Source organism: Scomber scombrus, chromosome 1, assembly GCF_963691925.1.
Source record: "Scomber scombrus chromosome 1, fScoSco1.1, whole genome shotgun sequence".
Lineage (NCBI taxonomy): Eukaryota > Metazoa > Chordata > Actinopteri > Scombriformes > Scombridae > Scomber > Scomber scombrus.
The window spans coordinates 27,983,975-28,044,922 of NC_084970.1; the positions used below are offsets into that span (position 1 = coordinate 27,983,975).

Below are 60,948 nucleotides of genomic sequence, written 5' to 3' on the forward strand. Positions count from 1 at the left end.
TGTGAAAGAGGGTCTGGACCTCCAGCAAATAACCACAGTATCACACTTTCCCTGACAGTGAATTCAATCCACACAGAGAAATAATAGGTTGTAATGAAGAGCATGTGTATAATTACCTAAAACATTTAAGACTTGAAAGACCACTCAATTAGTCCGTGACTACAAAGTACACCATGAAATTGAAGTAAAAAAGACAACTGGCACTGCTGGCATACATCGGCCAATTTAACTATATTCAGAAACTATCTTGGACTACCATCAAATAAAACATCTGTCTCAAATGTCCATTTACAGCTCTAAAGATAATAATAACAGTGTGTAGTAATGATACTTTATTATTATGGCTAATGCCAATATCAAAATTTGACAGTTAAAAAAAATCTGACAATAATATATTGTAATTAATGATAAACATAAAGTTAACAGACATTACTGATGAGGAACCCTTAAATTTGGTTATTAAAAAGTACAGAATGAGATTTTACAGGTGGCAAAATAAACTTGTAAGTGGTCTATGGTGGAAGAACTGGAGACAAAATCTGCTCACACATATCTTTTGTGCACAGCAATTTCTTGGCTAAATTCATACAACCTGCAACTAATAATACTAATAATACACTTTACAATTTCAAACGTTAACTTTCTTAATGTGTCCCTGTCTATTAAAACTGTTGCACGTTGTCATTTGACGTTGTAGTATGACAGGTATAATTCCAGTTTAATGGTCGATCATTTCTCACAAAGTCTTAAATATAACAATCACTTATTGGGATTTCAACATATGGACATTAGAGATTGTTTTTTGTCCATTCTGCACCACCAGAGATCTATTAAAGTTCACCAAAACATAGTCAACTCTACAGGTAGCGCCATACAGTTTGGAACAGAATAAGAGGATCTGTCAGTGGTTTGTGGTCAACACAGACAGATTCAAACAAACAGATGCATGCCCATAGACACCCTTACATGCTTAACCAACAGCCCGAAATGAATTTGTGATTTCAAATTGTCTTCAAACTTATCACCACTCTGGTTTTTAGTATGTTAAACTTGTACATGTGTCCCAATTTCAAACATATAATTTGGAAAGTGAAAAAAGTTCCATAGGATTTTCTATAAATGTTTGTTTGCAAGCCAATGTATGCATATACCTACAGTAATGTGTTTACGTGTCAGTTTTCAATGCAATTTTATGTCCATAGCATTAAGGTGCTCCATTGCGTCACAGTTTCAAAACTGTCTTTCATAAGAAAGCTTGACAATAGCTTTACCCCTGAAACTGTCTTCAGCATGTCATAAAGGAGGCACAGTACTTTTACTTAGCTTAGCAAATGTAACGTTATCTCAAGGGTCACGTCTTTAAATGACACACATATCTTTATACTCGGTAAAGACACCCAACTCTGACCCCTTATGAATCTGTCTGCCTTTAAATCCGTCTCCCATGTTTATAGTCCTTCAGAGGGATTACAAAGCTTATTCATTCCAGTAAGGAAAGGACGGAGAACATTGTGTGCATTAGAGGGGATGATGCATTGTCTCTTTAGCACTGTACGCAGCAGTGTGATCCAGCTGTTGGGAAATTGTGCATTGCAACCACAAATGCAGCAAGAGAGTAACCTGTCAACCTCCAACTACTGGATCATAAATTGCTCTCAAAATAACATAGGGACATCACAGTAAGTAATAATTAAATACGGCTATACTCAAATAGATAGATATCAAAGTCATATGACGCATTGTCCACCATGCTGGAAAGATATATTTGATACAGAGGATACTTTGTTAGGTTGTGGGGCTAATACTCGGTCAGTTGCTTATCTCTCCAATGAATATTATGTCAACTCCACTACTGACGATCATCAGCTCCCTCTACCTTCAGGATACTAAGAAACTAAACAGAGCACATAGCACTCAGTTCAAGTATGCATCACATTCTTCCTGTTTTGAAATGTCTGTAACTATTGCATTAACAGAAGAGTGCCGGTGTTTGTTAGCAAAATGTTTGAACCCCCACTGACACATTATGACTTCTGGACTGGAGCTACGTTGTACCAAATGTGCCTAAGCCCAATGAAAATTATTAACAGCACGGTCTGCGGATTATCCAGAGATCAGGGAATGGGGATATTGTTTCTGGAAAGACAGGCCAGTATTATGTCAAATGTAATTATTCAGTGTTTTGATCAGCACAAAATATTTTGGTTTCCCCTCCAATGGAAGTGGCTGTTTCAAAAGGCAGAAGTCACAAAACCTCTGCAAGTGAAACCAAAACTTTTTTCCTTGGCTCGATACCACTACAGAAAAGTGAGAAACTGTTTTGTGATTTGGGTGGACTGACCATTAAAATGTTTTATATTTCATTATTCTTTTGTAGCACTTAAGGAGGTATAAATTTCAAACTTTGGCCCGTTGTATTTTAAATTTGCTTTCAAACATATGTTATTGGTGCTTCTTTTGGAAAGTTTTTAACTTGGCTTTAAGTTCACCTGAGTAAAAACCAGTCTGGGTGTTAGGAGGTTAATTTACATGTACACGCACATAGGAACACATACATTGTCCAAAAACGCACTGGAGCACATCTCATCATGAGCAGAGTTTCTCTCTTTGTACTCATCTCCTGCTGCTATAGCGAGCCAACGTGAAGTTCTTGTTCTTCCATGAAAAAAGTTTCTGTTCTCTTCAATTCAAATGTCACATTATGTCAAATATGGAAAATCTTTCAGTCTGAGAAACTCAGTAGGTATGTATCATTAGTGTTTGGTTATTTGAGATCCAAATGTCTCCAGGTTTGCAGGATATCTCTTAAAGCTGTCATCTTGTCACTCTTTTGATTCAGGGAATGTTCAATAAAATAGACTTGAATAGACTGCCTTGGCCAAGCGGCCTGGATATATTGTACCTGAAAGAGTGTAATTCAGACATTTGATTTTTATTTAGCCTTTGTCTCACTGTAGAGGAAAATAATTTATCTCGAACAGTTACGTTAAACAAACATTTATGAAACGTAGACAGTTTGTTTTGTCCTTCTTCTGCGTTAGACTAAACAGAAAAACGAGGCAGAATAAACTCATTTTAATGATGAGACGTGTCTGTAACAGTCAGTCCATTCATATTTGATTCAGGCTGATGCAACACAATGTGAATCAAGAGGACTACAATGCAATAAAAGATAATCTGAAAATCTTGTCAGTGGAATTTAAATCTGCCCATTTAAGAAATTCTATAAAGGTTTCAAGTGCAGAGACAACTGAACATGTGGAGAATGAATCATCAGAAGATATCTTTAAGCATGGCCACATATTAGTAGAGAAGACACAAAAATAGGCTTCATACAGCCTGCAGAGATGGCAGGAAAAACTGGTGTGAATAATATGACTAATATCGATCAACCGATTCACTGCCACGATTCTCAAAGCAACCTGGCACGCTATAGACATTTGGCAGATTCCTGATTGTTTTGAATCTAATATAACAGACACTGAAAGGTCTCATTCGATACACATCTGTTTGCCATGCAAGTCTGCATGCGATTGTCTGTTTCATAAAAAGTGTGACAGCTCAGGTATCTTTGAAATTTGAGATAAAACAATCTGTTTTACATCACTACAAGCCCATATGGCTTTGGAAAAGACTAATATATTGTACACTTGTTTTCCTTAAACTACTCTTTTAGGTTTTGATGAGCCCTGCTGTGGAAATATCATCTGTGAAACGGACATTTTGCTAATGTAACATGAGTTTAATGGGTGCCAGGTTCTTAGATTATAATGATTGTTTGCAGAACATCCAAGAATGTTCAACTATAATATGGTGAAATTATTGTCTTATGATCAGACTGAATTGCCATTTGGTTTCACATCAATATTCATTTTCATTCATTCGATTTGATAGCTGAGCTCAGCTGAGCTGAGCTGGGATGCAATTCAAAGGTCTGGAACAAGGCTAGTGAAACATTCAAACTCAATACTGTATAAACAAAATAGGAAATCAGAGTAGGAAGAAGCTTCACTTTCAATACCAGTACAATGATACATTTACAATGACTGCACCAACTGTTGCAAAAGCTCCAATAAAGCTCCAATAAAGCTCCAAAATCTGAGATTTTTGGAAAGAAAGCAAGTTAATTTAAGAGATTTTTATTTTGAAGATATCCCATATTTGAGTTTTCACAGGATAGTGTATTGTTGTTGATGATATCCCCCCACTAATGTGTTTTTTCAAATTATGATTAGAAAAACAGATATAACCAAGCTCAAGGATTTAATTATTATGCTTTTCCCCAAACAGTAAGCTAACATTAACACAATGAAATGACATGTTTTTAATGAAATACTTTATATTAATTTTGAAACACATAAATACTGTACATAGATTTTTCCTTAATTTAGTGATATAACTATATTGTTAGCAAGCTGCTTACGGTACCTTCATCGGTAACATGATACGGTTCCCTGATATTAGTGCTAGTTGACCAGTTTGAACACTATCACTGAAGGAACAAATAGCTCAACAAATAGTGGTGGTCAGAACTAGCTAACTCAGACTTATCAGTTTAACGATTGCCATGTTCACTCTAACTGCACCAATAACTGCACATGAAGATGATGCTTAGCAACCATGGTTGGAAAAAGGCAGACTTTTTAAATACTTGATTAAACAATTATTTAGTAGCTGGCAGAGAGACAGACAGGAAACAGGGAGAGAGAGAGGGGAATGACCTGCAGCAAAGGTCCCTGGCCAGATTTGAACCAGGGGACGCTGCAATTACGTGGCATGCACTCTAACCAGTCGACCACCAGGGCGCTCCATTTTTCACAAATCTTTAAAGTGAACCCAGCTGTCAAACACTTACAAACCTTGCAATTTATTAAAGTATTTCAAATGCACATCATCACAACATTCTTCTGATATAACTTTGCTATGACAGTCATTTACAGTAGGTTTGTACTGTGGCGTACCTAGAGGTGAACTGGTCACACACAGTGATGGTACATAATCAACATATTAAGCAACTTTGTTTATAACAGCAGAGTTATAAGGAGCACTGCCATGAGGTGGTATCAACCCATAGCCTTGCAGTCTAACAAGAAAAGCTGACCACAGAGACAGCAGGGGATCCCTGAAATGCTGAGCACAAATTCACATTTTGTTGAGGAAAAACTGATTTGCTTAAAACAAAGCTTCTAGCTCAGAGATTTATATATTATTAGTGGCAGCAGGACTTGCTGAGCATGAGGAAATACAATATGTGCGCAAAGTGAGAAACAGAATCTGTAAGTTTAAGAAATGGGAGTGTGAGGAGACCGAGAGACCACAGCCTGCATTGCAGGCAATGAGAGATCCCTATCAATTAAGGTTTAGATCTCAAAAACTGTAACTCCGGTAGGAAATGTATTTACATTTTGACAGAGAGGTGGCTAGCAACATTTACAGATAACAGGTATGATATGTGCCTGAGGAGTTAAAACTGGGGGATACTTATTTTGTTCTTAAATTGCTCCAAAAGTACAAAAGATAACACATTACAGAATACAGTGTTGACAATTCAAAGTTTTGTGAATGTTTTAAAGTTTAAATGGGATCTGTAGGATAAGGGATGTAGAAGAAGTTGAGTTCCAAAGTGACTTGCAGCATTCCTCCCATAGGCTGCCATTATAAATATGACATTTAGAAAATAAATATAAAAATGCTGGAATATGATAAAAACAAAAGAATAGTAGCGCATATCTTCTGCATGAGCTGCACAGTTTGACTTTTGAATGTTCTTTCTCGCACAAGGTAGCGTATCAGTTGAAAAGGTCCAAAAAAAATACGGAGTGTGGAATAATAAAAATAATATGTAGGTGGAAAAATAAAGAACAGGAAGAATAAAGAGCAAAGAAGACTTAATTGTGATTGCTCTCTGTGCCCCAGACGTGGAAACACTGGCATTTCCTATTGATGGCAAAGCAACAATCAGACAGGCAAGCTTCCATAAGTCTGGTATTGGGCCTGCCAAAATATCATTAGGTACCGGCATTAAGATTGGACACATTACAAGCCAAGAACTTTTATAAAACTCAATGGGAAATCCATCAGGACCAGGTGATTTTCCATTAGGGACTGGCTGAATTGAATCCCAAACTTCCTCTTGGGTGACTGTTGCATTTAACTTAGCTCAATCCTCTGAGAGAAAAGGCAGACAAATATTATCTAAATAAGAAGAGAGCAGTATACAGGGCATTATAACATTCTTTAATAGTATCAGTGATCATATGTGGACCATGAGTAACAGTAACTTGAGATGTCTTTACAATTATTGAATTGTTTTGTTTAACTTATAGGTTAGTAAATGTTCCAATTTCCAAATGTATAGTAATTTTGTTTGGATAAAAGCTGTATATATTGAGTGTGATCCATATTTTGTTTTGTCTTGGCGCAGGTCAGGGATTTCAGATTGTTAGGTGATTGTTTATCTTGCTCTTTTATGCTCCGCACTTCTTCTAAACTTTTCCTCTTACTATCCAATATGTATTTATTCATTTATTTTTTGGCGTAAGAAATAAGGTAGCCACATAAAGTAACTTAAGCTGCATCAGATATAATAGCAGGTGAAACAGGAGAATGTTTGTTCTCACGCCAAAATTGTGAAAAAATGTTCCTGAATATATGTTATGAACAAAATGTATCACTATTCAGAAATGACAAGTTGAGCCGCCAGAGTGGTTTTCGGGGGATATTAGATTTTAACTTGACATCTTAATACACAGAAGCATGCGCAGAGAGTACAATGGAATCAATACTGCATGACTGGATAGCTTGCATGAAGGTTTTGGATTTTTAAAAAGTAACTTTAGTCTAGAGTAAGAGTTATAGGGGTTGGAGTGAAATGTATAGTTCATGGCTTTCGGATGTAACTCACTCCATGCATGTATTAAACCAGTGTCATTACATGAACTATTAAGAATATGGGAAGGAGAGGAGGATCTGTCCACGATTGGGTTCATTATAAAGCTGAAAAGAAAGGAAGAAAGAAAGAAGAAAACCTCAGCCCTTACAGTACCAACGGAATATTAATATCATACATTTTATAAATTCAGGTGAATCTATATTTGGGCTGTACTGTATATGTTGAGAACAGTAATACGTTGACCTAAAAGTGAGCCTGTCACAACGATAAATCTGATTTAATTTTATTAAGCTTTTTTTTTAAGCATTGCTATAGAAATCTTTTGCTTTTTTAAGTGAGTTTGATTTTTTTCCTTTAATTACGTATTGTTACTCCTCAGCATTCCAAGTGATAAATCTGAGATCATAAGGTCCAGAGTAAAGGTGCAGATATGAATAATGGTAATCAATTAAAGCTGGTTGTGAGTAACGAAAGACCATAAAAGGACCCACATGTTCATGTACAAAAAAATCTAACTGAAAACTGCGCAATTTTTAATGAAACACAGGCCAATGGCAGCATTGACCTGGGGGTCGTGATAAACAAGTGATTTTCATGAAACACAGGCTGTTGTTGTTGATTTAAGACAAAAAGTAAAATAATTAAAACAGAAAAGTTAAACAACTAGGAAAATTAAAGAGAAAAAAATAGAGCAAAGAAAGGTTTGAAAATAAAAAAACAAAAAAAAATTAAACAAAGCATAAAGATAAAACTGAGAACAAGAAAGGAAAAAACAAAGGGTAAAAGCAAAGCAAAAAACTGAAAAGGAGTCAAAAAGAAAGGGACAAACAAAAAAGAAAGGGACAAACAAACTAGTAAAAACAAAAAAAGAAAAGGAGAAAAAAAGAGGAAAATCCCCCATATAAAAACAAAGCAAAATAAAAAATAAAAAAAAAGAATAAATAAGAAGAAAGGAAAAAATAAATAAAGGAAACACAAAGCAAAAAGCTCCAGCTACAAGATTATGACCTGGATGTCATTTTACCTGCCCACACACACAGTCCATCTGACTTCCCCTTACACTAACCTGCCTCCTTTCACAGGATTCATGTTGGTGACACTCTGATCTCGGCTCTACTGACAGAAGAAACTGCTGCTCCGAGATGGGAGAGAAACAAAGGGACATTGTGGGTAAGTGGTTAAGGATTGGCTGGATGGCATTTCAATAAGAAGAGATCAATTAAAAGTGAATAGCAATGTTTATTATGATCAGCAACACAGAGATTTTGGCTATTACACTCTGTCGATGAAAAGGTACCTTCATAAGTGTATAATGAAGCTGCTGGTGGTGGATTGGAGCCAGCAGATGGTTGATGGATCTTAGACCTAGATGGGTCTCTCTGGGCAACATGGATGCCATGGTGACGATGGGGAGGAGATGGGTTGCAAGATTGTAGGTTTGAAACAAAGATTGCAGAATTGCAATTATTAAGTTTTATTAGAGAGCTCATTGGTCGGGTGTGGTGACACATCAGGAGTGAGAATGAAAGGATTTTGACAGCGTAGGAAAGTGGAAGGGATGGAGAAATAGATAAGGAGAGATCAAATGAAAGTGAATAACAATGTTTATTATGATAAACAACAAAGATTTTGGCGTTTAGACTGTTGATGTGAGGCGTACTGAAAGTATAGGCCCTTATGAAGATAGGAGACAAGACGCCCCAAATTAAATCAAAGCATTCTTACTATGCTGAGGATAATTAAATTGTGAGAGGGTATGATACATGTAAGGTTGGCTGAATGGTTATGGAAAAAACTGAGACAAAAATCCAGTATGCAGTCCAGGTGTATTTATTTATTTATCAGTGGAAACCAGAAATCCCGTGCAGTAATATATACAGTGCAGGCCTGGCAAAAAGTAAAAAAACAAACAAACAAAAAAAACAGAACAAAATAACTAAATGCAAAAACTGTGGAAGACAAAGAAAAAGCTCAGCTCTGCACTAGGCCATGGCCCTTTAACGCTGGGGCCCTAGCAGCTCTCCACACTGGCTTCAGACAACTGGCAACAAAAAAAAAAACAGAACTCCAGCCTCTTTTTTTTATATATCCACTGGGTCCTTACTAAGAGACATTAATTTATATTTGGTAATCAATATCTCACAAGAGATTAACACCTGGTCCACAAAATACTCAAATAATTATAATTGGATCATACAACTAAAATCACCCCTGCAACTCTACCATACTTGGCACCTTTCCTTTGGGAACCCCTCCTGTATGGTTTGACAGAGGGGTTCAAGTCCAGCAGAGGAGAAACAGGTTACAAACAATTAGTCTTAATTAGTTTTGCTAATTGAAAAGAATTGTGGTCATCTTTATGTGATCCTATATATGATTTAAGTTCAACAGACATATTCTTTTGTTTTCCATTTGTTTCCATAAGTTGGAAGTGACAGCAGGCAGAGAAAAATGCTCTGTGGTTTCAATATCTATGTTGTAAAATGAACAGACATTACTTTCAATTTTTAATGTCAGTCTTTCACTAGAAGAATATGTATATCATGAATTTATCTAACATAAATTTCTTTATGTTTAAGTAATGTGGTATCATTTAAGAATTCCGGTTTAAATCGTATTACTTTGGTACTTTCACTAAAATCATAAACTCTGTTGAACTGGTAAGTAACTGGTCAACGTCTGTCTAATCAGACTGTTGTTACATTTTTATCAAAGCATTTGAAATCTGCAATTTACAGTTTTTGGCAACTTTAATATTGAATTTGTACTTACAACCCTGTAAAATCACTGCGGTGCTTGTTTACGTTGTCTGCAACCATGGCAACGGGCAGAGTGCTGTTTCCGCTCACACGGAGCTGCACTTCCGGCGCAGAAGAAGACACTCATGCTGTTTTGTATCATTTAGCACAAAAGTTACACACCGCTAGTCACGTTTTATTCATCCTGATTGTGTTATGTGAGAAGTTTGTCGACCACGCTACATGGTGGATAACGTATTGCCTGCAATTCAACTGAACTGCACCGACGTTTGTTTAATTTTTGCCTTTGATATTAGCTAAACCAAACACTATGATCTGTGTGTGTGGCTGCTAGCTGACTACGGGATGTTAAACATGTGGTAAGCTGAAGTTCACCTTTACTGTTAACATTAAACAGTAGCCGTGCAAGCTGGTACTAATTCAAGCTACAGGCAAACATTCTGCAGAGAAATGCTACGCATATAAACTAACAATTGCGTGTTGTGCTGTTGAAATGCTACAAATGCTAATTGCTGAGTTAGTTATATTTAGGTCTCAGTCAGTCAATAACTTTCTCACTTATACGTGCTACGTTTTAGTTAAAAGCAACTGTCTTTCTACTGTCTAGTACCAGTACAGCAGTGTAAAATACTCCATTATACTGCATGAAGGTCCTGCATGAAAAATCCTTTTAAAGTGAAAGTACATAGGTCTTACCATCAAAATGTAGATAAAGTATTGCAGTAAAAATAATGTTATTGATACTGAAGCATCAGCGTGAAAGCTGCTGGAGGTGGAGCTAGTTTGAACTACTTTCTATACAGTTAGATAGTTTTGTCCAGTGGTTCCCAACCTAGGGGTCGAGGCCCCTCAAAAGGGTCACCAGAAAAATCGGAGGGGTCGTGAGATGATTAATGGGAGAGGAAAGAAGAAAAAACAAAGTTCTGATTCAAAAAATCTGGTTTTAGTTTTTGGACTTTTTCTGTAATGTTTGATTTTATGAATATTATATGAAATATTGGATCGTTTGAGCATTTACCGAAATGAAACCATGTGAGAAGTTTAGAGGGAGAAATCACTATTTGGTGGAGCTGTTAACAACTCATAGACATCTGAAATGTGACCCCAACTACACACTGCTTTTTGTAAGATGTCAAAAGCCAAAAAGTTTGGAAACCACTGGTTTCATCTTTAACTATATGTTGTTTTTTAAAAGCTTGATATTTGATATATTAACCACTGTGTCAAATCAAAGCTGCCAAATAAAGTAGAAGGTAGCATAAAATGGAAATGCTCAGTCAGAGTAAAGTACCTAAAAACTGTGCTTATGTACAGTACTTGAGTAAATGTGCTTTCCAGCTACTCTCCACCTGTCGTTAATACCATAGTTCTAGTTCAAGTCTCTGTTTCCTCAGCACTGCTGTCTGTAGATCAAATGAAGTGTTTCAGTAACTCTATAATATTGTAATAGTTAGGTGGGAATGTTGAATTTATCAGGTACTGCAAACAATGAGTAAAAGGACAAATTCAAAACAATGATCAAAATAGGGACTTTATTCAGAAAATCTGCGCCAAAAATCATGCTCATAAAACCATATTTGCAACCTACACTCAAACATATTAGCCAGTTAAAACTTAATTCTTAGAAAGTCTTTTGATTGAGGTGTTTTATGAAAGCAGATACTGAATTTATAAGTCTGAGTTAATCAGGCAGCTCATCATTTCTGAGGTGCCCTTACGCTAAAAGTTTGTGATATGAGACTAGATTTTATGTGGAGTTTTAGTTACTTTACTTGATTGCTGTGAAGCCTCATTACCAGGAAAAGACCTGACTATTACCAGAAAGTAAGACACATCATATCATACAATGACTAAAATCCTAGACTTGATCTTATCTCATCATATTATATAAATATAGTCATTATCTCACTACTCCAGTCATCTGCCTGAAAGAAAAAGTCCACTGAATGACCTTTTTTAATAATAACACCTTGTTTGTTTAATGGGTTTTCCACATTATTTTGTCCCTCTCATTCAGAGTTATGTAAATGTTGGATTATTTCCTTCTGCTAATATTTACATCATTTGTTTTGTCATTCTCGTTCAGCTCTGACTGTTGGGTCTGCATTCTTCAGCACTGATCTTTCAACATTTAAAGAACAAGCATGAGCAGTCTGGATCAAGAACAGCGTCTCCATCCTCCATGCCGTGACAAAACAACAGTCTCCAGTGATTCATCAGACATTCATGAGCTTGCCAAGCAGCCTCTCCAAGGTCTAAAATTGGCATCACATGCAGAGCTGGAGAAAGCACAGCAGAGGGGCAGGTTGAAGTGCGCTAAATGTGGGGGATCAAGGATGTTCTTCTGCTACACATGCTGCTCATTAGTGGGTGTCAGCATAGAAGAAATCCCCTTAATCAAGGTCAGTGAGAGGTTAAGATTCATTGATTGTTCTTTTAGAGCTGCTCTTTACAGACCTACTGTAATAGCAGCATCTTTGTGGTAGAAAACATTAAGTCATTTCTTTTATGTAAGAAATATAAAAGAATTTCACATGGCATGGTTGAAATTTAAGTGTCTGCTTGGCCTGAATGTATACTGTGTTGTGCTTAGCTTCCTGTCAAGATAGACATCATCAAGCACCCCAATGAGACAGACGGCAAGAGCACTGCAATTCATGCCAAGATCCTCGCACCCAATGATGTCACCATATACACTTACCCCTGCATACCTGAATATGAAAAGGAAAAGGTGAGTTAATAATTTTTTTTAAAACAAGGTAGAGTCCATCTAACTTCGTATTTCTGCTGCTTATTTTTTTTTCTTATTTTACTGAACATTGGCTTGCTACTTCATGTTTTCAGCTCCAGGTTTAAAAGATGTTCATCTGGGGTTTATCCATTGTCATCAAACTTTATTGACATGATTTTATTCACTTATGTTGTACAGATTTTGATTCATGTTTTGATACAGTTACTATCCACTAAAGTCACATTGTTATTTAAGTAAATAAATGGTAACTGTGCTTTAAGTATTCCTGTATTTTTTGTTGAAGAATCTATTTTGGATTTTGATCCTTATACAATCTTTTTATGAAGAAATGTGGCATTGGTTATAGATTTTGAAAATTGAGTCAACTGCTGTGACTTGATAAGAATATAGAATTATATTGTAATTTGACCTTTATTTTGCATAGCCTTAAACCTGCAGGGCAGAACTTTTGTGTGAGTTGAACTACATCACTACTGTTACGGCTGTGAAACGGTGGACGAATTGTTTTGAGCGTCACAACTCTTACTAAATGACTTGTTTTCACTATGAGAATTTGGTCCATTTATTCTGAAGACATTTAGAAAGTCTGGAAGAGCCACACAATTCATTATTTTATCCTTCAAGTTAGCAGAGGGCTGAACTGAAAGCTAGTCAGCTTGTTCCGGTGGAATGGGCGCCCTTCAGTCCTGGCAAACCAGTTATTGCTGGTTGATGTAAAATGCAACACTACTGGTGCGCTAGCGTGGGAATGTTGCTGCAGACACCAGATCAAAACCTCTGATATACTGTGAAATACACACAGATTTACCTGGCATGATAGGCTTAATCAGCATTGTGTGAACTCATTTGGTTAAGACTTGAATGTAACAGACATAAATGTATATGTAAAGGTCTCATACTCCTTACTTAAGTGGTTAAGTTGTGTATGCTCATTGAGGTTGTGACATTTTTAAACTTTTTTTCCATCTTGCTTTTTAATCCATTTTATTCAATTGAATCATCTCATCTTCTGTTTTCCTTTGCTCAGTGCTTCCTAAATAGAAACAACCTTTTTCTACTCTGGGTTGGTGTGATTGTGTTCCACTCTGAATCTTGTCTGTCTGCTCTCTCTAGGTAGTGTTGGTGTTCCCTGGTCCACAGGCAGTCACAGTGCAAGACATGATTCAGTGTTTGCTTGACAGGACTGACAGCAGGTCACATGACTTCTCTGATGGACCCTGCCTAAAGAGGCTGAAAAATGAGGAAGCTCATTATACCACACACAGTGCAGAGGACCCAGGGTCAGGGACCCCAGATGAGGCAACGAGCCCGGAGTCAAGGGTGTATCCCCTCCAGAGGGTGGTCTTCATCGACAGCACATGGAACCAAACCAACAAGATCAGCACAGATGAGAGACTGCAAGGTAATCATGAAAGATTGCATATGTGCAGCTTTTCAAAGGCCCCTGCTGTTGGAGATTATTAGGGGCAACTTTACTTCACCCACAACACTGTTTAACATTACCTCATTCTGCATTCTTGCGTGTATTCTGACTGACATGTGCTCTCCTTCAGATTTGCTCAAGGTAGAGCTGAAGATGAGGAAAACATGTTTCTGGCGCCGTCAGAAGGGCAAACCAGACTCTTACCTCGCTACTATTGAAGCCATTTACTATTTCTTCAAGGACTTCCACGAGAACTGCCTTGCTCAGGAGTACACAGGAGAGTACGATAACCTTCTGTTCTTCTACACCTACCTGCATTCAGTTGTCAACAAAGCCAAGATCTCAGCTGGAAAGTGTTGAAGAATGCTATGAGGAAGCACTGAAATAAAGTTATCAGTTATGAACTGTAGCTGAAGAGCCGAGTTTTTGTATGTCAAGTTTCATCTTATGATTTATATTTTATCTTGTAAGGGAATCTGACATCTATAGTACCAGTACAACATTTTGGAAATGCCTTCCCATTCACCTGAATGAGAGTCTAAACTTTTGACTGGTACTGTATTTGTAACACAAAAATAAAAAGGGATATACAATTGTGAAACATTGGTAAATATATGTGATACATGTTTGAATATAAGAAACATAACTCTGAAATCCTCAAACTGAAAACTTGACGGTTGAACCTGTCATAGTTTAACCAGAAAAAAAACTGTGATCCTGACATTTTAAAAATGTCTCTTTTGGTGCCACTTCAATAAAGAGCATGACTTAAAATGCAAATTTAAAAAAATAAAAAAGAGTTCAGATACATTTAAATATTTTTATTTACAAATCAGTACATATATTTTTGAATTTTACATGTCTCTTTCAAAAAAATCTTTGAATCTTGGGCATCTTTAATAAAGAATATAATTTGTTGCAGACCTAATATATCTGTTCTCCAAAAATATGTGTCAAATGCTGGAAATACAGCATCTGTTAGCATGTCACTGGACTCAATAACTACATGTGGTAAAGCTAGTGAGGGTTGACTAGTAGAAGGTCTCTCTGATCTTGCCTTGGAGGCTGTCGCATGTCTTCTTGGCATCTCCCAGCAGCATAGATGTGTTGGGCTTGTAGAAAATAGGGTTATCTACGGCAGCGTAGCCCACACCCAAAGTACGCTTCATCACGATCACCTAGAGTAAAATTTAAACAAGTGTGTATTATCACTTTTTGTACCACACAGCCAAAATGAATATATCATTACATATAAACGATTATTTAAAGCTGAGGACTGACCTGTTTGGACTTCCACACCTCCAGGACAGGCATGCCAGCAATTATGGAGTTTGGATCTTCTTGTGCTGCTGAATTCACGGTGTCGTTGGCACCAATGACCAATGTCAAGTCTGTCTCTGTTTGATACAGACATTTACACGTCAATACACAAGTCAGATAAAGACACAAACTAACCACGAGTGACATACATTAGTAATGATGACTGCAGTGTAAGTTTAGAAGTTCATTCATATGAGCTAATTTACTAAAAATATATTTACAGTGTTTGCAGTTATTTACACATTACATACATACACTGTTTTAAATATTAACATCATCTTTAAAACAGTTACAATAATCCCCTGGATCTACCTCTGTGGTTTTCCTCACACTTAGTGAGTAAATGTGCTTCAGGCACTAAGTTAGAAAAAAGAAGGCATTTCTAAGAAGCTGATGAAGTCTGGAGAACAGAAAAGTGCAGCTTAAGAAAGTTATCCATTTATATCCTGCTGTTTCTTCTCATTAAGAGTGATCCAACCACCAGATATCGAACTCTTGCATTACACCAATATTTTTGGGTTCCCCAGCACACCACACTTATCTCCCTCTGTCATAAACAGAACCATGTGTCTCGGACTGCATGTCTGGTTGCTAAGAAAACAAGACTGTTGCCCTGATAACATGGCATGTCTAAATATCAAGACAAAACTCCAGGCTGCTCCAAGATGAGATGAAAAGGAAGATGCGATTATTATACATAATGGATGTAGTAATTTTAGCCGACACCTCCCTGCCAAAGTGACAATCGTGTCATCGTAGATGTTCTAACAGCTGTCTCGCTGGAAAATCTAGGGGTGGGGAAAAAAGTTTACCTGGGAAGTCATGGTTGATCTCATCCATCTCCAAAACCACGTCATAAGGTACACCGGCCTCAGCCAAGAGGACATTCAGCTGGCCTGGCATACGTCCAGCCACTGGGTGGATACCAAATCTGATGGAGACGAAAGCAAAATATAACTGCTCATCAGAATTAATTTGTTCCAGTAAACTCAGTGCGAAAACAAAGGAAGCACTTACTAATTTTCTTCTTACATTTTTCCTTTATTGAATCATGAGTAGACTGTTGCTAATGATTTTAAAGGGAAAGTATCAGGTACAGTTCCAGGTCTATATTTTTATTTTGGGGGGCTACTGTTATATCTTTGCATGATTTACAGTTTTTTTTACTCCTTATGGATCTTATATTGGCTCTTTATGCAGCCCTGCAGTTCAGCCTCCGTTTGTGACAGGCTGGTTTAGCTCCTGTCACTTTAAGGCCCTCGTCCCGATGAGCCCACCTTCCAAAAGCGGCCTCTCTCTCTATGTTAAACAATACTAGCAGGATTTAACTCCTTTGTGCTATTCTTTACTAAAAATGTCAATTTCCCAAATACAAATACAGTTTTCTACTTTGAGAAGTACTGGAGAAGATGTTTTAACTTCTAATTTTGATGAACTTCTCAACTACATGCATACATGGTTGAGCTGAAATACGTGGATAACCTATGGAACAATATAGCAAGAAAGGCTGCATAATGGACGGCTATTTGTGGGCATGCACGAATGATCTGACATCCCAAGAAGGAAAAATATGCAACTTTGTTGTTGTTAAGCTTTCATAGAAGGCTGAAGCATTGGCTTTTGATTTGCTGGCATTATTTTTGACATATGCTCCCTTCGTGTTTTGGAACTTTGACTATGTTTAAAAACAGCAATCCAGCATCTTACCAATATATAAATAAAATGAAAAAATCACAAGGACGTAGATGTAAGAAGAAAATAAATTCACTAACCCCTGACTAGTAATGCAATCCCCTGTAACGCAACTTAAAATGCACCGACTCTAACCAGTTCAGATTTGATTTTAATGTAGTTACAGTGGGTAATGCAGATTCTGACCACAAGTGTTGGAACATTGTTTTTGCACAAAATGTCTCATTAAAAAAGGCTTATTGAGGTTTTTTAAAAGTGTTAGATCCTCGCAAACAAACCCATGGAGGTCACCAGAGCAGCAGTGATCTTGTTTATACAGAACATTTAGAGCAAGAGTGAAGAGCGAGTGTCGACATTCACCTGACAGCCTTGCCTTGTTCCGTCAGCATCTTCACCATGTCTGCAATAGGATACTGGGCTTTTGCTGCACACAAACCCCAGCCTAAACACATAATATACAGAGAATGAGCATACAATAGCCAATAATAATAACAAGTTATGTGCTAATTTTATGCTATAATCATCTTAATATTTTACCAGCATCCAGAGATTTTATAATCCCTTGAGTTTCTTAAATCTGTTCTCCAATAGCATTTTCTATTCTAGGTTTGTGATCTGGTTATTGCCCTATTGGCTTAAATAAGCCATTTGACACATTGACACATTATTGTTCATTCTTCTTAAATAAAAGGACAGCTACACAGCCGGAGTTCAACAACATTAAAACCAGTGAATCCTCAACCCTTCATTCCTTCTTTTGTCCTCTCCCTTTCCTCATCCACCACAAGTCTCCTCTCTGTATTAAATCATAGCGTTTCAATGGTCTGAGAGACATTTTTCTAGAGGAAAACTTTAGTGTGGTGTGCATTTGAGTCCCCTGCGTGCAAAGAACTCCTTTCCCTGTGTCTGTATAACCCCCTTTTAACCCTGGCGGTCGGGTACCTTGTAGAGTTCAGCATTACCCCTAATCGAGTTTTTTGAAGCCAGTCACCCGTAACCCGTATCTTCTAATTCCCCAGACAACTGGAGCCTTCTGTTTCCTCACTGCCGTGCTTTGTTGTTGACAGCGCATGGAGAAGTTTTGAGTCTGGAATCAATAGCTCTTATGACTTTTCACTGTTTCTCTAATCAAACCAGCATGTTGGACCACACAGCTGTCCTTGCGTTGGTTTTAAGCCATTGGAAAACAACAGCAACCCAAGTATCCAAGTTATTCTGAGTGGTTCCTCTCGTTCAGGCCACTCATCAGTTGTCAGGGAAGTTTGGCATTTATTATTTAATAATCAAGATGTGGTTATCATCATGTCCCACTCAAAAAATCAAATTCATCATCCTCTACTCTTCACTAACAAACGTGTACTGACACATTCTCTTTATTTATGTGTGTCACAAGGGACCAGTTGGCTGTGGGATCATTTGTGGGCAAACTGCTCCCCCTTTTGGTCATCATGCTTCAATATCCTGAATTTAATTATCATATCAACCAGTCCAAGATCCTGACCATTTCCAAACTCTTTGCCTGAACGTCTAACTTTCTCGGAGCTGCTGTACAAACATTTTTGATCCCGCTTTTGGCAGAGCAGTCAAACTCAACCCTTCTGTCGAGTGAAGTTAATTAGATGAAAGAGATAGGAGATATTATTGATACAGACAGTCTGAAGAGCTGCAGCTGGAGTTGAGTGCAGGATCCATTCAGCCCAGACAGTCCAATGTTACAGTTGTGCTTCACCTTAGTCTCTGATGTCAATTCAAAGGTCTTTCTACAACTTTCTCCTAAAGGCTCAGCCGCTCAGGTCTTTTTCAGCGTCTGCACTTTCTGCCGATGAGGAGCTTTTTTTTTCTATTGTATACATTATATGTGAAGCATTTAAAATAAGCATCAAAATCTGGTTTAGTTTGCAGCTGATAAAATAGATTGACTTGCCACACCAATAGGTAACTTTGAGACAGTAATACTTGGATGTCTTAGTTTTACTCAAAAATATAAATTTTGCCTGTTTTCAGACCTTATACATGTTGACTAATGTGTAATCTCTCTGACAATAAGCTAATCAAATCAAAGCTCAAAAATACTATTGAACAAGATGTCTGATAAGACTAAATGGTTTTTTATATATTGAATAGCTTTAGTTTAATCTTTCTCAACTGTGTTTTGGTTTTATTTGTGTGGTAGTTTTCCTTTAATCGAATCAAGGGTCTAAGCACAGGGGATGTTGTATTGCGGTACAGACTGTAGTCTCATGAGGTAAATTTGTGATATTGGTCTAAACAAATAATACTGACTCTAAACAAATAATGCTGACTGATAATACACACATATATATATATATATACATACATATATATGCGCAGATTTTAGATGAAATTTGTTCTACATTTCACAGAGAACTTGATTTCATAGAAAAAATATTACAATGTGCTAAGAAACACACATCTTTGAAAATATCTTCACAAAGAAATGTTTTTACCAGCCAACATTTTTGATCTATTGTATACAGCTGTTGTCAGGGGAGCCAATACGAATAACAGCTGAAGAGGAGGTATCTTGTGTTACAGTAAGTACCTGGTGTGATGATGATGCTGTTGGCTTCTTTAATAATGTCAATGGTCTGGTCCACGTTGACCTCAGTGTGAGTGCCAACAATCTCCATGGGCTTACCGCCCATTGTGGAGGTGGTGCCATACCCACCCAGGATCACATTGGGCAGGGAGCGGTTCATTGCCTTTGAAGAAAGAGGAACAATAACTTAAGGCTCATAATTGTGATCTACTAACCAGTAGGATGGTGGGAGTGATGTGTGTGCACATAGGACTGGATGCGTTTGTCTACTTACAACACACATGATGTACGAGAGGATGGCACCAGAGGAGCCAATCAGAGCTCCAACGATGGTCATAAGATTGTTGTCAAGTAAGAAACCTTCAGCACAGAGCGCCCATCCAGAGTAGCTGTTCAACACGGTGATGACCACAGGCATGTCAGCGCCCCCAATGGCTGCTGTCAGGGTTACACCCTATGGGGAAGTTGGAGAAAATAAAACGAGGGGTTAGTCAAAACATTTGAGCCACTTAAACTAATTAAAACCAACTTTTTGTTGATGTATATTTTCAAAAGATAATGCAACAATATGATAATTATGGTTTACTCTTATACATCAACCACTGAGTTTGAGATTGTGTACTACCTCCTATAAAAAGGACATTTTTAATGTATTTTAACATTATTGTGTACTATAACATATCGCTCAGCATGTAGAGTTGCAAACATTGAATAGGTGCAAGCTGTTACTGTTACTAATGAATATTATCTAATTATCAGATGTAAAAGAGGTTAATGTTCGGAAACAATAAATTGACGTCTTCCAAATAAATTCATTCAATTTTTTTGTGCAATATGAGAAACGCTACCTTTCATTCACTTTCAGTGAATGACTCACCATAACAGTGGAAAGGCCAGACACTCCGATTAGACATCCCATGCCTGTGGCATAGTCTGAGCTGAGCATGAAGGGAATCATGCCTCCCATTGATGCTGCCATCAGACCGGCATTTAACATGTGGCGCCCTGGCAACATCAGGGGGGCGGAGTTCAGGACGCCTGGAGAAAAAACAAACACAAAAACATTTTGAGGGAAACCTAAATTGATGCAGTTGTTCCGCATGGCTTAAGGAAAATAATTTAATAAAACACTTGAAACACTAATAAAAGACACTTTTCTCCTCAGTGATATTTGGGTGTCTTTGAACCTTCAGACTTCTGTCAAGGCCTCTAATCAGCTGTCCATCCACAAATCAGCCCTCCACCAAACACAGCCACTGCCCAAATTACCAGAAAGCTACTCATGTGTTCCTCTTGATCAGTCGCACTATAACGTAAATTAGTGACAGCTGACACATGCACACAAACTCTCAGTTCAGGCCTGGATTTACCATAGGAACGTTGTATATTTGGATTGATTGATCTTTGGCTTGTAGAGCACAGTGTGTAGATATTTGTGTGACTTGTAAAAGACAATCTGCTTCATAATTTGTCTCATGTACAAAGTCTGTATGCACTTCTACACTGTGAATGCTAAAAATATTTTTAAAGTAAAATCCAGTACCTTGAAGCTTGCCGTAGGCCACAAGTGATCCACTGAAAGTAACACCTCCGATATAAGTGCCCAGGTATGCCACGGTCTTGATCATACCAGCGGCTGCGTGACCTTCCAGGTGGGGGTACTCAATCATGTACTCGGCGACGCAGGTGAGAACCGCTGCCAGCCCCACAAGGCTGTGGAAGGCTGCCACGAGCTGCGGCAAGTCTGAGATTTCAATACGCTTGGCAATGGTCAAACCTACATCGAGATATGAGGGTCAGCCAAAAAGAGGGAAAGAAAGACAAATTTCAGTAAATCTCAGTGAGTCACTATGTTTGGCTAAATCAAGCACCAGACACCAAACTTCTCATGCACATTGGTTAAGTTTGAATATCAAAAAACATTTATAAGAAAAAAAAAAGAGCAAATGTTTAAGAGCCAGATGACTGTTTTTAATTACTTGGCTCTTAACAAATGGGGCCTGGTCCTCAAAGCCACTCAAGAGTTTAGTATTTAAGTGTGTTTTCTCAAAAACATGGGGTTACTAATTAAACACCATGCTTTGATGCTTGTGTGTGTGCGCATGTTGAGCCTGACATCATTTATCATCCTGCTTTATTAAATTACTATTAACATGTACAACATTCAGACATGATGACGAAATCCACTCATCTCGGTATTTGGACAGGATGATTGATGTTCTGTTATGAGTTAGAAAACATTCACAACTCTTCAAAGTCTGGAGGAGTCGCATGCCAAGTTAATAACATGTAACTCATTCATGATGGTCCTGTACATTTCCAAACAAACTGCTAGACTTCAAAAAGGAGCAATGACCAAGATTTATTAATTTTGTTTCTTTCTAAATGGAGACTGAAACACAGAGCTGACTTGTTGGTGAGTTCCCAGTCCCAAAAACTAATTATCTTGCAGTCAATCAAGCAGCATACAACAAAGGAAAGGAACATCTGTCATGAGGGCTTTATGTCTATCTCAAACTGGGACCCACCCATAGTTCCTCCAGTGGCCATAGCCAGCGACATCTGTGACAGCAATTCAGGGGAAGGTTTGAGGGCGCCAAGGGTGGCGGCGATGCCCCCCGCCACTCCCATCATGCCCAGAGCATTGCCCAAGCGACTGGTGCGTTGTGCTGAGAGGCCTGCCAGTGCGCCGACACAGCACATGCCCGAACCCAAGTACATCATCTGAGGTGAACAAACACGAGTCAGTTTTATTTTAGTGACCATAAATCACAGCTACAAGATTAAGATGATATGAGGAATAAACACTTGTAATGAAACAACTTTCTTGAACTTTAATTGAAATCCTATAAAATTAGGATTAGAACAGGGGTTTTCAGAGTCTGAGACTGTAGGCCTCTCCTCAGACAAAGCTTAGAAAAAGGTGCCCCTTCACCCTCCCTTTAGTTTACTAGCTTAGTTTCACTCAATTTCTGGATGCCTACGGGATCATGATTATGTTATTTGATCTCATAGACAATCAACAATTGAGCCAAGATAGCTTGATATTGCTTTTTGAAGTACTTCAGACTGAAACAAATACATGAAAAGGTCTGTCTGAAGTCATTTATAAGTTTCTGACTCTGGGAAAGTGCAAAAAAACCACAAAAAAAACCCAGTAAAATTTCCCAAAAATACTGTATTGAAAAAATAAAAAAAAACTATGTGAAATATCTCTTTAACAAGATCACACAGATTTAGGCTATTCTGTGTGTCTTTCAATAATATTTTTTCACTTCCACACTGAGCTTCTCCCAAAAACAGTTTGAAGCCCCCCTGGGGAGTACTGTCTCCCTCTTTGAAAAACTCTGGATTAAAGGATATGGATTTGTTGTAGAGATGATAAACATTCCCTCTCCAGCTTTTGTTTTCTATTATAGTATGATGTCTTACCCCTTTGGGGCTACTACCTGATTTTTTTTAGCTTTATATATTGCATTTGGGTGATGACTCATTTTGCACTGGATTGGGATCAGATGTTTTCTGAGTTGATAGGATTGGGCAGTTAATGGAGGTGTTATTTTATTTTCTCTTGTAGGTATACTGCTTATCAGTTCACTATGGAAATACAATAGTACACAACAAATTACTAGATAGAAATAAATCTCAGCAGCTGCATGATGGTTTTAAGCAGTGATGGCCATAATGATAACTTTTTCTTTCTTTTTTTTTTTTTTAAAAACACATCCACAATTGTCTTGAGCCCCACACACTCTGCCACTTTACTATGTGTCTAGTGAGAACAATGTGAGTAGAAAGAAAAGATATATATTATGTCACCTGCTCAATGCTATATCCAGATGCCACTGAAGCTCCGTATCCCCCCACAAATGCAGCCCCAGGCAGCAGGTACAGGTAGTTGTACTCAGGAGGATCAGTGGGACGCTTGAACATGTCCAACATCTTCTGGGTGATCAGGAAACCACCTGCATGTACACAACACAAAGAAAGAGTTTTGTTTGATGGGTAGCAATAAATCTTGTTGTCCATAATAATTGTTGTGTTAAAGTGTTTTCGGTCAGACCAGCAATGTTGATGGAGGAAACGAAGGCAGCGGCCAGAGCGAGAGTCTCAGGCAGGCTGGAGGGTGTGAGACCTCCACCCATCAGAGTCAGACCTCCTACTGCGGTCAGACCTGACACAGAAACATGCAAAAGAGACAAAATTACCTCCAGTCCCCAATACCACATTTCTAAACCTGCCCATAATGCTTCATATTCTGTGATGAGGCTTGAATTCTGACCAGAGATGGCATTGGTGACAGACATCAGAGGTGAGTGCAGAGCAGGTGTCACGCCCCACACAGTGTGGTATCCCACAATCCCTGCCAGGCCGAAGGTCGTCACCATTTGAGTGAAGGCTGCGTTGGGAGCGATGATGCCCAGAGCGAGACAGGTGGAGACACCTACAAGAGAGTTGTGCATGTTATTGTTTGTATGGCTGCAAACAGTTCTTTCCATTCCGCTGTTGTAAAAAAAAAAATTAAAAAAAAGGGAATGTGCAATTGTTATGTTCCTAGTCTGCTTTTATTTAAAAAAAAAAAAAAAATTAAAATCAGGAAATCAATATAATGATTGAATAGAAAAAAAACAATACTTCTACATTTTCATAACAAGTTACACAAGTGTGAATGATATTTTCTCTAAAACTTTTAAGAACTGAATTTATGCCATACTTTACTGAGCAATATATGCCAACTGATTATGATAGATTGACTACATTCAAAAGTCCCATTAAGATCTAGTGACCTCAATGTTCTTTGCAAGAAAGACTCATTATTTTTCAATTAACATTTTTAAATAGTCAAACCTTTCCAAATGACACCCTGAACCTAAAAATTACAGATTAATAATTGATACAGATAATAATTGATGAATTGACATTGAATACATTATGTTTACAATTTGTCTTGACTTAACCATACACTTTTACATGTTTGTTTTTAGGTGTAATTGTTTTAATCTCATGTAAATTTCTTCTAGAATCACGAAGTTGTATAAAATGTCCTGGTCTTAATATTTCTGCATTGCTGTGTGCATCTGTTTCAGACCTGCAGTGTATACGCCAGCAGAGTTCAGAGTGCGGTTGAAGGGAGAGACCGCAGCCACTTTCTCTTTCTCCAACTCTTGGACTGATTTTGGTTTCACCGGTGGTGGGGGGGTTGTTTTAGGCAGGGGGGCTGGGAATATGTTCTTGCCTTCCTGGACGCATCAGAAACACACAAGAGGAGCAGTGTGAGAACACAGAGGAAATAGAAGTTTTTGCGTGAGAAAGAGACATCAAGCCTTTGGAGTCTTGCATTGTGGGAGATCTCGGCTGGATGGTGGGAGCACTCAAAATACAAAGTCATGGACTGCATAGGGGAGATTATACTGAACAAACAGCAATCACGAACCAGTTACCAGTGGTTTTGAAAGATAAATTCTCTTTTAAGGGGCTTGAATAATGCTTAGTTTAACAAGGGGTAAACTGATATGTCCTGTTGAGGTTGCATGCTTTTCCTGCCATAAACAATCTGTCAAAGCCAAAATTCCTGGAAAAGTATATTTTGAAACGTTCATAACATTCTTGCTGGGTTCCAATGTGAGCTATTCCCAGCTGGGACTGGGTTTTTAGTACTCATTTGGCACAGTATCCTAGCATGACAGGATCTGATACCTCAAGCCGAGAGGGAGGGATGCCAGTGGAGATGGAGGCTGCCAATTGTAAAAACCCACCTTCATAACAAGAGTCCCACGGATGACATGGTCAATTGTTCCATAGTCAAATTCTTCCTTAGGCTCATAGTGGAAGTATTCCTGGTCTGGGCTGATGGCCTTCAGCAGCTTCAGTATGTTGTTTGAATACAGAGTGCTGGCCTGGGTGGGCATGCGGCTTGGCAGGTCCGTGTAGCCAATGTGCGTTACATTCTGATTATTAAAAAAGACAAGTATATCAGTACATTTTACATTGGATTTATTCTGTTTGCTACTAGAACCTGGCAGAAAGCTCACCTTGTAAACGTGCAGCTCTCCAGGCCTGGTGGTTTCAATGTTGCCCCCAGCCTCCGAAGCCAGATCCACCACCACAGAGCCCTCCTTCATCGTGTCCACAAACTCCTTCTTGATCAGAATGGGGGCCCGCTTTCCTGCATGGGGACAAGAAAACAGGAATTAATCCACATTAGAGATGCATTAATCAATTTCTGGCCACTAGATGGCAAAAAATCATCAAAACAAGCTGACATGCACACAGCCATGATTAAATCGCTAGTTGTTATGACTGACCAGTTTTCAATTAAGTGCCCACTTACAGATCCATATTAGCTTTAATTGGGAGTGTTATTTCTGACTGAAGTTATACATTTAAATCCACTATTCATTCTCCCTTTAGATGTGGTTTGGTCTCCACAATATCAGCTCTAATCTCTTTAGCTGCTAAATTATAATCTTTGTTCTAGAGGCAAACTGTAACTTTATCTGACTGTCATTTAGTGCTTGGCTGGAAACATACAGTGGGCTTATCAAAGCTTTTTTCCCCCTCTGATATGCGTTAATGGGAGCAGCTGAGACTCAGACTAAAATACAACACAACAAGTTAAAAGATGCTAAAAAGCTCCTACAGAAATGTAATTCTCCGTTTTCTTCACTATGAACAATTTTTAGATTACACTGCTTATTTGGTTGTTTTAATGTTCATTTTAAAAAACATACATAAACAGGCTTAATGTAGGTTTGAAAGGTAATGGTGCCAAAGCGACTGACCTGGAATCAAGGCAGTGCTGATGAGAATGTCAATCTCTTTGCACTGTTTGGCGAACAGAGCCATCTCAGCGTCAATGAACTCCTTAGACATCTCTTTGGCATAACCTCCAACTCCATCGCCTGACTCTTTAAGGTTCACTTCTAAAGGCTCTGCCCCAAACGACTTAAACTGCTCCAGAGCTGCCTGTCTGACGGTCAGGAAAGAGTTTGGTTATTCTCAATCATCACAACCGTAATCACTCTTTATTCCTACAGACTAGTGTGGTCTAATGCCCCAAATCCCCCCTTCATCTTATACCTGGTGTCAAATCCTCTGACAATGGCTCCCATGGACTTGGCTGCCCCTGCTGCTGCTAAACCAGCCACTCCACCTCCAATAACCAAGACCTGTGTGCAACGGAAGTATTAATGGAGATACTTTTGACCATGAAGAGATTGGCGTTGTTCACTATTAAACATTTTATTTGAGGTATAATAATAGAGACAAATAGAAAAAAATAGTAGAAAGAAAGAGCGTTAAATTCCATTATCACAAAAGTGCAATTTTTTGTGCTTTCAATAACCAGCTGCATTATAAACTAAAACACACAATCACTCATGTTGAAATGCAAAATATGTCAACAGTTACCTTCGCTGGTGGCACTTTTCCCGCAGCTGTGATCTGACCAGTGAAGAACCTGCCAAAGTTGTTGGCAGCCAGAACCACAGCCTTGTACCTACAAAGTAAACATCTAAGTCACATTTACTGCAACCAGACATTCTTCAGCAGCTACAACCACGTTTCTATCTGCATGCAACCACATATTTTATTATTTTATTACTTCCTCACCCAGCAATGTTCGCCATGGAGCTGAGTGCATCGTAGCCCTGCGCGATGGTGACTCTGGGCACCTGATCCATGGCCAACACATTGCTCTGTCTCTCTGATAGCTTCTTCATCAGCTCTGGGTTCTGAGCTGGATAGATGAAGCTCACCAGGGTGGACTTGGGCTTCAGCAGGTCTGCCTCAGTCATACTGGGAGCTCGAACCTACAGCACAACAAAAATATTATCAGGAGTGCAAACTTTGTTCTTTCCAGATATCTATGAATATGCTTGTTAACATGGAGCCAAACTGCAGCCTAATTGTTAAAAAAAACAATGGTAGAGGTCAACAAACCTTGAGGACCAGGTCTGAGCCAAGGGCTCCCTTGACGTCAGTGATGGTGGCTCCTGCATCTTTGTACATCTGGTCAGAGAACTTGGATTCCTCCCCAGCTCCACTCTCCACCTGCACCTTGAAGCCCTGTTTGACGAGCGCGAGCACACCAGCGGGTGACAACGCCACTCGACGCTCATTCTGAAACGTTTCTTTAGGAACTCCAACCACCACGTCCTTGTAGAGCACACCTGGAGATACAAGCAAAGGGTTGAGGCTCAACTACATAGACTTAATACATGACAGGGCTTCCTTGACAAAAGGTAATTAGAGATTTGTGACCTCTAAAAAAACCTACACAATAATGAGCATCGATTTCATACTAAACTAGATTCACTCTTTTTTTCTTTGTCACTTTACGCAACACAGGAAAGCAGCTCAGATTGTGTGGCTGGGAACAGTGTCAGATTACACATTTCTCTCCATACACGGCATGGTGACCTCGCCGCCATGGAGACATTATTAGCAGGTGATTGGCTCTGAGCCAGCACACACAGAGAGGCCTGCACTGCCACACTGCCACGCTCAAAATTCAAACTTAAAAAGCACTCAGTAACCCGCAAAAACTTTCACAAACACTCGCTGACGAGGGCCCTGCCAACAACACTGACTCCATCAACAAAGGTCTGAACAGAATCTTCCAGACTGCTGTTAAACTTTTACATGTCACCTTTATCTGACCTCTCATATGTTCTCACAAGTTAGCAGCACAGTGAGCGTAATCACAGTCTGGTTTACAATAGCATTCCCTATTTTGGGTACATGTCTAGCAACCTGTGGAAAACAGTTCATGATCTGTGGAGTTTTCCATTCTTGTGGCTAGAAGGAGTGTGTCCTTGAGTGAACTCCCTGTCCTCAACTCAGACACAGAAGAAATCCAGACCAAACAAAGTCATGCGGACCCAGGCTGTCCTCTGCAGAAATACTGTAAGGTTAAGCAGAGAGATTTTATTGAGCTGTACATTTCCTACCTTTAGAGGCCTGTTGGTCCCATAACACAGGGAAAGTCCTGAAATGCCTCTTTCCAGGTAACTTCTGACGGACCCCTCGCTGGAAAAAACTGGCAGAAGTAGAAACGCAGCGCAGGAGGGTCGACATGTCCACTGAGTGTCCGCCCTGAGAGTCCCTCTGGCTCTTGAATATTAACACAAACAAGCAGAGATAAGTGATAAGTTAACACTACTTCTGCATCAGCTGTCAGATAACAAAGCACATTATAATCCCTCCCAAATAACTCCTGAGCCCCTCAGACACAAACTCAGGCTATCTGTGCTGCGAGGCCTACAGACACCAGAGTGACATTTCAGCTCTACAGGACACGACACACTCACACAGGGACCAGGGTTGATTACACACTTCGGGCTTGTTCGCGAGATCTGGAATTATGACGGCACAAGGGGAAACTGTGCCAAGTCTGGCCTGGTTGTTGTGAGCAGGAGCAGAGAGAACCAGGCAGAGAGAAATCAGTGTTCTCATAAAATGATCCAGGGCAAGAGGGGACAACTTATGACCCAGACAATGACACAGGCACCTTCAAACACAAGCAAACTGTAAAAATATATATCTGTTTTTACAGACACTTCACACTAACAAACAAACATTCCCAAAATAACAAATAAGACTGTGGAAATGTCTAATACTCTGCTTGGTTTGCTGATTTGAAGAATATGTGAGGCAGACCAGTTGTTACTGGTTATCTATTTTCAATTTTTCAATCAATCAATCATTCATTCATTCATTCACAAAATCACCTGGTCAATCAGTGCCCTTCCTGTCTCATTAAGTCATTCATCACAATAAATTATTGCTTTATGGCATTATCAATATCAAACTTGCCTTTCAAGGTTTCCAGAAAGAGCAGGTTTATGGTTCAACTTTCCCTCAGCAGCAGGGTCACCTGTGAGACGTCCTGACCAAACCTCACCCAGACAGACACACACACAGGGACACACAGGGACACACAGACGGACGGACAGACGACCTTCCGCAGTTTTGATAGAGCTACTGCGCTATTTATGTATAAATAGCAAACCACGTGACTACACTCAAAACCACCCTTGAGGCAGATAAACAACCTGCAGAAGCTGCTTAAAATTCAGTCAGACTACCTGCTAATTACAAGTTTAATATATTTATCGACACATGTCATTTAATTACTAAAAAACCGCTAAAAACGTCTATAGGAAATCTCGCGATAGCCCATCACGCTTCCTACGCAAATCAAAAACCAGCATGATATGAAGTTTGGAAACGTTTGCACAATCTCATGTACTTTTTTCTGTCTTGCTGATTGTCTGTTTGTTCAATTTTCAATAAAACTCTGTTAAAAAAAATAAAAATAAAAACACCACTAAGGATGGATCCATGATAGTAGTTGTTCCAGTACAGCCATATCAGCATGAACCCTGGATGTAAATGGAATTGCCATAAAAAAGAATAAATAAATGTGGAAATATATAGAAAATAAAAATTATGTATTTATATGAATGTTTTTTATTGCATACATTACTTTATTTTTGTATATTTCAAATGTTGTGTTTTTATTTTTATAATGTAATTTATTTGCTTTTATCCCTTTATTTTTCCTTACACTTGTCCCTATTCTCAATGATAGGGAATGGTACAACTATATACAAAGCCAAATGTATGTGAGTATGCTCATTCTTTACTCTCAGGCAGTTTAACTGAGTGGGTTACGTGCCATTGTCAAGTCAGAGCCCAGAAGCTTCACCCGCTGTGATGTGACTGTGTTTATATCAAACAACCCCAGTTGCACTCACACTTGGAGCTAAGCTGCTCGCTGTTCACTTGTTTATTCAAAGCTTATCAATATGGGACATGTCACATGTCCAAAATGGACCAATTCGATATTCTTAGGTCTCCAGTAATACACCCGCCAAGTGTGAAGTCAATTGGATAAAGGGCTTAGGAGATATACAAAGGACACACATACTGAAACAAGATTTAAAAACTGTATACTTTGAATTAATGAGAGATTTATCTGGTGGTGATCAGCTTAATCAGCATTGTGTGAGCTTGTTTGGCAAGGGTTTGAATGTAGCAGACGTTCATTTCTATGTAAAAGTTGTAAAATCTCTTGAAGTCACAAAAAGATGAAAGTACATATTTCTTTAATGAAATATAAATCTTCTTTGATGCAGTACTAAACCTTGATCAGTCGAGGGCAGTATTTCTCTGGCATATACAGTAAAGCCTCCAGGCTCCATGATCATGTCACATTGTTCTAAAGTGAAAGTGAAAGGTCATCTTCAGTTTACAGAGAACGTAAATATCTGAAAACTTTGCTGTCAAGTTGTCGTGGTGACAGTTTTTTATTTATATTATGACAGTTTTAACAAAGACAGAAACAGACACAGATGGGGGTAAAAGGATGTGGGAAGGAGGTAAGAGGGTAGTCATCAGGGTAAGCCAATCAGGGGAAGAATAGGGTGGGGCATGACTTCACCATCCTGGGAAAAAATATTGCAAGAGGGTCAGGGGGTAAAGGGGTAAGAGGGTAGGGAGAAAAGATGTTACTCCTCTTCTCGTTCTTCTCTTATTTAGCCTTCTCCTTCATCTCCTTTCCCTTCTTCTCCTTCTCTTTCTTCTGTCTCTCTTTAGGTTCCCCTTGTCTCTTTTTTCTTTCTTCACTTCTCTGATTGTGTGATTGTTTGACCCAGAGGAAGACTGGAGTGTGAGTGTGGTCTTGTTTTTATCCTGTAGCGTCTATAATAAATCTGAAAAGCTTTCAAACTTTTGAGATCTGATGAAACAGTGTACCTCGATTTCTTTTGGAATTCATTCCCTTTTTTTGTGGATATACTGCCTACCTTTGCAACAAGTTTTCTTTGTGTCACATCCATTCTTGTAAGATCCAATAAGCGCTTCTGCTTTTTGTTGTTCAATGTAGATTTAACCATTTTTCTTGAGTGAGTATTATTCAAAATATCTTTAGCTTGCTTAATGCAGCTGATGTATACCTTTCTGCCACATCATATGAGGCCGTGATGAAGTCTGTCACACTGTACTTCAACAGAGTTGGCAGGTTGCAGGGTTAAGATACCTCTGAACATTTTGAAATACCTAAACATTTTTCATCCCACTGGAGAAGAAAACCAACCATCAACGTACACTCTAAGAAGTTAAATGTTAGAGTTTGTCTCCATAAACACAAACTCCATATTATCCTCTTAGTTGTATTTAAATCTCCTTTTTTTTTTAAACAGACATTTAAGTCGGCAAAGGGTTTTATTTGTATTAAATTTATACTTTCTGCATTTTCTTTTCTTTACACAAGGTGGCGCCAAAGCGACAAAGAAACATGTAAAACCTACAAATTGTTGGACGACCAATACTGAACCCTGAGTTGTAAATAGATTCAATTCAGCAGTGGGAAGAAGTACTAAGATCCTTTATTGACAATGCAAAATTACTTCATTATAATTTAAAATTCTGCACTTGAAATCCTACTTAATGTATCTACTAAATGTACTTACTAATATTATATGTACTAATTTTGTAGAAAGCCTCATGGTAATGCACAGATCCAAAAAACGTATACAAGGTCAAAACACAGCTCAATTTATACACCCTATGACAACAAAGGAGCAGGGTAAGGACAATCTTATTTTGCCTGCCCCTTACTCAAACATTTTTTTTAAAAAAAACAATAGAAATAGATGGTCTGTCAAATGCAGTTATTTAATATCCAATACTAACAGTAACAAGTAAGTAGCATAAAATGAAAATGCTCCATTTAAGTACAATAACCTAAAAATTGTCCAAATTACAGTGCTTGAGTATGCGTGTTAGTTATTTTCCACCACTGCAAGTCAGCAAAGTATTGTATTTTGTTGTGTGTGTGCTAGTTTGTTGTAATAGCTACATATATAGTAACAGACCATGTAAACAATGGTATTCAGATTTATTTTTATAAGTTCATTAAAATGAATGAATAAACAAATAACTAGATAAATACCTTGAAACGTTTCCTCATAAACCCAACAATTAAGAGCAGATGATTTTCTTCCACAACAATCTGAGACGATTTTGTTTTTCTAAAAACTTTCCGTGATGTAAAAAGTAATTTATCAGGTAAAATAATAGTATTTAACATCAGTTCACGTCATTTGACTCTCGTGATTACACCACTTAGGATTTGTTGTCCTCTTGTAAATCCACAGTAGAAAAATATGAGAAAAGGAAATGAGCGTCTTCATGTGCTCACGCAGGGAAGTGTTTTTCGTCGGCCATCTTTTTTTAACGCCACATGGATTTAGTAAACATCAGTCGGTGTCGGAGCAGCTCATGTTGGTACCTATAACATTACCTCTGATGATGTTTAAGGCTTTCATGATTAAACTAAGGTGCATTCAGGTAAGTAGTCTACAGTGTAATGGACTATTGTGGTTAACATCTGCTCCAGAAACTATTAAGTATGATTATCCTTGGAGAAGCTAGGCCCACTAACACTGTGATTTCAGCTTACTCTGCTAATAATGATGATATTTGAGCTATTGTTAGTAATTTACTGCCACTTTATGGTATGTAACAGAGTCCCTGTTCATGGTAAGAAGTTTGTCACCGCTGTAAATGAAGCTGTAGCTTGTAGCATGTAGTCTAAAGCAGGGTTGGGAAGGTTGCTTTGGAAATGTAATAGGTTACAGATTACTAGTTATCCTATTTAAAATGTAATTAGTAGTTTAACTTTTTCAATTACTCAATCAAAGTATTGTAACTTTTTACATTTGATTACTTTATGATTACTTTTCTAATTTACTAATGAATGTTTTCAACTGTTAGGGTAAGTGTACCCATTAAGCACCAAAATCTAAGTTCAGGTGTTTTTCATGGATACTGACATGATTTATAAGGGAGATCATTTCTTATAAAGCAAGATTTATGTCTCATTTGAAAATGTATTCATTAGTTCAAGTAGATTTTGGAATATAAAATAAAGATATTTGATGAAAAAAGTCAAAAGCCTGGCATGGCCTTAATTGGTACTGTGACACTATTTAAGCCCACGTTATGATTTATTAACAAAATAGTAATAGTCTTTGTAATCATCCACATTTTCATAAGTAGCTGTAATTTAACTATACATTTTTTCTCAGTAATTGTAATGGATTACACTTACATTTATTTTGTATAACATAACTCCATTACATGTAACTATCTACTTCCCCAACACTGGCCTAAAGTAGCATCATCTCTCTTCTGTCAGTGTCTGTATTTATTCATTAAAAAACTGCTGCTCACATGTTTTCCTGTCTGTGTTTTACATATCAGCGTCCCTGAGGGTTGAAGCTGTGGATGTGTGATGATGACTCTGAAGCTGTTGTCCGTGGTTCCATCAGACCGGGGCTCTCAGAGATGCAGGCTGGGTCCAGGCTTGATGTCAGCGCTAGGTCTCAGCCTGGGCTCCCCGCTGCTGGTGTCTGTTCCTGGGGGAAGCTGCCTGTGTACCGCATGGCCCAGACCTGACCTGGCTGAGGGCTTCCTGCAGATGGATTTGAAATGCTCCTCTCCCACTCTAATCTCTCACCCACCTACACATCTCAACCTGGACCCCGACCAGCTCACACCTACACCCTGCCCCAAACTGAAAGGCGTAAAGATAACAGTGGTCGTCCAGAGTGTTGAATTTAAGAAAAACACACCTATGCGCCTTGTTCATGAGCTTGTGAAAGACATGCTGAAAGGTGTATATGTGCAGAAGAAGCATGTGATAAACCTTGAGGATATTGACACAGATATTAGATATGTTGTTGTTGAAAGCATCAGTCCAGATTCGAGCAGTGCTGGACTCATCAACTCAAAAACAGGTGTGGAGATAACTGGCATCCAGACGGTGAGGCACTACAGGAACCAGCTGCAGGACCAGCACACAGTTGTATTGGGGGGCCTGGAGGAGGTCAGCATGTATTTACTGTAAAGACTTAATTTGTAAACATGTACAATTTTTTCCATGTCACACTTACATTTGTTTTTTTAAACTGTATTTCAGGTGAGTGCCTCCCTGAGAGAGATGCTGCAGCTGCCTCTGCTCTATCCAGGCACACTGAGCTCTCTGGGTGTGTCGTGTCCCAGAGGTGTGCTCCTGGTGGGGCCCCCAGGTGTGGGGAAGACCCTTCTGGTCCGCAGAGTGGTGGGGGATGTGGGAGCCAGCCTGGTGGTGGTCAAAGGGCCAGAGGTACGAAATGAAATTAGTGACAGTCCTTTATACTGTCTGTGTTTACATTCCATTACTCAGGGAAAGGTTGAGCTAAGAATATATGATTAAACACCAGTTAACACCAGTTATTGAACTGACACCACTCTGTGTAATCACATACTTGAACAGCATCGCAGTCTCATGGCACTAAACTACAAGAGGATTTGATTGTTTCTGGCTGTCAGAAACTCGATCCTCATGCCAGTATTGCGTTTTACAAGTAATCTTCCCTCATATTTTCTAGTGTTAAACAGTAAAGATTGGTGCAATAAGCAAAAATATTCCTTCTCAAGCCAAAAAGAGTAAACAACAAAGATTTGTTGACTCTTCATGTGACTTGTGTTTCTGTCCATTATTGGTTACAGAACATTATGCCTGTTGATGGAAATGTTGAGTCACTGATTGAGATTGATTAAAGTTCCTTTAATTAATGAAAATCCAATTACATACAAATTATAAATGCATTCTGCACACTGCATTTTTTTTTTATTATAAAAGTGTCAGAATAGTACATTTTGGTTTCAATTCAGGTGGTTGGGTCACGACCGGGGGAGAGCGAGGAGATGTTGCGGGGTGTTTTTGAGCGGGCTCGCACTGCGGCCGAAGAGGGTCCATGTGTGCTGTTCCTAGATGAGTTGGACTCTCTGTGTCCGAGGAGAACCGGTTCATCGGCACCAGAGAACCGCCTAGTTGCTCAGCTTCTCACACTAATGGACGGGATGAACCAATCCGATCGCTTCCTCATTGTCGGAGCCACAAACCGGCCAGACAGCTTAGACCCTGCACTGCGTAGACCTGGAAGATTTGACAGAGAGGTACGGATGAGGAAATGCATAACCCAGCACATAACAATAAACTTAAATAAATCTTTGAGGCTCTAAATTGTGTGTTTTTCCTTCAGGTTATCATTGGAGCTCCCACCTTGCAGCAGAGGAGAGCTATCTTGTCCGTTTTGTGTGAGCGGATGCCGGTGTGTCCTAGTGTGGACATGGCAGAGCTCGCACAGAGAACTACAGGCTATGTAGGAGCAGACCTCAGTGCGTTGTGCAGGGAGGCCGCCATGCACTCTATACGGGAAAACTCAAAGGTAAATACAACAGCGTATTATATCAAAACGCTGATCCTTGACTACTTCCAGGGAAATATCTGCTCAGACCTACATTTGATATCTTGTGTTTTGATGTATCCAGATTGGATTGCAGTTCACACATTGTGTCTCAAACGGGATTTCTATGGTTTACTGATTTGATGTTACCACAAGTGTTTAGTCACTGATTATACAGCTACAGACGAGGATTACGGTGGTTATCTGGCAACACACAGTATGTATGCTTTTAGTGACATGATCAACCTAAAATGTGGTTTTAACAATCAGATTTCAGTCTGCTATCAATGCATTTTGTGTGTAATCATATCTGTAGTTAGAGGTGTGCCATCAGAAATTAAATCTTAAATTGCTCAAGATGCATGTAGCTTATTGTTGTTGAAATGTTGTACAAACTGAGTGGATTATCCTGGTGAAACTGCATTAAATTGAAATTGATGTCAAGTGTATAAAGGGCTTCAATCTTTTGTTTGAGGAGTATTGATGACAATTTCTGAATGTGTTTTCTTGTGTTGCCTTGTCTTCGGTGTATGCAGGGTTCAGGAGAGCAAGCAGTAGGTGTGAAGCACTTCCATGAGGCCCTGAAGTCGGTGCGTCCCTCCTGCCTGCGGGGCAGTCTGGGCAGGACGGACCTCTCTCTAGTGTCTTGGGAGCAGATAGGAGGCCTGGATGAGATCAAACTCAAACTAAAACAGGTTAAAATACAAACAGTTGTTTCCTCATCCTGTGTAATGATGAAGCACTTAATAATTATAAAAAAGATGTGATTTTCTCTCCATTCTGTTTGTGATCTGTGTTTTTCTGGGTCTGAACATCCAGAGTATTGAGTGGCCGATGATGTACCCCGAGGCTTTTGTTCGTCTGGGTCTATGTCGACCCCGTGGCGTGCTGCTCTACGGACCTCCAGGATGTGCTAAGACGACACTGGTCAGAGCAGCTGCCACCTCCTCCCACTGTGCTTTCCTGTCTGTCAGTGGTGCTGACCTCTACTCTCCCTTCGTGGGACACTCAGAGAAGGCTTTAGCACAGGTATTTTCTTTTCCCAGCGTGTAATAACACACATGAAAGGCTGCTGTGATTGTGTCTTCCTGTCTGACTGTTGTTTCCCCACACGCAGCTCTTTCGCCAGGCACGAGCCTGTTCTCCCTGCATCCTTTTCCTTGATGAGATTGACTCTCTGATCGGCTCACGGTCGAACAGTCAGACACCTAACAGCGTACAGACACGCCTTTTGTCTGTGCTTCTGAATGAGATGGATGGAGTTGGCCTGAAGACGGTGGAGGGCAGAGGGACGGAGAAAATCCTTGAGGGTGCAGATCACAATCACACGCAGGAACAGGTTAAATAATTCGCTCTCACTCCTCTTTCCATCACATCATACAGCATTTGATCAGTGCGAGGTGTTTAGTGAAGAATTTATGCTATAAACTGTTTCTGCTCCTTGACAGCTGGACTTCCAGGAAGTGTGCAACAAAGATGTGATGGTTGTTGCTGCCACAAACAGACCTGACTGCTTAGACAGTGCCCTCCTGCGGCCTGGCAGACTGGACCACATCATCTATGTCCCACCACCTGATAAGCAGGTAAACTTATTGTCTCATATGAATAAAAACTTCTGGCATAAAAGCAGCGCTATGAAAAAGCTTTTCAAAATAATTTAAAAGATAATAATATAAGTTAACCATTTTGTGTTTTCTGTATCAACACAATCTATATAAAGCACAGAGGAGAAGAATAAAATCGTTGTTTATGTTTGATTTTGTGTGTTTAGGCTCGTCTTGCCATCCTGAAGTTGTGCACAGAGTCGATGCCTGTAGAACCTGACGTGTGTCTAGAAGAACTGGCTTCCAAGTCTGATCTTTACTCTGGAGCCGACCTGGAAAATCTATGTAAAGAGGTAATGTGAAGCACACCTGAAGGCCTTCTTTCTTACACCTGGCTGTTGAATACATGTTGTAATCCTGCCTCTAAATGCTGACATAAACAGACAGATGGACAGAACAGGAATATCTACAAATGTTTCTGTTTTTCCAGGCTGCTCTGTTGGCGCTTCAAGAGGAAAACATGGAAGCTTCTGCCATCAAACATACATATTTCCTGCGGTCCCTCAACAAAATGAGCCCCTCTCTCACTGCCCAGCAGATCCAAAAATACCATACATCTCCAAGATGACACACCTCATATAATAATATCCTCTCAATGAATTGTATCATCAAAACTTGATTTTGAATAAAATTAATATAACTTGACTTTTGTTGTCTGGTATTTTTCTCTTAATTTTCTTCCACTAACAGATACATTAATGCTTTAAATTTGTATATTTGTACTTCAATCTATCCACCAGTCGTTATCTTTCAGTTTTCACATGTGGCCACAAGAGGGTGCTGCCCATTCAGAAAATGTATTGATCAAGCAAATTGGATGTGTTGAGAATTGGCCTCCACTGGTGAATTTCAGTACAGGAAGCTGAGTGTGTCTACGTGCCTTTCACCTCGTACAACCTCTCATCCAGCCTACATCTGCTCAGCTCGCGGGATGCTGCGCGAAGAAACATCAAGCACTCGAAAGCAACAACAGGTGAGAGCTGCCACAGACAGATGCCTCAATGACCTTGACTACTTTTTTACTTAAATTGAGTGAATGGATTTACTGCCTCAGAATATATTGTACATTAAGTGGAAATCTGATTAATTTCTCTTTAGGTGACTGAAAAGTTTCAAAAATGTTTGGTGGATTTTTTGGGATGTTGAGGAAGAAAAAGGAGGTGATTATCCATTTTGTATTGATTTTGTATTTTAGATGGTAGCCACTGTTTGATTATATTTTTTTCAATATTATGATGCACATAAAAAATGTATGTTTTACATGTATTTTCCAGCTGATCCCACTGATAGGGTTCATGGCTTTTGCTGCAACAGGAGCCACTTCTGCTGCTCTCTATTTTCTGTTTACCAAACCTGATGTTATGTGAGTGTTATTATCATTTTTATTTCTCACTTTGATTAAAAAAAAATAAAACAATTCTACTAATTTACACTGTTTTGTACAGTTTTCATATTTAAAAACAACTTTTATCAGTCTCATGCATGTCAGAAATGCTTAAAAATGAAGCATTTTCATTTACTGTTTTTAGCTTGAATAAGACTCGAAATCCAGAACCGTGGGAGAGAGTGGATCCATCAAAACCCCAAAAGGTAATCAATTACACTCCTAACGTTTTTTTAATGTTTGGATGTTTGTTAATAAGCCTGTTGATTCATTTTGGCAATGAAATATTAGCAGAATCTTGCAGAGTGCATTTGAAGACTGCTGAGTCACTGAGGTAAACGTTATCAAATGAGAACCAGACAGAGTACTGTGACATTAGGGGAATGATGTTTATGTCGCCATGCACCACTATCCAGCTATTTGCGTTACCTATCACTTGACGTTGTTGTACCAATTACAAATGGGTCAGATTAAGCCTCTTTTTTTATTTCTGGCATTACTCTGCAGCTTATTACCATCAATCAGCAGTGGAAACCAGTGGAGGAGCTGGAGCTGGTAAAGAGCCTCACCAAGTAAGGAGGAAAGGAAAGAAAGCTGAAAGATGGTGGTCAGAGTATGACTCCCTGCCTACCCCCCCATCAGTCTAACAGAATCCTTTCTGCACAAACTAGGACAGTTTGACACTCAGTGTGCGGAAATGCTTCTGCTCCACTGGTGGGGTTTCACTCTGCTCTGTAGTGGCTCGGCCCGAGGACGTCCATCTGTAATGGTAGAAATCTCTGCTAGCAGAAACTCATACTGCCATAAAGTCCAAATCTGGGTTAATGTGATTACTGCTACGTAATTATGTATAATCATATTGAATAAGTTATGGTGACAATTGGTAGTCACAGTTACCCTCTTACTATAGATATGAATGTACCATAATGTCTATGTGGAAGACATACAATGTATAATCAGTAATATAATATGTAATATTAATAAATTATGGTTGGGACTGTGTTCATGTTTCTTCATTGGACTGTTGCTTTTGTTCTCCATGTTTAAGAAAGTACTGGAAAGAAAATACTGATGTCCTATGTCTGCTCTGTGTATAGGAGAGAATAGTAATGTCTCATTCACAAAGTGTGTGTGTATCAATAAATGCAATGCAATAATTTGGCTTCAAGAGCTACTGTAATCTCTCTTTTAAAACAAATACATAACAAAACATGATTAAAGGATTAGGATATTCATGTTGTATATTTTCCCTACTGTCAACAATCTTATAAAAAGACCAAAACTAGCAATTAATTGATTCTCATAATTAATATTTCCCATGAAGCCAGATGATAATATCGCTACACTGTGGTGTGTAAACAAAAAGTGGTGTTGGGTAACTTGAACACTCATTAAAATGAACATAGACACTGTTCTTTTGAGTTGCTATAGCATCAGCCATGAATAAATGCACAGTTGAAAATAGTCTCCAGCATATGCAGTACTTACTCCGGTTTGAGTAATGTTTCCTAAAAGCTACAATGGCCAGCTTTTTAAGAAATGTCTTTGCCCTTTTAAAAATTAAACAATATGACCCACTTTTAAAGGAAACTTATATATGTTGGGTTGGTTTGAGTTAGATGAGGGCCTTGATTATCTGTACAATAAAGCTACTGCCACCAGCTGCTTAGCTTATCATAAATAAGCATCACTAATGTGGATATAATGACTAAATGGGTCAAGGCAAATAATAGTATAACTAGAGCAGTCTACTAAATTTTGAAAATTACCTCACTTTACTGTAATGTAGCCTTTAAAACCAGGAACAGCTAAATGGAATGGGGCCATCTATAATGCTATGAGATCCACCTGTGCTTTTACTGCTATAATACTTCAAAATGTGTGTTAATAAATCTCAATCTTGTAGTTTAAATCTTAATATGTTTTTTAATATGTTTTATGTTTGTATCTTTAACCCAAATGATTGGTAATAAATAATAAATAATAATTGGTTTCCTTCTCTCTACATTTGATTTAAAAGACAGAATCAGTGTTGTTTGCAGATGAGCAAAATGGTAATGACTTTCTGCCAGAAGAGCAGTAAAGTAATTACTACAATCAGAGCAATGGCCAAATGCACTCATCTGCTTAGTTTATGGCTGCGCTACTTCAGACAATCCTCTTTACGCCCATCTCATATCACTGAAGAGGGCAAAAACTCCAGGAAACCCTCCCTCCTCCTGCAGCGTGTGGCCATGACACTGTTTGGCAAACACAGTGAGCTGCAGGCTGCACTGTGAAAGTGAACGTATTTCACATAAATTATTAAACACTGACCGAGGTGTGTGACAAACATAGAAGGTGGGGCCTGCGCGTGGTTTCCTGATCTGTTTGAGTTGCTCTCATATCAGGAGACTTTTTTTCCCTCTTTAGTTTCACTTACACACAGTTGTTACACATGCATTTATCAGCATGGGTGGTTCACACTTTTGAACATTCCCTTTCTCTTTGCTGTTAGTGTTTAAAGTCACCCATCTGTCAAAAACCTGTTTTTCTTCTTGTTGCCATACAGTTGGATGTTTGATCGTTACTGTGTAGAATGATGCACATGGCAGCTAGAGAGGTGTGTTTGATACTGGAAGGCTGTTTGCACTTTCATCTGTTGAAAGTGGAACGTTTCTCTGTGTTAATTGAAAATCCAATTTTAAGGGGGGGGGGGCACAAGTTATACAAGTATGATACGGAAAATTGAAGCCACCAGTGCATGTACACTGAGAATTTACTTTACAGAAGATTAAATCTTAAATTGCTCAAGATGCATGTAGCTTATTGTTGTTGAAATGTTGTACAAACTGAGTGGATTATCCTGGTGAAACTGCATTAAATTGAAACTGATGTCAAGTGTATAAAGGGCTTCAATCTTTTGCTTGAGGAGTATTGATGACAATTTCTGAATGTGTTTTCTTGTGTTGCCTTGTCTTCGGGTTTATGCAGGGTTCAGGAGAGCCAGCAGTGGGTGTGAAAATATCTATCATTTTTAACGAGAAAGAAGGAATAGACGTCATTTTAAGGAATTTAATTAGGTAATTCCACTTTTTTGTAAAAAAAAAAAAAATTCTGACACATTATTACTCAAAGTAGGGTATGTGTCAGGGGGGGATCTCTGAGTTACCTCACATAAGTAAAGTGGAAGTACTGTGCAACACTGCTGACTTGCATTATGGTTAGATGTCAATTTCAGTGTTCAGTGATCTTAATTTCACCTATCAAGTGACTGTGTTTGAAAAAGAAAGGATATTTATGGAAACAATGAGGAAGGATATGGTGCGTGGTGTTGGAATTTGACTACGTGACTGGGTCACACACATCATGACACCAGGGACCATGTGACCAGCGTTGGTCTGTGAAACAGGTACTGTTTGAAGTGAGAGGTGGAATTCCCCCCTGTATATCAATGGTTCATTACACTTTAACTATAAAAATACTTTTTTTATTGCTGTTGTTTTCTTGTTTCTTCCATTGTGTACACTGCCTTAGCTGATTTTGTCAGGGACTAGAAGGGAAACTAGAGGTATGGGGGAGATGGTGATTCTTCCACTTTGCTGTATGTCATATGACTATAATGATGTTACTCCTCTCCTGTAAATTATTAACAAATGAATAAAAAACAAAAACTTATCAAAAAGAAAGAAAGAAAACACTCTGAAGTCTTTAAAACTGTGACTTGTAGTCCATAAAATTAGTATTTCAAAACTTATACATATAGTTACTTTAATTTAATGTTGGGGTTAACTAGAACAGACACTAGTTAATTATGAGGCACAGTACAACATTTTATGGTACTGTAAAATAAGGCAGGGCAGTCAGGTGGATGTTGTTCTGGCTCTGCTCTTACACAAACAGAAGAGTTGGCTGCCTTCGGTTCATTGGCTTTACATTGATACTGCTGTTGCCTGGAAACAGACACTCCCTCGTGTGGTCAGTAATAAACCTTTGACATGTCAATTTGATTATTAACTATGTTAGGAGGAAGCAGTATTTTGTGTTGTATTGTTTTAGATATGTGATGAATACTGTACATACACTGCACTACTGAATAATTATATTAAGATGAGATGATTATTCACAACAGAACTCATCAGCTTTAACATATTATATGACCATTTTTCAACTATTCCCTTTACGAACTGCTTGTCATACTACTGTGCATGCTGTGTGGAAGGAAGGAAGTTTTTATTCGCCACCTATCTCATGCATCAAATAATGTTGTCGCCAGTCAAACTGCAGCAAGAAAAACTGGTTTTCAGTTTCAATTGTCAAAACCAGTTTTATCAAGTAAAGATACATTATTTTTTTAAATGGCATTGCTCTGCTCATGTGTGCACCATCACTTAAAGGGTTAAATGTAGTGAACAGAGAAGTGTAATGCAAAATATATAAAGCATGTTCTTATCAAAGTGTTCCTGTCATCCTGTCATATGATTAAAGTGCACCATCTAGTGTTGAGAAGTTACAATAACACACACACACACACACACACACACACACACACACACACACACACACACACACACACACACACACACACACAGTACACCATCATATTCATTCAAGTGCATGTAATAAATAATCTCCAATTCTCTCTTTTACTTCTTTTTTCCTTCTTCTGAATTTACATCAACATTAAGAAGCACTCTGGCTGTTTAAAGTGACAATTGTTTAATTGGAATAGGAAGCACTGTCAAACTGGGTAACACAAATGTAGGTGAAGATGGGTCAAACCAAACATCTGCAATATGGACTAATCCTGTGGACAATAATATAAAATATTATAAAAATCAGTTGTGCAGAGTGAAAAAAAATTCTCAAAAAACAAGATACTGGGACAAATTTAAAGATTAAATACAGTTTTTTATTACAAACAAAAGCAGTGATCCAGTTCCTGATTTAAGTTGCTGATTAATAACAGAGACATGGAAAGGTTAAATTAAACCCTGTGCAGCCTCAACACTTAACAAAAAAAACACTATGAACACCATTATTGGCAAATTTCAACTCACACATTCCCCCTTCAAAACACTGCCACAAGATTCACTTGTGGTAATTATACTGTCATTTATTGATATGAGGGGAAAAAAGTGGAGTATGGAGTGAACGGCTGAAACCACGCTGAAGTTGATCCAACCACTGTAACATTTACTCTTATTTAAAGTCAGTCATAATTTGATTGTCAGCTGCTTCGTCGTCACATTTAATTCGAGACATGCTAGATTAAAATGTCAGTGTCGAAAATGTTATTTTGAGTGTAAGTCAGTTCAGCCAATCAAGACTAGTTAGAGTATCTATGGTGTTATCTCTTAAGAGAATCTACTTTTGAAAGGAAATTTCTAAAGGAAAGGAAGTTTTTCTAAGGGGACGTACAGATAAAGTGTTTTTGCCTCACAGAAGCCAGTGGTGTGGAGCACAGTTTTTATCATTTGAAATGAGGTACTTTTTAATTTTCTAATATTCTCGGTAAAATAAGAAAAAAAATCTTAGTAGACAGTATACATACACCTAGTAACAAAACAAAATGTACATCTGATGACAAAACATCAGTTGTGACTTGTAATAAATCAAATAGTAAAATACAAAAAAAGTTACCTGTTGGAATAGGCTTTAATGGTGAATTAAGAGCAAGTTTTTTTTTTTCATTCTTCTCAGCTGAACATTTAGCATTCTACCTCCACTCTGAAAGCTTTGCAAGCAAAAGAGCAAACAGTCCCCAGAGGCTGCAATGATCCTTTAATAAGAAATGTGCATCTGCTGTTGTTCCTCTCACTGTCCTTTGGCACCAGTCTTTTTCCACTTACATACCGAATACTGCGACTCCTGCTATGGCACTGAGCTGTGACAGCAGTGCAACACCCAGGCTCTCTGTATATTCTGCCTTGAGGCTCCATGAAATGCACTGTGAGGGTCAATGTAAGCGTGAGTCTTTTTAGGCGCTTGGCTGCTGGCAGTTTGCACAACTGCGTACTGGCCTCTGCCTGTGTGTCTGGACCTGAACTGTACACCTGGTGAGACCGTAGGTGTGAAGCAGCAGGTGGCGAGCCTTCGCCTGGACGTCCTCCCAGTTGTTAGCACTAGAGGGCGCTGTAAACATAAAGAGGCATTTGAATCATAATCAAGTTGAGGTAAAATAAAGTGACATTAGACCTAAATAAAACTGAATTAGGTTCTTATCCATTATGCAATAACATCATGATCAGTCTAAAATTCATCTCGCAGCATGACAATGACCACAAACATACAGTCAAGAGTCTTTAAGAACTATTTTCAACAAGAAGAAGAACAAAGAGTCCCACAACAGATGGTTGGACCCCCACAGAGACCTGATCATCCAGTCAGTCTGAGATTACATGAAGAGACACAAACAACTGAGACACCTGACATGTTGTCCAAGATGCTTTCAACAACCTGTCTGACAAGTATATGTATGATGTTAAAAAGATACTCACTGAGCTGGAGATGCACTAGTGCTGCAGTTTTATCAGCGGTCAGCGCCCATACATTCAGCTCATCGACCGATTGGACATCCTCCAGCTTCAGGAGATCCTCTTGGATTCGCTGAGTGTTCAAGTGTCTGGGAACACCTGACACGGCAGGAAGGGAACAACACCATTAATGCACTTTCAACAATTTTAATACTAAACAACACAATCTAATAGGACTTGTAGACCAAGACAGGTAGCTACAGGTATAATCATGGTATCCAATGAGAGGACAGTTTTGAAACTTACCCTCCAGCACGATGACTACAGTGTCTCGTATGATGCGGAATGTGGTGAAAAGAACCAGAATGGAGAAGATGTAGGTACAGATGGGGTCTGCCAACTTAAAGTCCGGCTGTGAAGACAAGAGCGCTACATCAGATCTACTAAAATAAAGCAATTTTAGACTTCTTGAAGCAGAAGTAGTTTCTATAATAATGCAATGATCTGGCATGCTCAAATCACATCACATAGGGGCTGATTGACTGCATGGTACAAAGCCAACAGTTTATTAATATTCACTGGGTTATTCATTGCACTGGTTGGGAAAATTCTCTTTATATGTTTTAGATTGAATGTTTGCAGATTGTAGCATCTCAATATTTTAATTCAAACAACACAATATTGTTACTGCAACAATATTGTAGAGATGACTCTTTGTGCTTTAAAAAAAATATTTACATAAGGAGATTTTTGATAAATAATCATCAGTAATGTGGATATAATGACTAAATGGGTAAAGGCAAATAATAGAGCAGCTAAAACAGTCTGAGTTCAAAAAATTACATCACTTTACTCTAACAGCCTTAAAAACCAGAAGACAACACACGCTATATCACGATACCACGATATCTAAAATCTGAAACAATATCTAGTTTCATATCAGGATATCGATATAATATTGATATACTGCCCAGCCCTAGTTCTAAACTGCCAGGTACATTTTTTAATATGTAAAACATGGAGTTGTTGACAGTGAATGTCATCTTTATGTACAAATTCCTCTTTTTCATTGAATGTAACTACTAAGAATCCCCTTCTACATTCAGAAAAGACTATCTAGAAATTGTAAAGAAATATTTAATTATATTAATGAAATCATCAATGTGTCAAGAACATTTCAGGTCATGGTAAACAACTGTTTACTGAACAATAAAAGATAAGGCTTCTGATTTTCTATATTTTTCTTTCTGTCGACAAGTCTCATGTGCAGAGCCAAACCAACCTACTTAAAGTTGTAAGTAGGTTGAGTTCATTGTTGGTTTGGCTCTGCACATGAGATTTGCTGACAATAAGAAATCGACAGTCAAAATCCTTTAAGAACAACATATTATGTTGTCCGTATTTAAAGCTGGTTTAAAAAGCTGTAAATGAATAATAAAGCTAAAGCCAGAGCGCGAGAAGATGTACCTTGAAGCGGACAATGTAGGCAGCTATGAGCACCCCCACACTCTGGAGGAGATCTCCTAAAGCGTGGATGAAGGCAGCTCTGACAGCCAGGCTGCCGTGCGACTTCTGCTGCTGACCAGACCCAGAAGAATGTGTACCCGAGGCAGACGCAGGGCCGTGAGAGTGACCATGGCCACCATGAGAGTGGAGGTGACCACCTTGGTTTAATAAGAACCCCATTCTATACACAAAAGAGAAAGGAAATTCATTTTAAACATTAACATTAGACACAGTATATTTTGTCCAACTTCCATTATAGTTTAGAGAGTGCAGTCAGCGTTTTTTATTTGTCTTCCTGCTGTGGTCAAACAATACACACTGAGCTCCAGCAGCTGTACATGTCATTTGGACTGTACTTTGGACTAAATTGTTATTTTTTGCTGATACATTACACTCACAAACATGATGTCTCCTGCAAGTGAGCACATATTTTGTGAGCGCCTCACAGTATTACTGGATACACAGAGTGTCTGCACACTGAAATAGATCCCCCTTTACTTTTATTTGCAACGTTTCAACCAACTACAGGTCTTCCTCAGGCAAATACCCAGAGGTGGAAAATCAGGCATATATATGTGCGAAAAAGGCCCGCTCTAGCAGTGACATTCTCACCATGAAGTCAAAAGTAGCCTGAAGTCTGCCACACATCAGATGCTCTCCTGGTTAAGGACTTTCTCATGTACTAAATGTCATCTGGTGTGAAGTCAATCTAGCACAAGTGACTAAATGTGTGTTACAAAGTATTTGTTACCATTGTTGTTTTCTGGTGAATAGTTTGACTGTTGTAGAAGGATTGTGGATGTGGTGGTGAAAATAAAAGACATAAAACTGAAGACATCAGTGTGATTCTGATCGATCACTTGCAGTGGGTTCTTCTTGAATAAATACATGTGTCAAGACACCCCCATCATAAGAGAAATAAAACAATTAATATGACTGGTCATGAAAAATATATGATTGAAGGTCTTGTGCAAGTTGTCAATAAGTTACAGATAATACAATGAAAATGCAGTACAAGCTCACATTGTGTATTAATACTAAGACCTTTAACTCTTTTAAAAGGACATTTACATGTTTCAGTTCCACTCACACAAGGTTGACAGCCACACCCACAGCTGCAGTGATGAGCATCACGTCACCATCTATGCTGAAGTCTTGGTGTACTGTCCTCTGAACGGCCTCAAAGAGCAGGACCGCCGTCAGAATGTAGATGAGCATCACACTGAGGACTGCCGATACCACCTCTAGGCCAGGAAATCACAATCAGTTATAAATACCAATGCATGTGTGTATTATTAATACAGAAGCGCTGAGAAAGACATGACTTCAAAATGTATGTCTGAGACATGCAGAGAGTGTCTTTATAACTTAGGGTGAACTAGTCAGTCCATAGTATGGTTATCAGTGAAGTATCAATATCAAAATAATGCCCATTATATTGGTGTTGTACTGTATACTGAACAGAATAAATAATATCATTTAACCATTTAAATAGTCTTATATATCAAAATGTGATTTTTAACGTTTAAAGTTCATATCTTTGCATGAAAACTTTTCCAATCATTGTGGAATCAGATTTCTCTTTATTTGATATTCACTAAATCTTCAACTTGTTTAGCCTCGAGCAGTATGGAGACAAATTACATAATTATAGATATAGTGGAAATATTATCATTCTGCGGCCACATTTATGAGGTCCAAAGACTCCATTTTACATTCTGCGCTTAGGTTCATTTCAGGTTATGATTACAACACTTACAACTGCATTTTATATGATGCTGTCGGTTGTCTGCTGTATGTTATTTATTTACAAAGCCCTTGTTGGATGATTACCATCTTATTTATCATCTCTGCTGCTCTGTAAATGTGGCCCTGATTGTTTTAACTGTTAGTTCAGCGGACGTGACAGTCCAAGCAATTACAGAAATGTCATCTCAAAACAATCATATCTCTTAGTTCCTACTTCTACTTTTTATTTCTGTCATTTACTGCACCACAGAGGACATGTTGTCCGAGTTTAGGAGTTCCTTGAAGTGTTCCTTCCACTGCGACAATAAAAGTACTAAACTAAACTAAAATGTAAACTGTTTGACAATGTTACACCAAAAAATAAACACATAAATGTTATTTGCTTTCTTTGAATGAGTTAAAAATAATTTGTACTCAGACATTTGGCAGCAGTGTGGTGTTCAGTAATCTAGGAAAGATACTTATAAAACAGCATGTTTTAGACATCTGTATCTGCACCAAACAGCCCAGTTAAACACTTATAGATAATGTGGAAAATGGTAACTAAAAGCACTGCAATGTAATAAAATTATAACAATTTAGTGATAAAAGCATACATTACTGGGAATCTGAATCTATCAGTTATCGGCAGAAATTACAATATGTGGAATAGAAACTAAATCACAGAGTTAAAAATGTGAGTCAGATCTGGCTTGAACACTGCTGATAACATTTGTTTCTTTGAACATGATCCATCTGCATTAAAATCCAAACATATCTGTTGACCTTATACAGGAGCGGAGGAGTGCGGAGGCTTCTGAAAGTAGATACTTACCGAGGCGATGCAGCCCAAAGGTGAATCTCTTGGTGGGTGGCTTTGTAGAGAGCCAGAGGGCCAGCAGAGAAAACAAAATGCCCACCACATCAGCTAACATGTGCACAGCATCAGTCATAATGGCTAAGCTGTTTGCCATGTAACCACCTGAAAGAAAACATACAATGAGATCCTCCAATGAAAAGCATTTATTGAATGTATCGCTGGTAAGTTTTCTTGTGTGTGGATGAGGGTTTGAAAGGTATGGCTCCCTGCAGATATAACATATATCTCAACAATAAAATACACAATCATATTCCTGGGTCAGATGTGAACAGACAGAGGTTCTTTGGAGGACTTAAAGAAATGTATGTGAGTAGGACTCTATAAGAGAGGACTCTATATTAAATAAATTGGTGAACTCTGGCACACAGCACACACACTTTATTAAAGACACTACGTTTCAGTCACAACTTTTTCATTAGGAAAAGTGACTCAGAAAAAAACAATAACCCTTAGTCTCTTACTTGGTGATCTACATCTGAGTAGTGATAACAAACAAAGACATGTTTATGTTTGTGCACTTAATAAAATGTTTTTTTCTGTTTGGGTGAGGATTCAAATCATCTACATTGTTTTGGACGGAGGCAGATGTTTCAGATATTACACCTCAGAACTAAAAGGACACTATCTCCATGGGCAGATACTATAAGAGGTATATGAGAAAATCAGTTTTTTTGTAATTTCCTTCGTAGAGCTGCAACTATTTGGTAGTCGATAAAGAAACAATTGGTTCACAATGTCTGTCTTAAACTAATAATCAGATGCCCAAATGAACACTAATGTTTTTTTCTTGCCTTAATCCTTCGTCCTGCTCTTATTAAAAAATCCCCTCATAATGCACTTACAATGCAAGTGATGCCAAAATAAACAAGCTTCTGTCTATGCAAAAATGTATTTAAAAGTTTATCTGAAGCCAAGATGATGCTTCAGCTGTTAAAGTCAAAATCTTTCAACATTACAATCTTTTTAGTGTCAGTGTTTTTTTGTTTTTTTTTACTATACTTCCTCTGAAATTGTACAGGGAAACACAAAAAAGGAATTTGATGGTAAAAACACTGTAAATGTGGCAGATATCCACTTGATATGACTAACTCAGACTGCTGAAGCCTCATAAAAGCTCTAGATAAACTTTTAACTGCATTTTACGCAACATGGCTGTGTGGACACACTGTGGATTTATGCTCCCGTCACTTACACTGAAAACATATTTGAAGCAGATCTTTTAACAGCCAGTATGAACAGGAGTAATGATTACTGTGAGGAAAACCTGTTTGTGTTGTTCTGTGTAATGTTTGACTATTGTTATAAGACAGACTTGAAAAACGGAGATCCTATCCTCCTTTGACAGTTTTGAACCAATAATGTTAACCGATAATCATCAGATTTAGGTGAGTGACATGAACAATGAGTGTCTCTCCTTGCTTTGCCACCATCACACAGAGTCGACATAAATTATGATTGTCAGCAATTTTGTCCTCCAGCTCTCTGACACATGTTCGTCATGAGGTTTCCTTCAAATGCATAGGTGTCCTGCCTCCACTCCTATTATTTTAAGTGTGGATTGATTGTCTCTGTGCCTTTCTCTCCTCTCTCCCTCTCCTCTTTGCTTCTCCTCCCTCCCTCAACCCAAACCAGTCGAAGCAGATGGCCGCCCACATTTAAATCCAGGTTAAAAACACTTCTCTTTTCCTGTGCTTATGATTGAGCTCTTTTAAAGCACTTTAAATTGTAATCTTTCATTTGCACTGTGTCCTTTTAATGATTTTAAATCAAATCTTTATTTTATGCTGCAAACTTTTATGCTCTATTCTTGTCTAGTTTTTATATTATTTTTCTCTTTTCTATTTTTTCTGTAATTCGTTTTTATTTATATCGTTTTTTGTTTTAAATTGTATGCTTTAATGTTTCCAATTTTTACTATTATTGGGTTTTATTCTTATTTTTTAAATTGTATGTTTTTATGTTTTTTGTTTCAAATTATTAATGTTAAATGTATTTATGTAAAGCACATTGAGTTGCCCCTGGGTATGAAATGCTCTATATAAATAAAGCTGCCTTGCCTGTTAAAGGGGAGATTTTCCTCACTGCTGTCACCAAGTGTTGTTGGGTCTCTTAAATTAAATTAAAAAGTTTGGTCTAGACCTGTTCTGTGTGAAAAGTGCCTTGAGATTACTTTTGATGCTATTTTGACTGATTGGTTGACATTAATTACCTAGTGTGTGAGGCTGATTCTGCACATGCTTACCTATAACTTCACCTATCATGAACAGAGTATACAGCACGGCAGCGATGCCAAGTCTCTTCATCACCCTCGTCTGCTTGATCTTCTCCCTCTTCTTGTTGCAGTTGTCACAAGGGTCCATGTTTAACCCCGGGCTGCCCAGACTGGACGCAGAGTCGAGCAGCGAGTCATCATCATCTGCCCCCACCACCAGCGTGTTCACGGCCACCCCGTTGGACGGAGCCCCGGCAGAGTAGTCTGACATCTCCCCTGACACCACCACCTTCAGCTTGTTAAATTTGGGCGCCTCATCGTCCACCAGCTCCTCGGAGAAGTCAAACTGTGCAGTGTCACTCAGGTCCCAATCACTGGGCTCCCTCCTGAAGGTGGACCAAACTTTGCTGAAGAGATTCCCACCTGACATCTTTAATAACTACAGGGGAGGGGGCAGGAGCCAGGTCAATCCAGGTGAGCTCTAACTAACTGTAAGTCACTGTCCTCTGAGGTAATCATTCACATTTTGCAGCATTTACACTCCATATCAGCACCTGAAAAGGAAAGAAAGTGATATAAAAAGACACACAGAAAGAAGCATCTTTAGGTGACAGACTTATTATCGACATTGTCAAGTTAGAGACTTCGTTCAACATTATCACTCCAGCTGATAAACTTTGAGTCCAGCAGCTAGTAAATGTTAGCTTTGTTGTGTCAAATAGCGAGAAAACGTCTCTCTTTGTCTTTATCTTGTGGTAAATTTCTTAATATAAAAAAACACCAGCACGACTTACCTGAAGTTTGTGTAAACGTGGCTTGTTCTTAAATGAGAAAAAAAAACCGTCATTGTGGTTATAATACTGGTGTAAACATCAAGAGTCGGGTCAATAAAAACCTTCGCACCCGGAAGCGACGAGCAAGTTTGGTTTCGTCCACAGTCACATGATGACGCACAGGTCACATGATGACGCACAAGTCACATGACGCTTCAGACGCAGCAACAAATCTCTAATATCTTGTCGTTTTTGTCTCTTCTACCTCTTTTTTTTTTGGAGAGGGGGGTGTTAAATTCAACTCCCCTCCTCACATCTACATTAATAGATAAACAGGTAAGCTGAGGTTAACTAAGGTGAAGTGTTCACTGTGCTCATTATTAAAAAAGAAGCTGTCCACAAGCTAAAGCTAAACACTTCCTCAATATTTGTCATAAGCTATGAGCACAGAAGCACAGGTGTAGTGTTTTTACTGATAATTTTACATCTGATAAATGTGTCAGATAAATATGTTGATGGGTTGTTGTTTTATTTTTCTCCAGGTGTGGCTCTACAGTGAAGGTGCACACATGGAGGTAGAGGGACTGGATGATGAGGGAGCTTCATCTCACAGTGAACTTGCACTCAATGATGGTTTGTTGTTGTTTTTTTTATAGCAGTGTCATATTCTGCGTCCTACTTTCTGCATCTGTCAGGGTTGGTGTGTACAGGTACAGGCTGGCTGAGCTACTTTTATTTTGTGATCATTCATACAGTATAAAGACTGTAAATGTGCAGATATCCACTTGACATGACTAAATTGACTTAATTGGCTGAAACTATTTTGATAGTCAATATGAGACAGTGGATTTTCAAGTCTGTCTTAAAACAATAATCAGATGCCCAAATGAAGAGTGAGATTTTTTTTCTTACTATAATCATTCGTCCTGTTCATATTAGGAGATCCTTTCATAATGCACTTATAATGTAAGTGATGGAAGCCAAAATCTACAAGTCTACATCTGTGCAAAAATGTTTTTAAAAGTTTATCTGAAGGTAATATGAAGCTTCAGCCGTCCAAATGAGTCAAATAAAGTCTTCTATCTTTCAACGTTAGTCTTTTTAATGCCAAGGTTGCTCTTTTTGATACTATACTTCACCACAGCTCAACAGGAAAACACAAAAAGGGAATTTTATGCTAAAAAGACTGTAAATGTGGCAGATATCCACTTAATATGACTAAATCAGAAAACTAAAGCCTCATGTAAGCTTCAAATGAACTTTTAAATGCAATTTTGCACAAAATGACTGTGTGGATTTTGGCCCCCATCACTTGAATTGAAAGACCATTTTAGGGGGACCTTTTAATATCCAGTATGAACAGGAGGAATTATTACAGCGAGAACAACTTGTTTCAGTGTTCATATGGGCGCCTGACTGTTGGTCTGTCACATTTCAAGGATGCCAGTGATATCCTTTAGATATGTCTGATACTGTAATCTCAACTCAGCATCAGCTGTCTGGGTCTTTCAGAGATTTCAACTGCATCTCAAAGTCTCTAACAGTAAATGGAGGTGGCTCAAATGTCATTAGATGATGAAGTGTGGAACATTAGTCATATAATGACTTGAAATTGTATACAGAGGGGAGATAGTAACCCCCCGACTGTTCAAAAACAGTATTTAATGGATGACTTAACCATTGAGTTGGTCTGATGTTGAAGTTTGAGTTTATTTATTTGCAAGAATTAAAGTTAAACAAATACACACTATCAACAAGACAAAAGTAAATTTGCAAACGGCATAAGATATTATTTTGTCACACATACTGATGACATGTTTGAAAATGAACTTCAATGCTCAAGTTTAGTAATGCTGCTTGTGATGATATAAATGACCATCAGACTAACATAGTAAAATGTGTTGATTCACTTATTCTTAAATGCCAGATCTCCAGTTGGTGCAGCAGGAATCAGTGCGTCTGGAAAGCTCAGCGCCTGTAGAGAATGTGTTTGTGGACAGGAAAGCAGTGGACAAACTCACGGAGGGATTACTCTCCCACTACCTACCAGATCTACAGAACTCTAAACGAGCCCTCCAAGAGCTCACGTGAGTATTTTTATTACTAAGTGTTTTGTAACACATAACCTTTGCAACTGATCATCACTAATCACATGGCATGAAATACACTGCCAGATATTGTCAAATTTTTCACAAGCACCTTGACACTTTTTAAAATTTTAATAAGCACAGAGACCCTTACTTTGGGGGGGGGGCATTAATAGTGGTGGCAGGCAACTGGGCTACATAAGGAACAATAATGTGCTGCGACAGGTCCAGTTTACGCAGATTATATTCCAACTAAAGACTCTTATTGATTTCAGTGTAAATCACATTAATAAGCACCGCTTGGATCTGAATAGTTCCAAAATGTGTGAAAATGTTCTGTTCCTCAGTGCGTTTACAAGCACTTAAGTAACCAGGTTAAAGTTGGCTTTTTTCCAGAAAGCTGATTTCTTAAATATTATGTAAACAAGAAACCTGGTTTCCGTAATCCGTGTAGCGAATTAGAGAAATCTGATTTTCTCAGGTAGGTTTCTCTCAAATAACACAGATTTCTCTGCCATTTGTATGTAAAAATCAGGATTCAATTGGCTTTTTACACATGAGCATGACAAGAAACTTCAGAAAGGGTCAAAAAGTCAAGCAGCATCTTCTATTATAGTTAGAACCAGTGAGCCACACTTTCTTATTGAGGTTGGTGGTAGAACAGAAATGTAGTTACTGCTCTGCTGCGTCTCTCCCTCACAAACTTTAAAAACAAGTTTTCTTTGCCTGCACAGACAGATTTATTATTTACACTCAGATATATTGACATTCACAGATTACAGTATGTACTAAACACAGTTATCGTGCATCAAGCAGAACTGGATGGATGGGTTGACCAGTTTCTTTCACGCTGGTACTGCTGAGAGACGCCCAGTGTACGTTGTTGGCTTTGAAAAGATTCACTATCAACATGCTGGCGTTCACTTGCATGCACTAAGCAATCTAAAACAACTCTAAACTCCCTTTCGCACACGTGAACTTCTTGACACAGTTAAAAACATTCTGTCAATGTCTGAATGATGATCATGCTGTATATTATCATTTTGTCTTTACTCTGTCAGAAGTCTCAATGTTGAATATTAAGACGTCCTGAAACATAATTCATGTTGTTGAAAAACTGAACTTAATGACATTTATTTCTTCCTCTTTCATTTTTTTCCAGACAAAATCAGCTGATACTGTTAGACACGCTGGACCAAGAAGTCACAAAGTTCAGAGAATGTAATGCCTTACTGGACCTAAATTCACTGGTATGTTAGGACCACATTATAATCCCATTTGTATATGCCATATTTTTGTTTGTTATCCCTGCACCAACCAGCAGGTATAATTCCTAATCCAGTTTGTTGACTCTAGTTTACAGAGGCAAAGATTTACCACAATAAACTGGTCAACATAAGGAAAGAGATGATTATGTTGCACGAGAAGACAACTAAACTAAAGGTATCTCTCATTTTAGCCAACTTCTGTAAGTTTTGCCAACATGTGTATATATAAGACATGCTCAGTGATAAAAAGCAGACACTGTTTAGCGCAAATGTAACATTGGAAACACTAATTAAATGTTGACTGTTGCCTCCTGTCAGAAAAGAGCTTTGAAGCTTCAGCAACACAAGCAGAAAGAAGAACTGGAGAAGGAGCAACAACGTGAGAAGGAGCTTGAGAGAGAAAGGCAGCTCATTGCCAAACCTGCTAAAAGAGCATAGAGTCCCCAAGTTCGACTGCTGTATTAAAGGATACAGGTGGTTTTGCATGTTTCAGTCTATTTATTACAAATTAAGGGTCATTCTCATAAATACTGACCATTTCCCAAAGCGTAAGTATTTTTACAGTTTTTAAATTATTATTGGTTCTTGGGCATTTTTGCCTTTGACTGAGACCAGGGCAGAATGAGGAGAGATAACATGCAAGGTTTCTAGATGGATTCAAACAGGAGATGTTACAGTCACATAGTCCTGGCACTTGAGCCTTCTTGGATTTTTGAATGCATTTAGTTGTTTTCCACGCAGCCATTGTCTCTGTTCATTTCAATATTGTGTTAAAATCAACTTGAATCTTGCTTTGGACAGGTATTTTATTATTGTCCAAGTTACTTTGTGTTACTGTTACATGGTAATGCAGATGAAAATGAATTTAGCTGTGAAATGCCTACCCTAAATTACTCCTCAATAACACACCAGACAGGTTTCAAGTGTCTGCATGTTTAAAATGTGACTTTTGTTGTGTGCAACAAATTTGCATACAGTTTCACTACCCATCAGCTATAGATACTTCTAAACACTGCGAGGATTATAAAAGGAGAATGTTTTACATGTAGTAAAATAGTGCAACACAGCTTCTGCAGACATATTTGTTGTAGTGAATGACACAAATTGGAGTTGGATTTAAACATTATCTTTTTTTTTCTTCAAAATAATCCCAGTTAAAGGTCCAATTCATATCTTGTTCTGTAGATTTTAACTGCATTTTACTTGAAGATTGCACCCCTCCTGACACCTACACTGCAACAGTAAATAAACCAATCCTGTATGTTTATTTCTGAAACAAACTGAAATGAATCAGAAACTGTGGCTGTCTGGGACGAGAGAAAAAGCAAAGTTATGGGATTGTGGTATTCTTTGGGAAATCGTTCACATAACACAGTGTGATGTACATGAGTTTTAGTAAATGGGCTAAAACATGCAAAAACTCTTGATCTTTTAAGTCTGACATTGCCAGGATCACCACAAACCAAAGACATGGACTCAATCATCAAATGCTGGTACTTCCTACTATCAACCTCTGAGGACACACACAAACTCGAGTACTTCTAAACTCCTGAGAACAGAAAAAAACAACTTGAGACTTTGAACAGGAGTATAATCAATGTGTTTGCTGCCTTTTGTTAAAGATAAAGTATTAATATATCTTGTCTCTGGGCATTGTGCCCTTGTAGTGTTGAATGTTGAACTGTTTTTAAAAATCAGATAGGTCTGCACTAAGATTGACTGACGGTATTTCTGGGGTCCAGATATTATAATGGAAGATGTACCAAACGTTCCCCTCAAAATACACAGCATATTTAAATTTGTTTAAACAGACCTTTCAAGAGGTTTCTATGCACTACGTAACCCTGGATCTACATTGTTTGTAAGATTAATAATAAAATTCATGTCAACGGGTTTGCTTTATTAATTCAGCTTGTTTGCCTGTTTTTAGTACAGAATCTATTTTAGTGACTGCATGTGTCACAGTTACATGACAATGAAAAAGACTGTGTGTGTGTGTGTGTGTGTGTGTGTGTGTGTGTGTGTGTGTGTGTGTGTGTGTGTGTGTGTGTGTGTGTGTGTGTGTGTGTGTGTGTGTGTGTGTGTGTGTGTGTGTGTGTGTGTGTGTGGGAGAGACGTCATCTGCATGTGTGCAACATGGTCCTCTTTTCTGTGATAAGAGTCTTTGTCCACCAGATGTCAGTGTGGACCAGGATCTGGATGTACTGCAGTTCAGTGATGAGCACCGGTGTCTCATTGAAGGCTGAGTGGCTCTAACATTTCTGCATGGTTAGCACACCTACAAGCAGGGAAGAAGATGTAATTAATTAGTGAATTGACTTTTGTTGTCTTTGGTTGGAATACAAACTAGAGTCTCTACTCTTGATGTATCAAACACAATATGCTTTCTTAAAAGTGGATCATTGCCATTGTGTCACTTAACTTCATTAACCTTGCTAAGTCCTTGCTTGTTGTCCATTTATTCTTGTGGTTTTACTGTTATCGGGAAGAAAAACAAAAATGGAGACTCCCAATGTCCTTTTATTGAAATCTGCCTGGACCTTTTCATGAATAAAACACTGTAGAATTGTCATATTGTGTGCTGTCATATTATGTCCTGCTTTGAGAAAGGTATTCACTAATTACTTAGTGTTTTTTTGCAAATACTCAGATAGATCCTATTTCTTACACAATGTCAATGGCTGTTATCTATTTAGAAAAGAAGCATTTTTATTTTAGAAGAGGCAAAAGGCAAATATTTTAAATTTTTTACTCGTTTCAAAGACCTTATGCTCCATCACCTGGTGTGTTTCTGACACTTATACCAGAAATTTTGGGAGATTTCCTGTCTGGCAAGACCTTATTTATGTGTATAGTCACTGTGGTTCAAGGAGCCGCAACCATTTTAATTCCCCAAAAATGATGGTGGAGTGGAAGAGGTTAATTACAGCCATCCAATCAGGGACTGATCACCTGGATCTCAGGTAAATGTATCAACTGGAGCTGAGCAGCTGGTAGAATAATGAACCAGGAGGAGCAGGAATAGCTATTTAAGTTATTAACTTTTACCCCAGTTGGTTAACAATTCAGCTCAAGTTTTTCTCCCATAAACCTTAATTGTCACTGAATTAGAAAACACTAGACAGATGTTGTCAACCAACAGTGTCTCTTTTCACATCTATTTTGAGCACCATTGTCACCAGCCATACAAACTGGAGTTTGTTGACGGAAAAGTAGGTTACATTCCTCTGCATCCCAAAAAGCCCCACCACCTCCAGTTCACATAAAACTCTAATTTTATACTTACTACTACAGCAGGAAACTCAGTCAAAACCAACATGGCTTGGTTCACCTCCACCCATTCCTGCTCAAAGCGGAAACTGCACCACAGTGTGGCCATGGAGGGGTCTGGCCTCAGGGAGAGGGGCAACGTGATTCTACACTGATATAAGTGAGGCAGTGCAGTAAAAACCACATGTTGAATGTAGTTTTCTGTATCTTAACTTCAGGGCTTTTGTTTGACATGTTTCTGTGTTTGTCTAAATACAGTGGCTCCACATATGAATGCCTGCTATTGCATCGCTAATTGCTGTGTTTTTTCTTCATTTTTCTGAAACTGGGTGAGTGTAATATGAAGACGAAAATAAAGAGAAGTTCAGTTTGTATCTGTCAGATATAAAAGTTCTGCAGGTGCTCACTGACTGGTATATGAATATATACCATCTTGCAGAAGCATTATCTTGTCAAAAACTGGCACTTTTTCTATATTTCATCTGCCTGAACAGAATGTCAGTTGAGCTGATATTTGTTTTTCCTGTTTCATTATTGTCTTTTGAAGATTGAGGTTGATTTAAATTAGTCAGTGAACAGTTTTTGGGGTGTTCTGTTTAGGGCTCTTAAAAGCATTGATTAAATCATTTTTACAAAGCCATAATAAACATCAGATGTGATCACCAGTAATATATACATTTATAAAACATTTTAAAATTTGAAAAAAATAAAATAAAATTCACAAGCTCCACTTACAAGGTTTATCCCAAATCATTCACTCTCATCTCAAAGTTTTAATCAGTTTTAAGTATTCCATATATTTTGTTTCTCCACTTTAAATTACTTTTGTCCCAACAGACTGAGTGTTTTGCTTTTGTTTTTTTCAAACTTTTAGATAGTAAAATTAAAATAGCATTTTGTCAGCTAAATCCCCAACAGGCCCCGCCCTTAATTAGTCAGTATTTTTATTAAATAGGGCTCTGTTGTTGGGGAAGGAGGGGGTGGATGATGGTGTTTTGAGGGTAGACAGCTCAGAGAAGTAGTGGTTTCCGAGGCTGGGTTTTTCTCCTCCAAGCGTTTGGTTTTAACTTGTCTCTGCTTTTAGAAAGTTGGCCGTCGGGGAAAACACAAACTCACCCCTCGCCAAAACCACAAGCGAGTCACAGACATGGAGCAGCAGCATATGATGATGTTGTAGTGGGCGGTCTTCCTGTCTAAGTAAACAGTGATTCAGACGGGTGAGCAGTGGGAGGCTGTGGTCTGCTTCAGACTGGCAGCACCAAGCCTCTCCCAGACCCACCATAACAGGATATGGTCCTCTGGCCCAAACTGAGGATAGTTGCATCATGTTATTATGTCCCTCAAATTTTACCATTTGGTTGGTGTGGTAATATTCATGCACTCTGTGTACCATGTGAGAGGAGCTGGTGCAGCGACTATGGAAAACATATTTCTTTGTGGTGTTTTTGACCAGGGTGACAGTGAATGAGGTTACTTTCCCTTCTCAACCAGGTCTTATATAACTCTACATACGCAAGTACGGATAAGTGGGCACGGAGAACATTAGTAATTATGTTTCTGTGACTCAACAGATGGTACAGAGTAGATATTTGATCAAAACAGTGCACCATGCAACCAACATCTCTTTCCAAAACTTTCCAAACAACATCATTTATACATCTACAAATAATTTATTTTGACCTTACACCGCACACTGATGAGAAATTATTATTATTGAGATGGTTTCCTTGATATTTACTTCCATTTTATGGTACCTCTACTTCTTAGACAGATGCAGATAAAGACCGCACGTACAAAATATATTTTTTTAATGTTTTGCACTAAAATAGAATTAAATAATCTGATTACAGGTTACAGTACATTGAGTGATTAAATGAGCTTCATTATGCCATTGCAAGATTAACATGCAGGGGTTCAGTGGGGAAAAATACTGGGCTGCAATTGCAGAGCTCCTATTAAAGAGTTTCTGACCTCCATTAGCACTATGGAGCAGGTTTTTAATGAATGGCATGCTGTGTTGTTTATGGGCACACATGCACGTGCACATTGGTGACACGAAAAACACTCTCCTGCCAATGATTT

General features: G+C 38.5%; 6 protein-coding genes across 8 annotated transcripts; 4 read left to right on the forward strand and 2 right to left on the reverse strand.

The window, feature by feature from the left end:
- Window positions 1–9,773: 9,773 nt before the first annotated feature.
- On the forward strand, window positions 9,774–14,235 carry dtwd1 (DTW domain containing 1). The gene is made up of 5 exons (XM_062424869.1): window positions 9,774–10,010; window positions 11,738–12,053; window positions 12,245–12,382; window positions 13,517–13,805; window positions 13,957–14,235. Exons 2-5 carry the CDS (start codon window positions 11,796–11,798, stop codon window positions 14,184–14,186), a joined length of 915 nt encoding a protein of 304 aa, XP_062280853.1. The 5' UTR covers window positions 9,774–10,010; window positions 11,738–11,795; the 3' UTR covers window positions 14,187–14,235.
- A 397-nt stretch (window positions 14,236–14,632) lies between these two features.
- LOC133985204 (NAD(P) transhydrogenase, mitochondrial-like) lies at window positions 14,633–28,658 on the reverse strand. The gene is made up of 21 exons (XM_062424803.1): window positions 28,350–28,658; window positions 27,340–27,569; window positions 27,010–27,209; window positions 26,809–26,896; window positions 26,479–26,567; window positions 26,181–26,368; window positions 25,431–25,564; window positions 25,155–25,346; window positions 24,488–24,638; window positions 23,681–23,842; window positions 23,462–23,572; window positions 23,218–23,363; window positions 21,927–22,122; window positions 20,942–21,175; window positions 20,276–20,436; window positions 19,673–19,852; window positions 19,402–19,561; window positions 17,199–17,280; window positions 15,959–16,077; window positions 15,108–15,223; window positions 14,633–15,004 (listed from the first exon to the last, which is right to left on the reverse strand). Exons 1-21 carry the CDS (start codon window positions 28,474–28,476, stop codon window positions 14,858–14,860), a joined length of 3,213 nt encoding a protein of 1,070 aa, XP_062280787.1. The 5' UTR covers window positions 28,477–28,658; the 3' UTR covers window positions 14,633–14,857.
- Window positions 28,659–32,662: 4,004 nt separating this feature from the next.
- afg2b (AFG2 AAA ATPase homolog B) lies at window positions 32,663–37,948 on the forward strand. Of its 2 annotated transcripts, none has more exons than XM_062424813.1 (11): window positions 32,663–32,754; window positions 33,670–34,294; window positions 34,388–34,573; window positions 35,125–35,409; window positions 35,496–35,681; window positions 36,236–36,394; window positions 36,519–36,728; window positions 36,817–37,038; window positions 37,148–37,282; window positions 37,471–37,596; window positions 37,734–37,948. In XM_062424813.1, the coding sequence occupies exons 2-11, from the start codon at window positions 33,701–33,703 to the stop codon at window positions 37,869–37,871; spliced, it is 2,241 nt and encodes a 746-aa protein (XP_062280797.1). In that variant the 5' UTR covers window positions 32,663–32,754; window positions 33,670–33,700; the 3' UTR covers window positions 37,872–37,948. The 2 variants fall into 2 exon arrangements, with proteins under 2 accessions (XP_062280797.1, XP_062280802.1); XM_062424818.1 differs by having other exon boundaries at window positions 33,738–34,294.
- A 273-nt stretch (window positions 37,949–38,221) lies between these two features.
- Window positions 38,222–39,848, forward strand: c1h15orf48 (chromosome 1 C15orf48 homolog). The gene is made up of 5 exons (XM_062417572.1): window positions 38,222–38,276; window positions 38,402–38,463; window positions 38,578–38,666; window positions 38,833–38,893; window positions 39,195–39,848. Exons 2-5 carry the CDS (start codon window positions 38,422–38,424, stop codon window positions 39,261–39,263), a joined length of 261 nt encoding a protein of 86 aa, XP_062273556.1. The 5' UTR covers window positions 38,222–38,276; window positions 38,402–38,421; the 3' UTR covers window positions 39,264–39,848.
- Window positions 39,849–43,562: 3,714 nt separating this feature from the next.
- Window positions 43,563–52,373, reverse strand: slc30a4 (solute carrier family 30 member 4). Of its 2 annotated transcripts, XM_062424856.1 has the most exons (8): window positions 52,263–52,373; window positions 51,499–52,022; window positions 49,212–49,358; window positions 47,739–47,892; window positions 46,610–46,829; window positions 45,449–45,554; window positions 45,167–45,301; window positions 43,563–44,801 (listed from the first exon to the last, which is right to left on the reverse strand). In XM_062424856.1, exons 2-8 carry the CDS (start codon window positions 51,896–51,898, stop codon window positions 44,647–44,649), a joined length of 1,317 nt encoding a protein of 438 aa, XP_062280840.1. In that variant the 5' UTR covers window positions 51,899–52,022; window positions 52,263–52,373; the 3' UTR covers window positions 43,563–44,646. The 2 variants fall into 2 exon arrangements, 1 of the variants encoding a protein (XP_062280840.1); XR_009925446.1 differs by lacking the exons at window positions 43,563–44,801; window positions 45,167–45,301; window positions 45,449–45,554 and having other exon boundaries at window positions 46,689–46,829; window positions 47,739–47,890.
- An 83-nt stretch (window positions 52,374–52,456) lies between these two features.
- Window positions 52,457–57,496, forward strand: bloc1s6 (biogenesis of lysosomal organelles complex-1, subunit 6, pallidin). Its single transcript, XM_062424877.1, has 6 exons — window positions 52,457–52,577; window positions 52,784–52,874; window positions 54,169–54,328; window positions 55,491–55,578; window positions 55,685–55,771; window positions 55,915–57,496. The coding sequence occupies exons 2-6, from the start codon at window positions 52,811–52,813 to the stop codon at window positions 56,032–56,034; spliced, it is 519 nt and encodes a 172-aa protein (XP_062280861.1). The 5' UTR covers window positions 52,457–52,577; window positions 52,784–52,810; the 3' UTR covers window positions 56,035–57,496.
- Window positions 57,497–60,948: the final 3,452 nt, after the last annotated feature.

What these genes read in the sequence shown, in the direction of transcription:
- slc30a4 (XM_062424856.1), bottom strand. Translation starts at nt 51,898, where the DNA reads ATGTCAGGTGGGAATCTCTTCAGCAAAGTTTGGTCCACCTTCAGGAGG. An exon ending in CATGATAGGTGAAGTTATAG is followed by an intron (nt 49,359 to 51,498) that starts GTAAGCATGTGC and finishes GTTTTCTTTCAG; the next exon opens with GTGGTTACATGGCAAACAGC. An exon ending in GGTGTGGCTGTCAACCTTGT is followed by an intron (nt 46,830 to 47,738) that starts GTGAGTGGAACT and finishes TTTTGTGTATAG; the next exon opens with AATGGGGTTCTTATTAAACC.
- afg2b (XM_062424813.1), top strand. Translation starts at nt 33,701, where the DNA reads ATGATGACTCTGAAGCTGTTGTCCGTGGTTCCATCAGACCGGGGCTCT. An exon ending in ACAATCACACGCAGGAACAG is followed by an intron (nt 37,039 to 37,147) that starts GTTAAATAATTC and finishes GCTCCTTGACAG; the next exon opens with CTGGACTTCCAGGAAGTGTG. An exon ending in TGGAAAATCTATGTAAAGAG is followed by an intron (nt 37,597 to 37,733) that starts GTAATGTGAAGC and finishes CTGTTTTTCCAG; the next exon opens with GCTGCTCTGTTGGCGCTTCA.
- bloc1s6 (XM_062424877.1), top strand. Translation starts at nt 52,811, where the DNA reads ATGGAGGTAGAGGGACTGGATGATGAGGGAGCTTCATCTCACAGTGAA. An exon ending in TACTGGACCTAAATTCACTG is followed by an intron (nt 55,579 to 55,684) that starts GTATGTTAGGAC and finishes TGTTGACTCTAG; the next exon opens with TTTACAGAGGCAAAGATTTA. An exon ending in AGAAGACAACTAAACTAAAG is followed by an intron (nt 55,772 to 55,914) that starts GTATCTCTCATT and finishes GCCTCCTGTCAG; the next exon opens with AAAAGAGCTTTGAAGCTTCA.
- LOC133985204 (XM_062424803.1), bottom strand. Translation starts at nt 28,476, where the DNA reads ATGTCGACCCTCCTGCGCTGCGTTTCTACTTCTGCCAGTTTTTTCCAG. An exon ending in GGCCACTGGAGGAACTATGG is followed by an intron (nt 21,176 to 21,926) that starts GTGGGTCCCAGT and finishes ATCTCGATGTAG; the next exon opens with GTTTGACCATTGCCAAGCGT. An exon ending in GGCCTACGGCAAGCTTCAAG is followed by an intron (nt 20,437 to 20,941) that starts GTACTGGATTTT and finishes TTTTTTCTCCAG; the next exon opens with GCGTCCTGAACTCCGCCCCC.
- c1h15orf48 (XM_062417572.1), top strand. Translation starts at nt 38,422, where the DNA reads ATGTTTGGTGGATTTTTTGGGATGTTGAGGAAGAAAAAGGAG. An exon ending in TGTTGAGGAAGAAAAAGGAG is followed by an intron (nt 38,464 to 38,577) that starts GTGATTATCCAT and finishes TGTATTTTCCAG; the next exon opens with CTGATCCCACTGATAGGGTT. An exon ending in TTTACCAAACCTGATGTTAT is followed by an intron (nt 38,667 to 38,832) that starts GTGAGTGTTATT and finishes TACTGTTTTTAG; the next exon opens with CTTGAATAAGACTCGAAATC.
- dtwd1 (XM_062424869.1), top strand. Translation starts at nt 11,796, where the DNA reads ATGAGCAGTCTGGATCAAGAACAGCGTCTCCATCCTCCATGCCGTGAC. An exon ending in AAGAAATCCCCTTAATCAAG is followed by an intron (nt 12,054 to 12,244) that starts GTCAGTGAGAGG and finishes TGTTGTGCTTAG; the next exon opens with CTTCCTGTCAAGATAGACAT. An exon ending in CTGAATATGAAAAGGAAAAG is followed by an intron (nt 12,383 to 13,516) that starts GTGAGTTAATAA and finishes TGCTCTCTCTAG; the next exon opens with GTAGTGTTGGTGTTCCCTGG.